The sequence below is a fragment of the Elephas maximus genome, chromosome 18 (assembly GCF_024166365.1).
Source record: "Elephas maximus indicus isolate mEleMax1 chromosome 18, mEleMax1 primary haplotype, whole genome shotgun sequence".
Taxonomy (NCBI): Eukaryota; Metazoa; Chordata; class Mammalia; order Proboscidea; family Elephantidae; genus Elephas; species Elephas maximus.
The window spans coordinates 7,254,578-7,326,666 of record NC_064836.1 but is presented as its reverse complement, the minus strand read 5'-3'; positions in this window follow the sequence as shown (position 1 = coordinate 7,326,666).

Below are 72,089 nucleotides of genomic sequence, written 5' to 3'. Positions count from 1 at the left end.
GTGAAATTAATTGGTCCCTATATAATTTTGATGGGTTTTATAATTTTAATATTTATCTAGCCTGAGGTATTACCTTATTATATGTGATGGTATTTTTTTTTTTTTTGCTGTACTGCACTTATTTTTTTTTTAATAATTTTTATTGTGCTTTAAGTGAAAGTTTACAAATCAAGTCAGTCTGTCACATATAAGCTTATATACACCTTACTCCATACTCCCACTTACTCTCCCCCTAATGAGACAGCCTGCTCCCTTCTTCCAGTCTCTCCTTTCGTGACCGTTTTGCCAGTTTCTAACCCTCTCTACCCTCCCATCTCCCCTCCAGACAGGAGATTCCAACACAGTCTCAAGTGTCCACCTGATACAAGTAGCTCGCTCTTCATCAGCATCTCTCTCCTACCCACTGTCCAGTCCCTTCCATGTCTGATGAGTTGTCTTCGGGAATAGTTCCTGTCCTGGGCCAACAGAAGGTTTGGGGACCATGACTGCCGGGATTCCTCTAGTCTCAGTCAGACCATTAAGTCTGGTCTTTTTATGAGAATTTGGGGTCTGCATCCCACTGATCTCCTGCTCCCTCAGGGGTTCTCTGTTGCACTCCCTGTCAGGGCAGTCATCGGTTGTGGCCAGGCACCATCTAGTCCTTCTGGTCTCAGGATAATATAAGTCTCTGGTTCATGTGGCCCTTTCTGTCTCAGGCTGATAGTTATCGTGTGACCTTGGTATTCTTCATTCTCCTTTGATCCAGGTGGGTTGAGACCAATTGATACATCTTAGATGGCCGTTTGGCTTGTTAGCATTTAAGACTCCAGACGCCACACTTCAAAGTGGGACGCAGAATGTTTTCATAATGGAATTTATTTTGCCTATTGATTTAGAAGTCCCCTTAAGCCATAGTCCCCAAACCCCCGCCCTTGCTCCACTGACCTTCAAAGCATTCAGTTTATCCCGGAAACTTCTTTGCTTTTGGTCCAGTCCAGTTGAGCTGACCTTCCCTGTATTGAGTATTGTCCTTTCCTTCACCTAAAGTAGGTCTTATCTACTAACTAATCAGTAAATAACCCTTTCCCACCTTCCGTCCCTCCCCCGTCTCTTAACCACAAAAGAATGTGTTCTTCTCAGTTTACACTATTTCTCAAGAACTTATAATAGTGGTCTTATACGGCATTTGTTCTTTTTGCATCTGACTAATTTCACTCAGCATAATGCCTTCCAGGTTCCTCCATGTTATGAAATGTTTCACAGATTCCTCACTGTTCTTTATCGATACGTAGTATTCCATTGTGTGAATATGCCATACTTTATTTAACCATTCATCTATTGATGGACACCTTGGTTGCTTCCAGCTTTTTGCTGTTGTAAACAGTGCTGCAATAAACATGGGTGTGCTTATATCTGTTCGTGTAAGGCTGTTATTTCTCTGGGGTATATTCCAAGGAGCGCGATTTCTGGGTTGTATGGTAGTTCTATTTCTAACTTTTTAAGAAAACTCCAGATAGATTTCCAAAGTGGTTGTACCATTTTACATTCCCACCAGCAGTGTATAAGAGTTCCAATCTCTCTGCACCCCCTCCAACATTTATTATTTTGTGTTTTTTGGATTAATGCCAGCCTTGTTGGAGTGAGATGGAATCTCATCGTAGTTTTAATTTGCATTTCTCTAATGGCTAATGATTGAGAGCATTTTCTCATATGTCCATTAGCTGCCTGAATATCTTCTTTAGTGAAGTGCGTGTTCATATCCTTAGCCCACTTCTTGATTGGGTTGTTTGTCTTTTTGTGGTTGAGTTTTAACAGTACCATGTAGATTTTAGAGATCAGGCACTGGTCAGAGATGTCATAGCTGAAAATTTTTTCCCAATCTGTAGGTGGTCTTTTTACTCTTTTGGTGAACTCTTTAGATGAGCATAGGTGTTTGATTTTTAGGAGCTCAGAGTTATCTGGTTCTCTTCGTCATTTTTGGTAATGTTTTGTATTCTGTTTATGCCTTGTATTAGGGCTTCTAACGTTGTCCCTATTTTTTCTTCCATGATCTTTATCGTTTTAGTCCTTATGTTTAGGTCTATGATCCACTTGGAGTTAGTTTTTGTGCATGGTGTGAGGTATGGGTCCTGTTTCATTTTTTCGCGAATGGATATCCAGTTATGCCAGCACCATTTGTTAAAAAGACTATCTTTTCCCTAATGAACCGACACGGGGCCTTTGTCAAATATCAGCTGCCCATATGTGGATGGATTTATATCTGGGTTCTCAATTCTGTTCCATTGGTCTGTGTGCCTGTTGTTGTACCAGTACCAGGCTGTTTTGACTACTGTGGCTGTATAATATGTTCTAAAATCAGGTAGAGTGAGGCCTCCCACATTCTTCTTCTTTTTCAGTAATGCTTTACTTATCCGAGGCTTCTTTCCCTTCCATACGAAGTTGGTGATTTGTTTCTCCATCACTTTAAAAAATGTCCTTGGAATTTGGATCAAAAGTGCATTGTATATATAGATGGCTTTTGGTAGAATAGACATTTTTACTATGTTAAGTAAACCTATCAATGAGCAAGATATGTTTTTCCACTTCTGTAGGTCCATTTTAGTTTCTTGCACTGGTACTTTGTAGTTTTCTTTATATAGGTCTTTTACATCTTTGGTAAGATTTATTCCTAAGTATTTTATCTTTTTTTTTCTTTCATTTTATCTTCTTGGGGGCTACTGTGAATGGTATTGATTTGATGATTTCCTCTTCGATGTTCTTCTTGTTGATGTAGAGGAATCCAAGTGATTTTTGTATGTTTATCTTATAACCTGAGACTCTGCCAAACTCTTCTATTAGTTTCAGTAGTTTTCTGAAGGATTCTGTAGGGTTTTCTGTGTATAAGATCATGGCATCTGAAAAGAGAGATAATTTTACTTCCTCCTTGACAATCCGGATGCCCTTTATTTCTTTGTTTAGTCTAATTGCTCTGGCAAGGACCTCTAGCACAATGTTGAATAAGAGCGGTGATAAAGGGCATCCTTGTCTGGTTCTCATTCTCAAGGGAAATGCTTTCAGGCTCTCTCCATTTAGAGTGATATTGTTTGCTGTTGGCTTTTTTTTTTTTTTGTATGGATGCCCTCTATTATGTTAAGGAATTTTCCTTCAATTCCTATTTTGCTGAGAGTTTTTATCATAAATGTATATTGGACTTTGTCAAATGCCTTTTCTGTATCAATTGATAAGATCATGTGGTTTTTGTCTTTTGTTTTATTTATATGGTGGATTACATTAATGGTTTTTCTAATATTAAACCAGCCTTGCATACCTGGTATAAATCCCACTTGGTCATGGTGGATTATTTTTTTGATATGTTGTTGAATTCTATTGGCTAGAATTTTGTTGAGGATTTTTGCATCTATGTTCATGAGGGAAATAGGTCTGTAATTTTCTTTTTTTGTGGTGTCTTTACCTGGTTTTGGTATCAGGGATACGGTGGCTTCGTAGAATGAGTTAGGTAGTATTCCATCATTTTCTATGCTTTGAAATACCTTTAGTAGTAGTGGTGTTAACTCTTCTCTGAAAGTTTGGTAGAATTCTGCAGTGAAGCCATCCAGGCCAGGGCTTTTTTTTTGGGGGGGAGTTTTTTGATTACCTTTTCAATCTCTTTTTTTGTTAAGGGTCTATTTAATTGTTCTACTTCTGATTGTGTTAGTTTAGGTAGGTAGTGTTTTTCTAGGAATTCATCCATTTCTTCTAGGTTTGCAAATTTGTTACAGTACAATTTTTCATAATAATCTGATATGATTCTTTCAATTTCAGTTGGGTCTGTTGTGATATGGCCCATCTTGTCTCTTATTCGGGTTATTTGTTTCCTTTCCTGTATTTCTTTAGTCAGTCTGGCCAACAGTTTATCAATTTTGTTAATTTTTTAAAGAACCAGCTTTTGGCTTTGTTAATTCTTTCAATTGTTTTTCTGTTCTCTATTTCATTTAGTTCAGCTCTAATTTTTATTATTTGTTTTCTTCTGGTGCCTGATGGATTCTTTTGTTGCTCACTTTCTATTTGTTCAAGTTGTAGGGACAGTTCTCTGATTTTGGCTCTTTCTTCTTTCTGTATGTGTGCATTTATCGATATAAATTGGCCTCTGAGCACTGCTTTTGCTGTGTCCCAGAGGTTTTGATAGGAAGTATTTTCATTCTCGTTGCTTTCTATGAATTTCCTTATTCCCTCCTTGATGTCTTCTATAACCCAGTCTTTTTTCAGGAGGGTATTGTTCATTTTCCAAGTATTTGATTTCTTTCCCCTAGTTTTTCTGTTATTGATCTCTAGTTTTATTGCCTTGTGGTCTGAGAAGATGCTTTGGAATATTTTGATGTTTTGGATTCTGCAAAGGTTTGTTTTATGACCTAATATGTGATCTATTCGAGAGAATGTTCCATGTGCACTAGAAAAAAAGTATGCTTTGCAGCTATTGGGTGGAGTGTTCTGTATAGGTCTGTGAGTTCAAGTTGGTTGATTGCAGCAATTAGGTCTTTTGTGTCTCTATTGAGCTTCTTACTGGAAGTCCTATCCTTCTCTGAAACTGGTGTGTTGATGTCTTCTGCTATAATTGTGGAGGTGTCTATCTCACTTTTCAGTTCTGTTAAAGTTTGTTTTACGTATCTTTCAGCCCTGTCGTTGGGTGCATAAATATTTAATATGGTTATATCTTCCTGATCAATTGTCCCTTTAATCATTATGTTGTGTCCTTCTTTATCCTTTGTGGTGGATTTAACTTTGAAGTCTATTTTGTCAGAAATTAATATTGCTACTCCTGCTGTTTTTTGATTGTTGTTTGCTTGATATATTTTTTCCATCCTTTGAGTTTTAGTTTGTTTTTGTCTCTAAGTCTAAGGTGTGTCTCTTGTAGGCAGCATGTAGATGGATCGTGTTTCTTTATCCAGTCTGAGACTCTCTGTCTCTTTATTGGTGAATTTAGTCCATTTACATTAGGTGTAATTATAGATAAGAATGTGTTTAGTGCTGTCATTTTGATGCCTTTTTGAGTGTGTTATTGACAATTTCACTTTTCCACTTACTTTTTTGTGCTGAGATGTTTTTCTTTGTAAATTGTGTGTTCCTCATTTTCATAGTAGTGGAATTTATGTTTGCTGAGTCGTTATGTTTATCTTGGTTTGTATTTTGAGTTATGGAATTGTTAGACCTCTCTGTGGTTACCTTAATATTTACCCTATTTTTCTAAGTAAAAACCTAACTTGTATCATCCTATATCGCCATCTTTTTCTCTCCATATGGCAGTTCTATGCCTCCTGTATTTAGTTCCTCTTTTTGATTATTGTGATCTTTTACATAATGACTTCGATGATTCCCTGTTTTGAGCATTTTTTTTTCTTTTAAAATTAATCTTATTTTGTTTTTTCAATTTCTCTTTTTGAGTTGATATCAGGATGTTCTGTTCTGTGACCTTGTGTTGTGTTGTTATTTGATGTTATTGATTTTCTGACCAAAGAATTTCCTCTAGTATTTCTTGTAGCTTTGGTTTGGTTTTTGTAAATTCTCTAAGCTTGTGTTTATCTGTAAATGTTTTAATTTCACCTTCATATTTGGGAGAGAGTTTTGCTGGATAAATGATCCTTGGCTGGCAGTTTTTCTCCTTCAGTGCTCTATATATGTCATCCCATTGCCTTCTTGACTGCATGGTTTCTGCTGAGTAGTCTGAACCTATTGATTCTCCTTTGTAGGAGACCTTTCTTTTATCCCTGGCTGCTTTTAAAATTTTCTGTTTATCTTTGGTTTTGGCAAGTTTGATGATAATATGTCTGGGTGATTTTCTTTTTGATTCAATCTTATATGGGCTTCGATGAGCATCTTGGATAGATATCCTTTCGTCTTTCATGATGTCAGGGAAGTTTTCTGCCAACAGATCTTGAACTATTCTCTCTGCATTTTCTGTTATCCCTCCTTGTCTGGAACTCAATCACATGCAAATTATTCTTCTTGATAGAGTCCCACATGATTCTTAGGGTTTCTTCATTTTTTTTAATTCTTTTATCTGATTTTTCTTCAGCTATATTGGAAAAAAAAAATTTTTTTTTTATATTGGTGTCAATTGTTTTATCCTCCACCTCCCCTACTCTGCATTCCAATTGCTTGATTTTGCTCCTCTGACTTCCTATTGAGTTGTCTAATTCTATAATTTTACTGTTCATCTTTTGGATTTCTGAATGCTATCTCTCTATGGATTCTTGCAGCTTATTAATTTTTCCACTATGTTTTTGAATAGTCTTTTCGATTTCTTCAACTGCTTTATCAGTGTGTTCCTTGGCTTTTTCTGTAGATTGCCTTATTTCATTTCTGAGGTCATCCCTGATGTCTTGAAGCATCCTGTAAATTAGTTTTTTATATTCTGCATCTGGCAATTCCAGGATTGTATCTTCATTTGGGAAAGATTTTGATTCTTAATTTGGGGAGTTGTAGAGCAATCATGGTCTGCTTCTTTATGTGGTTTGATATCGACTGCTGTCTCCCAGCCATCTATAAGATATTATAATGATTTATCTTATATTTGCTCACTGAGTCTTATCTTGTTTTGTTTTCTTTCAATATACGTAGATGTGCTACTAGATTGCACTGTCTTGATTGTTGTAGCCCTTGAATCACTTATGTGCTATTACCAGGTGGTTTGGGCTGTTATTAGATATATAAGCCTAAGAGTCCATTCACTATTCTTGAGTAGAATCTGATTTTGAGTCACCAAGTGTGTGGTGTAGACTGTCACCTATTCACTTAGAGGAGTAGTGGTGATAGTTGTGTGCACCATATTCTAGTAGCAGCAGCGAGTCACACTCCAGGGGGGGCAGGATGCTGACAGGCTTCCCCCAAGTGCCAGTGAGGTGGGTGTGTCTCTATTCCTAAAGCACTTTGGTGGGTGGGCTCTGCAGCTGTACCTTAGGCACCCAATGCATGTACCTCTACAGACTGGTAGATGTCACTATCCTCAGACCCGTATGGCAGGAGGTTAGGTGGTTTGGGTGGAGCTTCAACCCTCAGTTCCCCATTGTGGATCAGTGATGGCTCTGTTTAATAGGTAGAGATGTCAGACCTGGGAAACTTGTCTTTCCAGTAATCTGCTAAAACAATTAAAGTCAGATCACTATCAGAATTGCCTTTGCATTATAATAGCCACCTTGTTCCCTGTAGGGATGAAAGCCTAAGACTGTGGATCTCATATGCTTGGCTGGAGCTGGTTCTGTATTTTTAGTCCAATTTCGGGAAGTCAGGGAAGGATTCTTGGTCCCCGGGTTTTTTGTAGCTCCTTCTCTCAGGCCAGGAGAATGGGTTAGGAAAAGACAAAAAAGAACAACAACAAAAAACCACGAGCACTTCACTCTCTGGCCCAGGAAATTCCATTGTTAATGAAGCTGCCTGGGAAGGGGAGGGGAGGGATCAGATAGATAGGAGAGAGTAGCACCCAGGAATATAGACAAAGTTACTTATCTTGCTTGGTGATGACTGTTTTATCTGAGATTCCCGAGGGGCGTGTAGCCTGTGTGCGTTGGCTGAGTCCAGATTGCCCCTGAGGGTCAGACCTGCATCCCGTGCATGTGCTGTCTCAGAAGCCATGGTCAGTTCCTTCACTCCCGGTCCAAAGCCCAGTGCCACGGTTCCCTGGCTGGGATGCCACACTCCAGGCTCCAAAACCAGTCGCTGCCTCCTGGTGACTTCTCGTCCTGTAAGCCGCATCACTGCGCTGCCTGCGTGCACTGGCTGGGCTTCCCCTGAGGTCACTTCATGGGGCTAGGGCTGTGTGCATCCCATGTTTGCGCCGTCTCAGGTTGCCGTGCTCAACTCCCCTGCACCCCATCCAAAGCCTGGTGCCAAGGTTTTCTGACTGGGACGCTGGCTCCAGGCTCTGAAAACAGTCGCTGCTTCCCCATGGTTGCTCATTCGTTCTGTCCTTAGCCACATCAGTGTACAGCCTGCTTGTGCTGGCTGAGTCTCTACGGAGGTTACCCCAGCAGGCTAGGGGTTAGGGCTGTGTCCCGTGCCTTCCCTGTCTCAGCAAGCCGCTCTCAGCCCCGCCACTCGGCACCAGGGAACCGTGAGGGCTCAAGGCTGTGGAGTGAGTCGCAGGTCCCAGAAGTGGTCACTGGTTCAGAGCGCAGCTTTTCGCTCACCTGTCACTCAGGTCAACTCTTTAGATCTGTGTTTGATGGTCAGTGTTCATAGCTTGTCATATATGTGATCGATTCACTTGTTTTTCTGAGTCTTTGTTGCAAGAGGGATCTGAGGTAGCGTCTACCTATTCAGCCATCTTGGCCCTGCCTCCGATGGTATGTTTTTTAATGTTACCATACTTTTCTTACCTTGTTTTCCAGATTTTACTTATCTATGAAAGCTGTGGATATTGGTAGGGTGGGGAGAGAATCACTGGGTTAGTAAAAGTACTTCTAGTTGAAAGGTTTGCTTAGAGTTTTCCTGTCATTGTATTTGACCTAGAACTGAAAAACATGCATTATCATTAAACATGTCCTATTTTAGACACTATGAAAATTCAAAGGGGTTATAAGACAGTTACTGCCTTTGAGGAATGTATAATTTGCTTTATCTTTAGATTGAGTTGTGAATATGATTTGACAGGCTATGACAGAAGAGTCATGTGGGCTAGGAAAAAGAACATGGACTTTGGAGACAGTTTTAACGTGAACTAGATGTGTTTTGGAATTCTCTGATGTATGATTTTATTATCTATAAAAAGGAAATAATTTTATTCATGTTGTAAGGATGTTATAAGGGCTAAATATGCATGAACTACCTATCTATGTCTGTATCTAGCTAGCTAGCTAGCTATCAATATTCCACCTCACCCCACAATTTTAGGTGACTGAATAATACTGATAATGTCATTATAACAGAACTTGTCAACTGATAAATAGAATCATTGCTTTCTTTGTATCCCCTCATGTATGCTGTGCTGAATCACATCTCTGAGACTGTGTACTTGTTCCCTGTAACTAGATTTTTCTTCATTCTCTCCACCTCCATCTCCTAAAATCTCTGGTTTTTCAAGGCTAAGCTCTGTTGTCTTATCTTCCGTGAAGCCTTCCCGTATCCATCAAAACAAGTCTCTCCCATCACAGTTCAGGTCTTTGTTTCCCCAGAACCTGGCACACACTTGGCTTATAGGTGAATCTCAACCAATATGTCATATGAATTACTTGAATCTAGAACAGTCACAGAATTACCTGGTTGTTCAGTTTATTTTTCAAAACCATGATTAAGCTAAAGCAAGCTCCCAGACAAATGTGCCTACCATAAAAGTTAGGGTCTCTTTAGCACTTACATAAAGTCCTTAAGATTGGAAAGCCATCTGATGCCCGTCCCATGGCCTGAAGGAACAGAAGGAACAATTGACAACACACTGGGGACTCTCTGTCTTCCCCTTTCCTCTCTTCCCTCCACTATCAAAATACTGTGCATGGGTGTTACTTTAAAGGCAACATAGTTTATGACAGACATCTTATAACTAAAATCAAAATTGAAAAATGACAAAGATTCCACAGTTTTAGAAGAACAAATAACAGTTTATAACTAACAAATAAGCACAAGAAAAGAATGTGAACACCATATTAAAGGGCCAGCATGTAGGAGATGACACAATAATGACTTTCAAAGGGCTATCTGACCTATGCCCCTCAAAGAGTGATTGAGACCTGGATCTGCCATGGACAATGTTCACTTCTTCTTGAGCAGTTTCTCAGGTTTAATCTTAATGTCATATTCAACAGCCAATGACAAGACAGGTCCACCCACAGCAATGCTATGGAATGCAGCCAGCCCACTATCAACAACGCGCCTCTGCTGGAGTGCACATGTAAATAGGGCCTAAAAAGCAAACAGGTGTGCCTGCGAGCTGGGAAGCACAAAGACCACATCAAGGCTAAAAAGACACACCAAAGACCTTTGAGCAGCATTGCTTAAAATAGCTAGGAAGCAGTAGTTACTGTCCAAGCAAAGAGACAGTTAAAAACCAGAGACATGATGGGCTTTTTTTTTTTTTTGATTGACGCAACCTCCAAGCAAAAGGACCAAACCACAAAAGCTATAAACTTAGTCCCAGGCGTACCAACTACCATAATTTTCATAGAGGAAGGATGACCTTCTGAGCTATTAACAACTTTGTGTGAGCTATCTGTAAAATACATATTAAGAATTTGTATTCTGCATGTATCCTGACAAGCTTGAACTGTTCTAGTAGCAACACTGTACCCTCCTTCAGGTTTCCAGGAGTGTAAGTGGTTTCTTGGATTTCCTAAAGAGGGACCTCCAAGGCAATGTCATGACCATATGTGTAAAAACACAATCTGTGTCCATCGAGGTACAGAATCTGGGTAGCCAGAGATTTAAGAACGTGAATCTCCAGATGGTAGTATGAATGCAAGCAAGCAAGTATTGTACTGAAGTTACTGGAAAGATTAACCAGCTGCTGTCAAGTCAATTCCATCTCATGGCAACCCTATGTGTGTCAGAGTATAACTGTGCTCTGTATAGTTTTCAATGACTGATTTTTTGGAAGTAGATTGCCAGCCCTTTCTTTTTGAGGCACCTCTGGGTAGACTTGAACCTCCAGCATTTCAGTCAGGAGCTGCATGTGTTAATCATTTGCACTGCCCACGGACTCCACTGGAAAGATTAGCAGGGAAAAAAAAAAAAATCCAGATGGAGGTGCACCTAGAAAATAAGATTCTAGAGCATAGGTGAGAAGTAAGAGGATGAAGTTGAGATATTAAGTAAGACAGTAGAGCACTCAGAAATCAAGGCATTTGTAGGAGTGTTTGGTTTGGAGCTGACTCCAGGAGAAAAAAAAGAAGATAATTTTCTGAGATAAACTGAAAACATGCATTCAAGTTCATGTACATGGAAAGAGAGGTCAGCTGGGCAATCCAGGGCAAATACTACATTTTGTCGCTTTCAGTTTTGACATAAATCAATAGGATCTATGACCAGAAGGATCATAGGATGTATCCTTAGAATGGATCAAATAAAAACAATTATAAAAGTAGTTTTAGGATTGGGCTGCTGGGTGAATGTAGAAAAGAGTGTACCATCTATCTACATTCTAGGAACTTGACCTCAAGAGCTGGTTTTGTGTGATGACTGTTTTTCTGTTAGTCTTTTAAACATTATTGCCAACGTCAACAACCCTAATTATGGCTGAAAGTGTGTGATGCCCCTTACTGCTGTCTGGGAGGTTGACACTACTGTACGAAGCTGTTCCCCATACTTCCTGGCCTGCCATCATATTAACCTCCTCCTGAGCTCCTTTGGGTCAAGTAATCTAATAGATGGGGACAGGACTGAAGACGGAAAGAAAAAGCAGTAAGACCACCAGCCAGAGATCATGAAGGAAAAGGATGAGAATACAGGAAAGAATGAGGTCAGTGAAGGGTATATCAGTTGTCAATTGTAGCCTTTTGAATGGTGAGGAATCTGGGCCACCGAATGTCTCTGTCACCATCAACCCTAAAGTATTAAAACTAGCAGCAAGGAGAGCATGAGGTTAATACTGGAGCTGGTTCTTTGCCTCTTAGAGAGCAGATCTCTTTAGCCAACTCCAATCATCCCTGCATCTGGTTATAACAGGAGCTGTTGAAAAGAGAGGGGCACAAAATGTAGCTTTGAAAAAGGCCTCTGTGCAGGCTAGGCCCATCAGAAAAGCTTTAGAGCCCAAACCAAGGCTCAGATTAATGCACCTACTAAATAATTTAGCTGGAGAATGGAAGAGAAAGTTTAAAAGGTGAACTTGAATTAAAATAAGAATATATAGGCACATTCATAAAATACACATGCGCAACAGCTATCTCTGTGAATTAAAGGGAACGAAGTCGATCACCTTTTAATGTGAAGAAAATCCCATTTAGATGTCCTCATGTTACAGGCACATTAAATTCCACAGAAACGGAAGGCTCCTGGACCTGTGGGAGGAAGGATTCTTGATTTTGATTAATCTATCTGCCCTCAGGCAGCTGCTATTGATCCTGGCTTGGCTGAGCTCATGGGTTTTGATGACAGACAGGGATTTATTTCTGCTGAAAAATTTCCAAAATATTCACGTCTTTTGGATATTTTGAGGAGAAACCTTGTGTCCTGGAAGGAAGAGTGTACAATCAGAATGGAAGTTCTTTAATGAGAGAACATAGATTTTTTTTTTTGATTGATGAATAAAAGGAAACCCTGGTGGTATAGTGATTAAGTGCTACGGCTGCTAACCAAAAAGTCAGCAGTTTGAATCCACCAGGCGCTCCTTGGAAACTCTGTGGGGGCAGTTCTACTCTGTCCTATAGGGTCATTATGAGTTGGAATCAATTCAACTGCAATGGGTTTGGTTTTGGGTTTTATAGTGTGTGCTGCTTGACTTAAAGCAAGTCAGGGCTTCTGAAAACAGTTAAAGAAAAGCTGTAACACACCAAACCATTGTTTTCATTAGCCCTTTCTTCTGAGATTCAGAAATTGAGTGTGCTTCGCTTATCCTCTTGGTCTCTAATTCATTAAGAGCTTCAGAAATGTTTTATTTTAGCGCATCACTCCATTGATATAGCTCACAGACCTTTAGTCCTTAAATTTCTCCCTTCATTTGTGGTAAAAAAAAAAAAAAAAAAAAAAAAAAAAAAACTTCAAAAATATATTTTATAAAGTAATTTATTAAATTTAATTCAATGGTTCATCCCAAGAAATTATACCTGAATGATATTAATAATTGGTTTTAAACACAAAGCAAGGATAATGATCATGAGACCAATTTCCTACTGTGTACAGGTATTACTGTATATGAGGAGGGCAAGATTATTTTTTATCTATTGTCATCTAATCATTACACTTTTATAATAGGATTACAGATCAAGAGGGATCACCTTTACATCCTATCAATGAAACATTTAAAGTATAAATTAAAAATTTCACACTTATGAGTCATTATTTTTCCTGCAAGGTAGTCCAATTATTTGATTGTAAGAGTGTGTGCTTGCCACACATAAGACTAGCAGGCTCTTGCTGCCTCGGATTGTGGAACTCTGAGCGTGTGGAGTGTGAAAGATGCCTAATTGCTCACTGCTGAGTTGCAGCATTAATACTGTAAAACTTCACTTCCCACCCCTCAGAGATGTTTGAAGTCTTGGTGGTGCAGTGGTTAAGAGCTCGGCTGCAAACTAAAAGGTTGGCAGTTTGAATCCACCAGCTGCTCCTTGGGAACCCTATGGGGCAGTTCTACTCTGTCCTATAGAGTTGCTATGAGTCAAAAACGCAACATGTTAGAGATGTTTAGCTTCCACTCCCATGAATGCGCCTCCAAGGGAAGCGCTTCTGAGTTTCACTGCCTCATCAATGAATTTCCTCTCCCTTTCCCAGAACCAGCACTTGGAGGGTGAGTTCTCTTAGACATTCCAACATTTCCCAAGCCAAAGTTGTGGACTGGTTTACAGTTAAAGTCTCAAAGCATTTTACATAAACACAGACCTCTTGACTTTCTCCTGTTCTAAGGTAGCTGCAGTGCTAACTGTAAGAGAAGTGAGTATGTTTCTCTTTTGGAATGGCTGCTGGACACATTCCCAGGGTCTATTTGATAATTACACAAAAGGAACAGGAGGGTCCAGCCAAGAGGGGGCTTGCCTTTTACCTTCAAGGGTCATGGGTTAAAACCTAAACCCCTGGTGATCTGCATACATAGATCTCATCCAAGCTTCTTGAAATCATTAGAAATTGGCTAAATTCTCAGCTTTGATTTGATGTGGTTAATCAACAAAATGTTTGAAGGCTTATCTAAACCTACATATCTCAGGCTATAAGTTTAGTACTGATTGGTCCCTTGCCTTCTTTCCTGTGGAACTGGAGACTGGCAAAATGAACTTCTACAGTATGACAGGGCTTTTAGTGCTGACAGATATGAGAAAAACCACTGGCAATAGAGGAAAGAAAAAAAAAAGAGTCACATATTTTCACACTTAAACAATGTATTTCTTTTTAGGAATTGGTTTGGATATTTGGAGTTAGTGATTATTTTTTAAGTTCTCATTTATCTGTCTTTAACAGACACTTGCCCATAACCATAATTATTATTTTTTTTAGTGGTCTTAGATCAAAGATATCCAAACACAGAATCCTGTTTTTATATTAAAATCTGTTCCCCATCAGGCTTACAGGGCCCAGTCTAATCTCATTCTCAGTACCCTTCAACGAAGTCTCCAAGGAGGATAAAAATTTCCGCTCAGCTTACATATATACTGCTCAATCACCACATTTAAAATTCATCACCTCTTGAAGTAGAAAATACAAAACAATATTTCAGTTGAGGAAGCATGAAAATAGCATGTCCTGTGGAGTTTAAAAAGATAAATAGATTGACATTTTTTAAATAATTTCTTTATAAAAAGCAATGGATGTCATTCCAAACTCTCTGTTCCTTTTTTTTTTTTTTTTTAATTGTGGAATTTATACTAAAGACATGGCATTATTCGGTAAGTTATTTGTCTTTCTTAATCAGTACAAATGAAGATATAGGAAACCAAATTAACAAGTCAAATGTCTAGAACAGCTCAAAAATAAACCAAAACCAAAACCTGCTGCTGGCAAGTCCATTCTGACTCGTAGTGACCCTATAGGACAGAGTAGAACTGCCCCATAGGATTTCCAAGGACCATGCCTGGTGGATTCAAACTGCTGACCTTTTGGTTAGCAGCCAAGCTCTTAACCACTGTGCCACTAGGGTTTCCGCTCAAAAATAGGAAACTCAAATATCTATACCTGGTACATATAGAATATATGAAACAATAGTCAAAAATATGGATTTGCCTACATAAAATAAACACACACACACAAAGCTTCCAGTGTTTGTCTACCAGTTACAAATTTTTTTTTTTTTTCTAATTCAGGTCAACTTTCTACATTTTATAATAATAATAATGGCTAATACTTATGCAGTGTTTACTATGGACTAGACAGTATTGTAAGAATGGTAGACAATATTAGTACCATCCCTGTTTTACAGGGGATGATGCTGAGGTACAGAACTGATAAGTAATGGAGCCAGGAGTACAACTCAGTAAGTCTGGCTCCAGCTCTTAACTGTTATGCCTCTGTTCAGTTTTGGGACTATATTTCATGATCAGTATTTATAAACATGACTTGCAAGTATTATGAAGTCATGAAGTACATCCTAAATGAAAGAGAGGATGAATTATGTTTAATATGCTTTTCACATCATAGTTGCTGTGTTTCAGGTTTTAAATTATCTCCCAATAAACCGATTATAGGTCACATTGTTGTATATTATATTGTATTAGAGTTATAATAGAAAATGTTCATAATCAACATCTGTACTGATTTATATGTTTATTGTCAAGTAAAAAACATGTATATCCTTGGAAATTTGAAGGTCAGAGACTGAATTAAAATTGCATCCTAGTGTTTCCGTACACATAGAGAAGGTGATCAATATACTTTCCTATTGCACATCTGTAGCTATAAATTTTACACTGGAAATACACAAAGATTCTGACTGGTTAATTTGACACTAGTTTTATCTTGGCAAATTGAATTTGGTTGCAATTTCTCATATATATTTATATCCAGCTTCCATAGCGGACAGAAATCTGGGAATTTTTCTTAAACAAGGAATAAAGTCATATCTTTATTGTTGCTGTTAGTCGCCATGGAGCTGATTCTATCTCATGGCAACCCCATATGTGTCAAGAGTAGCACTGTGCTCCGTAAGATTTCCAATGACTGTGACCTCTCAGAAGCAGATCACGAGGCCTGTATTCCTGGACACCAGCTCTCCGCTTTCCTGTCTCTATGACAGCTTTTCCTCAGTTTCCACCTTACCTCAGAATTCTTCTAAGCGAAGTTTCATAAGCATCCTTTGCCAATAAAATAGAGTTTGCAAGTGAAATCAAATGTATTTGCCATCCTTCATTTTGACTATTTCTGGATAAAAGTTCGTCTTTAAAATTTATAAACAAAACAAAAACTGGTGAGGGTGAGACTCAGGAGAAATATGTTAAGCAATTAAGTGTAATCACCAGCAAAATTGTATAGTGCTGAGAATGTAAGTGCAGAATCAGACTTCTCGGGTACATGAGAAACCTTTACCACCTTGGTAAATTGCCTATCTGCTCTGAGCTTTGTTTTCCATACCCAAAAGGTGTAAGTAACATGATCTACCTCGTAAGTATCATTGTGAGGACTATGTAAGGGAAGATATGAAAAACACTTAGCAAAGTGCAAAGCACATAGTAAGTGCTTTAAGTGTTAGGTATGATTATCGCTACTGGTATTATTCTTAAGAACCTACTACATTACAGCTAGTGCATTAGGTACTAGATTACCAGGATAAATAAAGCATACCTTTTGCAATCCTTGGGCTCAAAATCTAATTACTGTATTTTTCGCAAATAACGCACCCACGTAAAGAACACATTCATACATACACTGCAGAGAAGTGATGAAATTGCATAAAGCAGTTCTGGCATAACGAGTGTGTTATTTGCAGAAAAATATGGTAATCATAAGTGTCTTGAAATTTTGAAAAATTGGTGTCCCTCTAATAATTTTTCACATTGTTGCTGTTGTTGTTAGATGCCTTAGGGTTGGTTCAGGCTCGTAGCAACCCTATGTACAACAGAAGGAAACACTGCCTAGGCCTGTGACATCCTCACAATCATTATGTTTGAGCCCATTGTTGCAGCCACAATGTCAATCCACCTGGGTTAGGGTCTTCCTCTTTTTCACTGATCTACTTTAACAAGCATGATGTCCTTCCCCAGGGACTGGTCCCTCTTGATAACAGGTCCAAAGTACATGAGACGAAGTCTCATCATCCTTGCTGCTAAGGAGCATTCTGGCTGTACTTCTTCTTGGGCAGATTTCACTGTTCTTTTGGCAGTCCAAGGTATATTCGGTATTCTCTGCCAACACTGTAATTCAAAGGCATCAATTCTTCTTTGGTCTTTCTTTTCATGTCCAGCATTCAGATGCATGTGAAACAATTGAAAATACCGTGGCTTGGGTCAGGCACACCTTAGTCCTCAGTATTTTTGCTTTTTAACACTTTAAAATCTTATAGAGCAGGTATGCCCAATGCAATGCATCTTTTGATTTCTTGACTGCTGCTTGCATGGGTGTTGATTGTGAACACAAGTAAAATGAAATCCTTAACAACTTCAACCTTTTCTCTTTTTATCATGATATTGCTTATTGGTCCAGTTGGGAGGATTTTTGTTTTATGTTGAGGTGGAATCCATATTGAAGACCATGGTCTTTGATCTTCATCAGTAAGTGGTTCAAGTCCCCTTTTCTTTCACCAAGCATGGTTGTGCCATCTGCATATTGCAGGTTGTTAATGAGTCTTCCTCTAATCCTGATGCCATGTTCTTCTTCGTAAAGTCCAGCTTCTTTGATTATTTGCTCAGCATAAATATTGAATAATATGGTGAAAGGATACGACCTTGGCGCACACCTTTGGTGACTTTAAGCCGCACAGTATCCCCTCGTTCTGTTCAAATAACTGGTATCTTGGTCTATGTACAGGTTCCTCATGAACATGATTAAGTGTTCTGGAATTCTCATTCTTTGCAATGTTATCCATAATTTGTTATGGTCCACACGGTAGAATGCCCTTGCATAGTCAATAAAACACAGGTAAACATCTTTCTGCTATTCTCTGCTTTCAGCCAAGACCCATCAGATATTAGCAATGATATCCCTCTTATGAATCTGCCTTGAATTTCTAGCAGTTCCATGTCGATGTACTGCTGCAACTACTTTTGAACAATCTTCAGCAAAATTTTACACCTGAGTGATACTAATGATGTTGTTCAATAATTTCAACATTCTGCTGAATCAGCTTTCTTTGGAATGGGCAGAAATATGGATCTCTTCCAGCCTGTTGGCCAGGTAGCTGTCTTCCAAATTTCTTGACATAGATGAGTGAGCACCTCCAGTGCTGCCTCCATTTGTTGAAACATCTTAATTGGTAGCCCAACAATTCCTGAAGCCTTGTTTTTCACCAATACTTTCAGTGCAGCTTAGATATCTTCCTTCAGTGTCTTCAGTCCTTGATCACATGCTACCTCCTGAAATGGTTGAAATTGACCAATTCTTTCCATCCTTTTTTTTTTTTTTTTTTTTTTTGATGCTTCTGGTGTTCAATATTTTCCCTGTAGTATCCTTCAATATTGCAATCTGAGATTTGAGTTTTTTCTTCAGTTCTTTCAGCTTGAGAAATGCTAAGGGTGTTCTTCCCTTTTGGTTTTCTAACTCCAGGTCTTCACGCATTTCATCATTATACTTTACTTTGTCTTCTTGAACTGCCCTGTGAAATCTTCTGTTCAGCTCTTTTACTTCATCATTTCTTCATTCGCTTTATCTACTCTATGTTAAAGAGCAAGCTTCAGAATCTCTTTGACATCCATTTTGGTCTTTTCTTTCCTATCTTTTTAACGACCTTTTGCCTTCATGTGTGATGTCCTTGTCATTTTACAACTTTTTTTCTGGTCTTAGATCATTAGTGTTCAATGAATGTGTCAAATCTCTTCTTAAATGGTCTCTAAATTCAGGTGGGATTTATTCAAGGTTGTATTTTGGCTTTTGTGGACTTGCTTTAATTTTCTTCAGCTTCAGCTAGAACTCGCTAATGAGCAACTGATCGTCTGTTCTGCAGTTGGCCCCTGGGCTTGCTTTAACTGACGATATTGAACTTCTCCATTGTCTCTTTCCACAGATGTAGTTAATTGATTCTTGTGTATTCCAACTGATATACTAGAAATATTATACAAAAAACAAATGAGGAATGAGCCTTGCATAAGCAGTAGAAAATTATTTTCAGGAATTTAGACAATGAGGTCAAGAAGATGGAAGATGGAGTCAAAAATAAGTATCTGGAGCCATTGAATGTAAGAAGGAGGAGGGAATGATCATAATGTAGAAAGTAATGCAGTATGAGCAAATGTTTTAATACATTTCAGGGAAAGAGATATACCAGTGGGGAGCCAGGGAAGTATTTATCTCCAAGGCTGTGTATTTGGGAATGTCAGAAAAGAAAGAAGGCAGAAAGAGAAAGAAAGAAAGAGAGAGAGAAAGAGAGAGAGAGAGAGAAAGAGAGAAAGAAAGAAAGAAAATTGAAATGCTATCTCTAGAATGTTAAAGTTGAATTAAAATGCTCAAGCATTTCCATCTGTCAATCATCTATAAGTTAAATTTCCAAGGTATGCCATTCATGAAATAAAACCTTTTTATTATAAATCATGGTAGTAGTTGTTGTAGTGGTAACATAAATATAACAAACATTACTGACGCTATAAATCAGGTATTGAAAACTGGTAATATGCTAGTGCCTCATAACATGTGCCAAATCTGATAGACATTCTTGTAAGAAAAAGAAAGTATTTTGAAAGATTATTAAGCATAGAAATAGGCATCATTCACTATCGACCCAGGAAATTAGGTTTTAGAAAGTCTCTTTGCAATAGAGCATAAAGTATTACATTTGTTTCACTGCTGTGTTACATATATAAGTACCGCATTTCCCTTCCACAGGAATATTTTCTCCCAGAAAAAAAAAAAAGTGCTGCAAAGCAATACGAATTCTTAAGCAGCAAAATAAGTAAGTACAGTCTTAAGCAGAGGAATTAGATAAGAATGATCAAGAATATTATTTCAACACAATTAGCTACACCAGTTGGAAGATGTTATAGGTCTGGAAAGGATTTTTTTTTTTTTAACCATATGGGAGTTATTAATAAATCAATATCACATTTGACAGCCATTTAAATAGCCTAAGACCAGCTTCAAAGAAAGAGTTTTTAGAAATGTGTATTTATTTCAGTATATCAAAAGACAAAGGGGGAAATATGGTATTTATCTGTGAAAAAAATATGTTCAGATATTGATATAAGAGCAATTAGTAGTCTATGGGATAAAACTAAACCAATTTTTTTTGTCTAATTGTTTCCATTTTATACATTTATAAAAGGAGATAAAAAAAAAAGCATTCCATATTCCATATTACTAGGCAGTGTAAACGCCATTGAATTATCCTCATGAAGTAACCAAGTATTTAGTTTTCGTCTCTAATATTTTGGTACTAATGAAGACAGGGATTTGGCTACATGATATTACTTCCCTAAATGAACTGCATATGGTAGATAAAATCACCTTCTCAAATATGTCTTTAAAGCTCAAACTCAATACTCTTCCCATAGTCAAATTGATTATTTATTCCACTTTGTGCTCATAAGAAAGAGGCATGAGAAAATGGTATGTTTTATTTTAGTCTCATCATAACAAATCAAATTACATTATATTCATATATAAAGTAATATACCAAGTCAACACTGCATTACATAGTGGAATGTAGTGGTAAGCCTCTTCCTTAAACCTTTCTTAAATATAAGAAGAAAATCTTTAGTAATGCTCACCCAGTACAGCTTGACATCATCACTGATTCATGCAAGAATTTGGTTATTATCATTACATAGTAAATTTGGTTGATTTTCGTACACCCTCATTGGCAAAAAGAATTTTTGTGAGGTTCCCACTTTCTAATATCTTCTTAGAAGTTAAATATTTTCCTTTCTCTTGTAATTTCCAGCTTTTTCCATTTGGTCATTATTACCATTTATTTTTCTTACATTTCAAATGAAAGAGCTGCCAAGCAAAGATGTCTTTTCAGGACATGGAAGCGTAATGCCAGTGCATGGAGCTGTAACGAAGAAAGAGGGTTCATTCTCTTTTCTTGGCCCTGACACCCAGTCATATGGCCCATCATTTCTAAGATGCTGTGAAGAGTTCAAGTTAACATATAGATTTCAGGATCAGAGGATATTTCTGAGCAGTATGGATTTAAGGAGGCTTAGATGAAGTGGCACTAAGAAACAAAATTGTATGTCTTAAAAAAATATATAATAAATTTGATATATGAGTTATACAAGTAGCACTGAAAGAATAATTTGGTTGTTTGAAACCTAAGCCAAGATCATGGTTTTTTTTAAGCTCCCCACCCCCTTAAAAAAAAAAATTAGAAACAGCATATAATAACAAGTAGAGGCGTACTTTTAAGGTAGCTTTTTTGGGGAGGGGGGGAAGCATGATATAAGACAGCACAGTGAAAGAGGTCATAGGCATTTCAGGAAGCATCAGGGAGGGTTTTGTCTGCTGCGTATGTAATTTTATGTGACTTTCAATGTGTTGCTTAGCTTTCCATGCCTCATTTTTTCCTGTTCATAAAAGTGACAATAATTACACTTGCCATCTGTGTACCTCAAAGGAGAGAGGGAGGACTAATGAAATGTCTGTCGAGGGCTTTGAACTTAAATAAAGCTTTTATGGCTTCATAAAGTACAAAGTAGTATCCTGTGCTTGTATTTTTCCCGGCATTCACCTCAGTGGAGAGTTCTTTGCAACCCATTGGCTACTGTTTCTCACAACCTCATCTCTCTTCTGATGATGGTCAGAGCCATTCTAGAGAAGCTCCAGGCTAATGCTGTTTTGTTGCTTGTTGTTGAGTTGATTCCAACTCATAGTGATTCTACAGAACAGAGTAGAACTTCCCTATAGGGTTCCTAGCCTATAACCTTTAAAGGAGAAGGTCACCAGGTCTTTTCTCCCTCAGAGGTGCTTGTGAGTTTGAACTGACAACCGTTCAGTTAGCAACCAGGCAGTTAGCAATTGGGCTACCAGGGCTCCTTGTACCCAAGGCTAGGAAGGCTTTTCGATCTTGGCCATAGTAACTGAAACGTTTGCTCCTGTTACCCGTTTCTCTGTCTGCAGGTTAGATTACTTTGCAGGGATGGAATGAAGCATGGGTAAATGACATTAGAACCAATGTGGGAAGCATCAACTCAAACATTACCAAATGACACATTAATACTGAGCCAACTCGGAATGTTGCAAAACATCTCCTATTATTGTAAAAGAAAAGTTGGGCCTGCCCAAATGCAATCTTATAATTTATAAATATATTTTTTTAATATTTATATTCTATCACCCTCTCTCTCTTTTAAACTTTTTCAGTTTCCTTGAAAAAAGTGAAGCCAGAAATCATTTCTTGGCTGTTGAAATCAAAACGCGGATCTTTAAAGTAGTCAATTCTGTTTGCATTTGATTGAGGGGACTTTAAGTATACTTGGTGTGGATCCCTTCTCACTGCAAATTAGCAAAGCTTGTGCAGATCCTGAGATGGGTCAAGGCTGAGGGTCATAATCAAATTGCAGCAGTGGGAGACTCCAATTTATTGTTATAGTGATATAAAAGTTGACAGAAAAGCTTGAAAATTCATGCGGTTCAGTCTCTAGCCTTTGAATCCTACTTCAGTAAGAGAAAAATAGGGATGGTAATTTGGAAAAACTACCTCTGAAGTATTAGAATATAAGTTTTTTCTTGACCAATGATGCTTCAATATTCTTATTGCCATTAGGTGCCCTCGAGTCGGTTCCAACTCATAACGACTCTATGCACAGCAGAAGGAAACACTGCCCAGTCCTGCGCCATCCTCACAATCGTCGCTGTGTTTGAGACCATTGTTGCCGCTATTGCGTCAATCCATCTTATTGAGGGTCCTCCTCTTTTTCACCAACCCTCTGCTTTACCAAGTATAATGTCCTTCTCCAAAGACTGGTCCCTTCTAATAACTTGTCCAAAGTACATGAGATGAAGTCTCACGAACCTTGATTCTAAGGAGCATTCTGACTGTATTTCTTCCAAGACAGATTTGTTTGCTCTTTTTTTGGCAGTCCATGGTATATTCAGTATGCTTCACCAGCACCATAATTCAAAGTCATCAATTCTTCTTCAGTCTTTCTCATTCATTGTCCTGCTTTCACACACGTAAGAGGTGACTGAAAATACCATGGCTTGAGTAAGGTGCACATTAGTCCTCAAAGTGAAGTCTTTTTAACTGCCCATATGTGCAGTTCTACTCTGTCCTGTAGGGTTGCTGTGGATTGGAATCAACCCGATGGCAATGGATTTATTATTTGGGCAATTCTACTCTGTCCTGTTAAGTTGCTATGACTTGATGACAATGAAATTTTTTTATGTTTCAGTAGGTGATAACAATTAATTACTTAGCTCATCCACTAATTTTATTGAATGTCTGTTATGTGCCAAGCCACACCGGAAAATTCAGGTGAAATGAGAGACTTAGTCCAGATCTTCAAAAAGACTAAATTCTAATTTCTCAGAATAGAACCCCCAATGATCCCATAGTACAGACAGACAAAGCAAAGGACAAAATTTGTATCATTTTAGGTCACTGAGAAGAGAATGGCTCTCACACATACAGTTTTTACACTTTTCCTTTTTGTTCTTTAATGCTCAAAATGCTACCCTTCAGGTCTGGATTCCTGAATCTAGCTTTGAGCCCTACTGAAATGTGAATTCTTTGGTAAGGAACTAACAGCTCACAGTGTCATCCTTCATTTTCTCTTCCCTGGAGTGAATTTTTAACCTTCAGAAAGAATCTGCTTCTGGTACAGACAGGATTTACTGCAGCTGAGGAAGAAATCCTGCAAAGCCCCGTCCGTGTTTTGGGAAATGAGATGGCTCAGCAAGACGCTTCTTGTTAATTAATTTATGAATAATCATTTGTTTCATCCTCATATTGTTATCTAATTTGATTTACCTTTATCCATGAAATCATTCCAATGAATATCAATAATGAGAAGAAAAGTGGTGTGATTTAAATCTGGCAAAATGTGAACAAGTTGATCATTAAAATTCCAAATATTTTTCAGACACATTTGGTTTGATCACTAGTTAGCTGTAGATTTATCAAAGGCATTTTATCCTGGAATATAAGACAAATTGTGCTAATTAGAAACACTTAATATTACGTGGTGTCATGGATTGAATTGTGCCCCCCCCCAAATATATGTCAACTTGGCTAGGTCATGAGTCCCATGATTGTGATTTCCCTATGTGTTGTAAATCCTATTACAATGACGTAATGGGATGGATTGTTGTCGTTGTTAGGTGCCGTCGAATTGGTTCTGACTCATAGTGCCCCTATGCACAACAGAAGGAAACAGTGCCCAGTCCTGTGCCATCCTCACAGCTGTTGCTATGCTTGAGCCCATTGTGGCAGCCACTGTGTCAATCTGTCTTGATGAGGGTCTTCCTCTTTTTCACTAACCCTCAGTTAACCAAGCACGACCTCCTTCCCAGGGACTGATCCCTCCTGAAAGCACTTCCAAAGTATGTGAGACGTAGCCTTGCCGTCCTTGCTTCTCAGGAACATCCTGGTTGTACTTCTTCCAAGACAGATTTGTTCATTCTTTTGACAGTCCGTTGTATATTCAGTATTCCTCGCCAACACCACAATTCGAAGGCATCAATTCTTCTTCGGTCTTCCTTATTCATTGTCCAGCTTTTGCATGCATGTGAAGTTACTGAAAACACCATGACTTGGGTCCTGTGCACCTTAGTCCTCAAGGTGACAGCTTTGCTTTTCCACACTTTAAAGAGGTCTTTAACAGCAAATTTGCCAAATGCAACACATTTTTTGATTTCTTGACTGCTGCTTCCATGTATGTTGATTGTGCATCCAAGTAAAATGAAATCTTTGACAACCTCAGTCTTCTCTTTATCACGATGTTACTTATTGGTCCAGTCGTGAGGATTTTTATTTTCTTTATATTGAGGTATAATCCATACTGAAGGCTGTGGTCTTTGATCTTCATCAGTAAGTGCTTCAAGTCTTCTTCACTTTCAGCAAGCAAAGTTGTGTCATCTGCATAATGCGGGTTGTTAATGAATCTTCCTACAATCCTGATGCCCCATTCTTCTTCATATAGTCCAGCTTCTCGGATTATTTGCTCAGCATACAGGCTGAACAGGTATGGTGAAAGGATACAATTCTGATACACATCTTTCCTGACTTTAAACCATGCACTATCCCCTTGTTCTGCTCAAACAACTGCCTCTTGATCCATGTACAGGTTCCTCATGAGTGCAGTTAAGTGTTCTGGAATTCCCATTCTTCGCAATATTATCCATAACTTGTTATGATCCACACAGTCGAATGCTTTTGCATAGTGAATAAAACACAGGTAGACATCTTTCTGGTATTCTCTGCTTTCAGCCAAGATCCATCTGACATCAGCGATGATATCCCTTATTCCAAGTCCTCTTCTGAATTCAGCTTGAATTTTTGGCAGTTCCCTATGAATATACTGCTGCGGCCACTTTTGAATGATCTTCAGCAAAATTTTACTTACATGTGATATTAATTATATTGTTTGATAATGTCTGCATTTGGTTGGATCACCTTTCTTGGGTATAGGCATAAATATGGATCTCTTTCAGTAGGTTGGCCAGGTATCTGTCTTCCAAATTTCTTGGCATGGACAAGTGAGCACTTCCAGCATCGCATCTGATTGTTGAAACATCTCAATTGGTATTCCATCAATTTCCAGAGCCTTGTTTTTCACCATGTCTTCAGTGCAGCTTGGACTTCTTCCTTCAGTACCGTCAGTTCTTGATTGTATGTTACCTCCTGAAATTGTTGAATGTCGACCAATTCTTTTTGGTATAGTGACTCTGTGTGTTCCTTCCATTTTCTTTTGATGCTTCCCGCTTAGTTTAGTATTTTCCCCAAAAAAATCCTTCAATATTGCAACCAGAGGCTTGAATTTTTTCCTCAGTTCTTTCAGTTTGAGAAATGCTGAGTGCATTCTTTCCTTTTGGTTTTCTGTCTCCAGGTCTTTGCACATGTCATTATAATACTTTGCTTTCTCGAGCTGCCCTTTGAAATCTTCTGTTCAGGTTTTTTACGTCATCATTTTTTTTTTTTTCCTTCTGCTTTAGCTTCTGGATGCTCAAGAGCAAGTTTCAGAGTCTGTTTGACATCCATTTAGGTCTTTGTTTCTCCTCTGTCTGTCTTTTTAATGACTTCTTGCTTTCTTCATGTATAATGTCCTTGCACATCTTGTCTCGTCTTCGGACATTGGTGTTCAACATGTCAAATCTATTCTTGAGATGGTGACTAGATTCAGGTGAGATATAGTCAAGGTCATTCTTTGGCTTTTATGGACTCGTTTTAATTTTCTTCAGTTTTAACTTGAGCTTGCATATGAGTAATTGATGGTTTGATCCAAGTCAGCCCCTATAATGATGAGATGGTTTGGTGGAAGTTATATTGATGAGATCTGCAAGAATAGTGTCTTAAGCCAATCTCTTTTGAGATATAAAAGAGAGAAGCAAGCAAAGAGACTGAGGGACCTCATACCACCAAGAAAGCAACACTGGAAGCAGAGTGCATCCTTTGGACCCAAGGTTCCTATGCAGAGAAACTCCTAAACAGCAGAAAAATTGATGACAAGGACTTTCCTCCAGAGATGACAGAGAGAAGAAAGCCTTCCCCTGGAGCTGGTGCCCTAAATTTGTACTTCTAGCCTCCTGGGCTGTGAGATAATAAATTTCTCTTTGTTAAAGCCATCCACTTGTGGCATTTCTGTTATAGCAGCACTAGATGACCAAGACACATGGTATATAAGATGTGTAAAATCAGGCTTTGGATAGATTTTATTCTTTCTCAGGAGACATTTAAACAAAATGTAAACAATAAAATGCAAATGAGATTTAATTTTATATGTAGCATATACAGTGTGAACCACAACAACAAATATGATAGATGGCCTGGAGTTAGTTTGAGGAGAAAATTGGAAAAAAATGCTTATATTATGATTTTATCCCATCACTAGTGTCCTGAACTACAGATCTTAGAAATTCTTTCCTCTCTCAAAAATGTGTCTGAGGGCCGGTAGTAAAGAGTCAAGTGCATTTTTGGCAGTATCTCAGAATTATTGTAAGTCATTAACACCTGTGTATTCATCAACTCCATTAATGATAAAAAAAAATGATAGACATGATAAATTTGAAAGGTTACATAGATTGAAAACAGGGTCCCTTTCCTTGAGAGCCGTATAGTAAAAGTGGCCATCAATCACAATTCAGAGTGGTAAATATAATGATTTACGTAAGTGTGCATTGGTGTTTGGGACCACTTTTGGAGGCTGAGTTCTCTAGAGAAGAAAAACCAGTAAAGCATATAGAGAGATCTATATCAAGGAAACAGCTCATGTGATTGTAGAGGCTGGAAGTCTCAAGTCTGTGTATCAGGATAGAGGCTTCTCTCAATTCACGTAGCCGCAGGGCCTGGCCAACCCAAGACTGGCAGGTCAGAGAGTGGGACTCATGGTATCAGGCCGTGAAGATCAAGAAACTCCAAGATCTCCAGATAAGCTGATAGCTCAAGTCCCAAGAGTAGGAGGTCAGATGAACAGGAGGCAGCATAGGATCCAGAGTGACCAAAAAACCAGAACATCTGCTTATATTTGGATGTAGGCCACACCCCGAAGGAAACTCCCTTTCAGCTGATTGGCTACTCACAGTAGATTCAACGATGGAAGTGATTACATATAAACACTGAGAATCATGGCCCAGCCAAGTCGACACAATCTTAACCATCACATTTGGTGTGTCAGGAAAGGTGTATTCTAGCCCAGATATCTTACTTGAATTTCAAACAGAAAGAAATATCAGATGGAAAAAATTCTAGGAAGAGGAAACAACTTGCTCAAAGGTATATGTATGAGGGAATGAAATTTTCAGAAAACTACAGGTAGTCCATCCTGGTTGGATTATAGGACAAAAATTGGAGGGCATCAATCACATTTATAAGAGGATGACTGGGTCAGAATAAAGGATGGATCTAGGGTGGAGACAAGATCAGAACCAGACAGGACAGTTACAAATCAGTGCTCTATCCTAAGACAAATGAGTCAGTGCGTGGCAAGGCCTATACTGGGCTATGATGAATATCCAATTTGACCAAATCTCACATTCACAGATGAAGTTATACAAACAGTCAGTGCACTTTTATATGTCTTATGTTTGTTTATTTAAATATAAACATTAAGATATATTGCAATTTTCATAACTCTTTGGACATTTGTTAACATTTTAAGTACTTTAAGCCTTAAAAATGGAAGAGGGCTGCACTTCTCTGGCCCTGGTGTCAGGGAGAATGGAAGAGAATGGTTATATTTGAGGAATATTTAAGACTACACAGGAGAAATGTCTTGCCCGAGTCTGTGCAGTTGGTTTGTAGAAAGGCAGGAACACATGTAGACTCCTAGCCCAGGGCCTTTTTATCAAGCCCCATGCCCTGCTTCTGTATTCTTATATCAGAAGATGAATAAACTTCTTTAAGTTGGAGTCCCTGGGTAGTGCAAATGGTTAATATGGTCACCTGCTAATTGAAAGGTTGAAGGTTCAAGTTCACCCAGAGGTGCCTCAGAAGAAAGGGCTGGCCACCTACTTTAAAAAAAAATTACAGTTCTACTCTGATATACATGGAGTCAATTGAGTCACAACTCAATGGCAACTGTTTGCTTTTTAAAATTTTATTTATTTTTACTTTCATATTTAAAAAATCCAAAGCTTTATTGAGGTATAATCGACATAAATAAACTGTACATATTTTTAGTGAACATTTTGGTGAGTTTCGTCGTATGTATACAACCATGGCATGTTATCAGGAGGGACCAGTTCCTGGAGAAGGACTTAAAGAAAGCAACGATTGTGAAGATGGCACAATACCAGTGTTTCATTTTGTTTTACATAGGGTGGTTATGAGTTGGAACTGGTTCAATGGCACCTAAGAACACAACAACATACAGTTGTGAAACTGTCAACACCATTAAGATAATTTAACATGTCCATCACACCCAAAAGTTTGTTTATGCCCCTTTGTAATCCCTTCTTCCTGCCCCATCCCTACTTCACTCCCCAGGCAACTATTGCTCTGCTTTCTATCACTATAGATTAGTTGGTATTTTCTAGAATTTTACATGAATGAAATCATACAACATACAATCTTTTTGTATTCTTTCACTCAGCATATTTTGAGAATTATCTATGCTGTTAGATTTATCAATAATTTATCCCTTTTTCAATTGAGCAGCAGTGTTCCATTCTATAAGGAGCCTTGGTGGCCAAGTAGCTGAGCACTCACCCGCTAACCAAAAGGTTGGGAATTCGAACCCACCAGCTGCTCCAAGGCAGAAAGACATGGCAGTCTGCTTCCGCAAATATCCACAGCCTTGGAAACCCTATGGGGCAGTTCCACTTTGTCCTATAGGGTTGCTATGAGTTGGATCCAACTCAATAGCACACAACTTCAACAACAACAGCATTCTATTGTATGGATTACCACAGCTTGTTTATTCATTCACCTGTGTTTTTTTGTTTTGTTTTTCACTCAAAAAATTATACACAAATTGTTTTGTGACATTGGTTGCAATCCCCACAATGTGTCAGTGCTCTCACCCTTTCCCTTTCCACTCTGAGTTCTTCACGTCCACTTCTCCAATTTTCCTTTCCCTTCCTGACTTCTTGTCTTTGCTTTTGGGCACATGTTGCCCATTTGGTCTCATATACTTGATTGAACTAAGAACACATTTCTCAGGTGTGTTATTATTTGTTTTACAGCCCTGTCTAATCTTTGACTGAAATGTGTACTTCTGGAGTGGCTTCTGTTCTGAGTTAGCAGAGTGTCTGGGGGCCGTTGTCTCTGGGGTTCCTCCAGTCTGTGTCAGACCACTAATTCTGGTCATTTTTTGTGAATTTGAATTTTGCTCTACATTTTTCTCCGGCTCTGTCTGGGTCCCTCTATTGTGATCCTTGTCAGAGAGGTAGGTGGTGGTATCTGGGCACCATCTAGTTCTTCTGGGATCAGGCAGGTGGAGGCTGTGGATCATGTGATCCACTAGTCCTTTGGACCACTAGTATTTTCCTTGTGTCTTTAGTTTCCTTCATTCTCCCTTGTTCTGAACGGTATGGGACTAATAGATGTAGCTTAGATGGCTGATTGCAAGCATTTACAACCCCAGATGCTACTCATCAAAGTAGGATGTAGAACATTTTCTTTATGTTTACATATATTGACCTAGATATCCTCCGAGACCATGGTCCCCAACCCTCAGCCCCAGTAACTCGGTCCCTCAAGGTGTTTGGACATGTCTAGGAAGCTTCTATGACCGCCTTGGTCAATTTGTGCAGACTTCCCCTATATTGTGTGTTGTGTTTCCCTTCACCGAAGTTAACTTGTCTACAATTTAGTTAGCAATTTCCCCTCCTCATCCATCCTCTCCCTAGCAGCCGTCAAACATTCTATTTTTCTGTGTGTAAGCCTTTTCTCAGATTTTTGTAATAGTGGTCTCATACAATATTTGTCCTTTTGTGAATGACTTATTTCACTCAGCATAATGCTTTCTAGATTCATCTATGTCGTGAGATGTTTCACAGATTCATCATTGTTCTTTGTCATTGCATATTATTTCATTGTGTGTAAGTACCATAATTTGTTCATCCATTCAACTGTTGATGGACACTTAGCTTGTTTTCATCGTTTTGTTATTGTGAATAATTCTGCAATGAACATGGGTGTGCGTATGTCTATTCATGTGAGGGATTTTATTTCTCTAGCATATATTCCTAGGAGTGGGATTGCTGGATCCTACGGTATTTCTATTTCTAGTTTTTTAAGGAGACACCATATAGTTTTCCATAGTCCTTGTGCCATTTTACATTCTCACCAACAGTGCATAAAAGTTCCAGTCTCCCAGAAATCTCTCCAACATTTGTTATTTTCTGTTTTATTTTATTAGTGCCAGCAATTTTGGGGTGAGATGGTAATTCATTGTAGTTTTGATTTACATTTCCCTAATGGCTAATGATCACTAGCATTTCCTTATATTTCTATTACCCACCCGAATGTCTTCTTTGGTGACATGTCTGTTCACATCTTTTGCCCATTTTTAAATTGGATTATTTGTCTTTTTGTTCTGAGGTGTTGAAGGATTATTATATAACTTTTAGAGATTAGACCCTTGTTGGATATGTGATGGCCAAAATTTTTTTCCCAGTCTGTAGGTTCTCTTTTTACTCTTTTGTTGAAGTCTTTTGATAAGCCTAAGTGTTTAATGTTTAGGAGCTCCCATTTATCTAGCTTCTTTTCTGGTGTTTGTGCATTGTTAGTTATGGTTTGTTGCTTTTGTTTTCTAAGCCTCAGCTACACAATTAAATACAAGTATTGCTATTTGATTGATGTTTTTAATACGGTTGGAGAGAACAGAAAGAAACAATGTTGGAACATTTTTTTTTTTTCCTTTTTGGCAAGTACTGAAAAGTAACAGAGCAAACAATGATAGTTACTTTCAGTTAGAGAAAGATTAAGTACCTGGTGAAATAGATCAGTATCACAATAGAAGGTTTCGTAAGCGATTAAGATTCCTTTTCACATATTGAATTCCCTGAGTAGCATAAACAGTTAAATGCTCAACTACTAACCGAAAGGTTGGTAGTTCGAATCTACACAGAGGCATCTCAGAATAAAGACCTAGTGATCTGTTTCTGAAAGGTCACAGCCTTAAAAATTCCATGGAGCACAGTTTTACTCTGATACACACAGGATCGCCAGGAGTTAGAATCAACTCAGTGTCAGTGGGTATCTCATATTAGGTTCCCAGGCCTGGGGCAGTGACAGAATATTTGTCCCTTGTTCTCCAAACTTGCACTTGCCTTTATCTTTTCAAAGACCCTTAAAATACTCATATTTCTTACACTCATTAAAGATAGCTTGATCTAACTCAGTATCTTATGATGGGTCTTTATTTTATAGGTCAACTTGCAATTGCCGTTGCTTAAATGAGTGGAGCAGACAGGAACAAATCTAAATTTAGCTACTCTGAGTGTGTAGTAGAGGATAAACAGAAAAGCAAATCCCATTGATGGATGTAAATCTGAAAGTTTATGCAATGGTGACACTGATTTTCAAATAGCTAATATTTGAGCACCTGCAGATTAGAGTTTCAGTAAATTTAGGACTTGAAAAGATCTGCCCAGGCTGGACGAATTATTTTCCCATCAGCAATATTTACCACTGCCACAGCTGAAAAGGCAAACAAACCACAAACATCTGAGAAAAAGATGAATTAAGAACACAAGGAAGAAACCTTCTGCAGACTGTAACCAGCACCAACTTTCTCTTTTCTTTCTGCTGGACTATCTCCAATCCACCCTAAATTGCTGAACTGACATGTGGTAAACTTGGACAACCCAGAAAAGGCGAAACATATCCAGCTGCGTGTTACTGGCAGTCTGCTATTTCACCTGGTATTTTTGGATAGAAGTACCATTGCCACACTTTTGGATCAATCACTTGTAGTAAGTTCAACGCTTTCCCGTTTCCTGGCACAGGCAATGAAAAATATCTCGGGAAAAATGGAGTTTATAAAGGAAACTTGCAAGTAACTACTCACCCACGAGCTGTAAATCAGTTAGGGAATTTATTTGCTATTTTAATTTCTTTGATTACTTTTGCTCCTCCTGGAAAGAGGATCTAGCTAATAGAATTGTAATTCTTTCATAAAATTCTTATGTTTTTATAGCCCAGATTTTAATTACTCTAACCAAAACAAACCCAAGGCCATCAAGTTGATGCTGACTCAGAATGACCCGATAGGACAGAGTAGAACTGCCCCATAGGGTTTCCAAGGAGTGCCTGGTAGATCTGAACTGCCGACCTCTTGGTTAGCAGCCCAAGCTCTTAACCGCTGCTCCACCAGGGCTCCTTAATTTCTCTAGAAGGTTTAAAACACAACACAGAGCTTCCTCTGTACACTTACTAAGTTTGCCTGATATCTGAGTGGTAATTTGTCTCCTCCACCCTGAATTGCAAGCCCAGTGGTTAAGCATTCCACTGCTAACCAAAAGGCTGGCAGTTCAAATCCATTAGCCACTCCTTGGAAGCTGTATGGGTTAGTGCTACTCTGAGTAGGAATAGACTCAACGGCAAGTGGTTTCTTTGGTGCTCGGGGACTGTGTGCTGTTCATCGCATATCAGCCACAAGCTAATCTTTCTTTAATTCTGAAGTATTCCACCGATAACTATGAATTCAATTTCATTGAAATTCATTGAATTTTACACTGTTGTAAATTTCTTCCTTTGCTTTTTGCATTTTAAGAATTTATAATCCTACAGGAATTTAAACATATATTCAAATTATTGTACCCTGTTGTAGGATATGATAAATTCTATAAGTAAAAATGATAAAGAATGGAATGAAGATGGGGTTTATTTCTAATTGGGAGACCTAGAATAAATCAGGGATGATGGAGAAAAAATGTTAACAAGTAAAATGGACAGGAAGGGGCAAATACAGTAAACCTTGTGAGCAAAGAAGACACAGAGCTAGGGATCTCAGACGGTTTGGGAAAAGCTAAGTAGCCCACTGGGGATGGAGGCGACACGTGAATGCCCAGTCAGGGACTCACTTTACATGCAAATCCATAGACATTAATTGAGCACTAGCAGGCACTACTTAAAAAGTTGGTTAAGGCTACACCTTGTAGGACCTTGAAAGGCAATGATAGGAGTTTGTGTCTTGTCCTGCTGGCCACATACAAGTCATAAATGTCCAGATAGCTTAGACTGGCATGTAACACATTGCATCGTCTGGCCCAAACTCTCCAAGTGCATTTTCCATTTCTCATCTACCTAAATCAAAGCCAAATGAATTATCCATTATTTTCTCTGTATGATCCTAGCATATATATATGTATATACACTTTGCTAACGTCTTTCCTGAGTGGTTTTCTTATCTCCATGTTTGCTTGTGCAAATTGAAAGTTGGCTTCGGATTCCACCTCCTCTGCAAAGCCTTCCCTCATTTCCTTTCCCAGGTCCTACCTTTGGAGCTCATCTGATCTCATACAGAACATTATTGACAGCAGTTATTTTTAAATTTGTATTATGGCTAAGTGTAGACATAACTAATCTACCTAATTATTAGAACATTGAGCAGGATCGCTGTTCATTTTTTTTTTCCTGTATATACCTCTAGAAATTAGCACAATATCAAGTACATAGTAGAAGTTTAGTATTTTTTGGAAGAATAAATGAATGAGTTAATAAAAAGGGTTTTGAGCTTAGAAACTACATGATATTTTTGGAAGGTTAACTTTAAAACAAAACTCTGTAGATCAAAGGACACTGTATTATGGAAGTGTGAAGATATTTTGGTGCAACTATCATAAAATCTCAGCAATTTGGAAGATTGTCAGTGGATTATGGGGATAAGAGAATATATTTAACAAAATGTATTTTATTATTTCCAAGAACATTGGCACAGTGGTTAAGAGCTCAGCTGCTAATCAAAAGGTCGACAGTTTGAATCCAGCAGCTGCTCCTTGGAAGAAACCCTACGGGGCAGCTCTACTCTGTCTTACAGGGTTGCAAAGTGTTGGAAGCGACTTGACGGCATCAGGTTTGGTATTTTTGGTCATAAAATCCCAGCAATTAAGAAGATTATCAGTGGACTGGTTTATGAGGATGAGTGTGGTTTACAGAATATATTTAACAAAGTACATTTTATTATCTCCAAGATCAGTATTTATCTAAACTACAAAATGTGTACTAACAGTTTGAAGTCAGTTACTAAAACGTTTGTTTCATAGATGCACATTGTATATTATTTTCTTCCAATTTTCAAGACACAACATAAATCATGACAACTATAATAAAGAATATTTACTGTATTGAAGTTTTGTTTGCAAACATTAAACTATATTCTATGGCTTATAAAATGAAATTTTGAAAAAAAATTTTTTCATAATTTTTTAAAAAATAACATATACTGAGTTCTAATATTCATAATTTTGGGTTCATGATACCTTTTTTAATATATGAAAAACCAAGGTATAGATAGTTGTGTCAATAGTTTTGAGAATAAATAAAAACATAAACCCACCACCACTGCTGTTGAGTCGATTCCGACTCATAGCGACCCTATATAGACACATACAGGTAGATAAAATAGGACCGTTTATGGTTTTATAACTTAGTTTCTACTTGGGAGGTAATAACACCTGTACCCATAATATACTTTTCTGTAGCTTTTAAATTTACCTGTAATATTAACAATAAATTAAAAAAACAGTCTAAATTAGTTTAAGATTAAGACATGCCACTAAATAAATAAAATGAATAATTGATTTAATTCCTAATTAAATTGCTTACTCTTATTTTGCAAATTGAGAAGAAACTAAACTCACTATTTTGAAAAAGGGATGAAGTCATTAAAGAACTCTATCAATAAGCATGTGGTAGATGTATTCTAAGTAGAGACTGTCCCTTCTCCTCCAAATTGACTGAGACCACGTACAATCAACTTTTTTTTTTTTTTTCCAGAAGTGCCTGCCAACAAGTTAGGATTAGGAAGAGCACTAGACTAAACACCAAATTAGAAAGAGAACACAGATACTCAGTCTGACCTAGAAGTAATGTGAAACCCAATGACTAAAACATAATGATTTGTGATTCATTCATACTTCTAGGTCCAGAGTGAGGCAATCACGGTTCTTGAGGGTTTGGCAAAAGTACCACTGAATTATGACAAATGGAGGACTTCATGTAAAGACATCAGCGTGATTTTGGAGAAGTAGAATGTCTTTTGTCTGACCATGAGAGTGCTGGCCAGAGCTTAAAATTGCTTGGTTAAAATAACTCTGTTAATGAGAAAATAATAATAGCTTCTGTGGAATGAAAAAACAGTAATAGCTTTTTTGGTCAAGACTGTAATATTTGTTGTCCGTTATTTTTTGAACTCCAGTATGTGAAGGGCCACTGAGCACCGGGTCCCACTCTCCAAGAACTTCTTGTCTAATAATGGTCCAGGAAAGGTGGTGTAGACAGGGAAACACAGCGCCTCTGCCCTTCTCAGTCGCAGAAGTTAGATGTGGGGGACACACCACAGGTTAATTGGTGCAATTCCTGAGGCAAAGAGAGGCCCAGGAAGGTGAAGCGAATGGCTTCCCCAAAGCACAGAATTCCCCAGAGGCAGAGCTATTTATTGGTTGGGTTTCTCGCGGGTTTCTCAATCAAATAATAGAAGAATAGGATTATGAGTGAGGAAATAAAGTGGACAAAAAAAGTATAAAAGAAGGAAAAGAAATGGAAATGTTTGTAATTGGCAGGGATTTGGATTTGAATGCCTGGTAGAGAGTGGGCAAGATCCTTTATCCCCTCCTTTTACTTATATGCTTATAGCCCATGTGATGAATGGTCAGTGTAAATATTAAATAGGACTACAGTGATCTGAGGAGCCCTGGTGGCACAGTGGTTAAGCAGCCGATCCACAGGAAAAAGATGTGGGAGTCTGCTTCTGTACAGATTACAGCCCAGGAAACCCTATGGGGGAGGTCTACTCTGTCGTATAGGATTGCCATGAGTCCAACTCCACAGCAACTGGATGTGATGCTGATCTGGGCTGCACCGATATTGTTAACAGTGCTACACAGGAAGTGGACTGCTACCCACGTTTACATCTGCAATGGGTATACTTTTTCAAGCCAAACTCAATCAGCAAGTGATGTTCCCCAAAGGTCAGAGGATAATTTTGCTTCAGTCTAGGATTGCCAAACGTTGGGCATTTAGGAAGACTGAGAAAAAAATTTTTACAGAGATATCTACGTCCTTAGTTACATCTTTTGAGTGCTAAATTGAGTACTCTGTTTCTGCATCTCAGTACTTTTTAATCTTTGAAGGCTGGAATAGGGACAAAACAGCTCCTCTAAAACTTCCAGAGATTACCTACATTTCAGAGGTTTTTTTAAATTTTTTTTTTAATGCACTTTAAATGAAGGTTTACAGAACAAAATAGTTTCTCATCAGTTAGTACACACAATGTTCTATGACACTGGTTAACAACCCTATGACATGTCAGCACTCTCCCTTCTCAACCCTGAGTTCCCTGTTATCAGCTTTCCTGTTCCCTCCTGCCTTTCAGCCCCTGCCCCATGGCTGGTGCACCCCTTTAGTCTTGTTTTGTTCCATGGGCCTGTTCAGTCTTTGTCTGATGGGTGAACCCCAGGAGTGACATCACTACTGAGCTGAAAGGGTGTCTGGAGGCCATACTCTCAGGGTTTCTCCAGTCTTGTCAGATCAGCAAGTCTGGTCTTTCTTTTTGAGTTAGAAATTTGTTCTACATTTTCCCCAGATCTCTCTGGGACCCTCTATTGTGATTCCTGTCAGAGCAGTTAATGGTGGTAGCCGGGCTCAGTCTGTTGGAGACCGTGTTAGATGTGGTCCATTAGTCCTTTGGACAAATCTTTCCCTTGTATCTTTAGTTTTCTTCATTTTTCCTTGCTCCCGACTGGGTGAGACCAGTGGAGTATCCTAGGTGGCCACTAACAGGCCTTTGAGACCCCAGACGTTACTCAGAGAGTTTTTTTAAAGGAAGATTTTGTTTAAAGAGGGATCTCTACAATGTATCCTCACTTTTATCTAGGTCCCCATACTTCATGGGGAAATTTACATTAATATAGTAGTTCAAGTAAAAATAATTCAGATTGGGCTGTTGGTTAATCTGAGGTTTGTTTCTACAGAATATTTTCTCACCCTTCCTTGCTTCCCTTTCCTTACCTCACTGCCCCCACTCACCCCAAGATAAAATGTTTTGGGATGTCCCTGCCTTTTCCTTCACCTTGCCTGCTTAATCCCCCCACCTATCATGTGCTTTGTGTAATGTAGTGGTCCCAAAAAGCTGGTCTTGATATCAGTTTCATCAGAACCACTTGGTAAATGCATTAAAAAATAAAGCTTTCCTAGCCACACTTACAGTTCCCGGGTGGTACAAACGGTTACCCGAAAGATTGGTGGTTTGAATCTACCCAGAGGTGCCTCAGAAGAAAGGCCTAGCAATCTACACCTAAAAGATCACCGCCATTGAAAACCCTACAGAGCACAGATCCACTCTGAAACACGAGTTTGCCATGAGTCGGAGTCTGCTTGTTGGCAACTGGTTTTGTTTTTTGTCCACACCTGAATCTATTGAATGAGATTCAGAAAGCCACTGGCAACATTAGGAAATCAGTGAAAATATTTGGTGTGGGGGACCCAATTTAGGCATTTTGAATGGAGGCTCTTTAATCAAGAAATTGCATCCCCCAAAAATGTGTGTATCAATTTGGCTAGGCCATGGTTCCCAGTATTGTGTGATTGTCCACCATTTTGTCACCTGATGTGATTTTCCTATGTGTTGTAAATCTATCTCAGTGATATTGATGAGATGGGTAGTGCTAGTTATGTTAATGAGGCAGGGCTCAATCTACAAGATTAGGTTGTGTTTTAAGCCAATCTCTTTTGAGATATAAAAGAGAGAAGCCAGCAGAAAGACGGGGACTTCATACCACCAAGAAGGCAGCGCTGGGAGCAGAACAGGTCCTTTGAACTGAGGATTCCTGTGCGAGGGAAGATTGATTACAAGGACCTTCCTCCAGAGCCGACACAGAGAGAGAGCCTTCCCCTGGAGGGGGTGCCTTGAATTTGGATTTCTAGCACGCTAGAATGTGAGAGAATATACTTCTGCTTGTTAAAGCCATCTACTTGTGGTATTTCCGGTATAGCAGCAATTTTCATAAATGTAAATGTCCCTATAAGGCTTGCCTTGCCCATGTTATTTTTTAAACATAGAAAGCAAGTAATAAGAGTGAGCAACCTTATGGGTTTACCCCAAATAAGTCATGAGAGTAAGAAGGACTTTCATGGAATCTAATTTTCACTTATTTGCTAATTATAAAATACTTATTGACCAACTCAGAAATAAAGCTCTAAGTGGGTATACCCATTGCTGTCAAGTCAATACCAACTCATAGTGACCCTATAGGACAGAGTAGAACTGCCCCATAGAGTTTCCAAGGTGCGGCTGGTGGATCTGAACTGCCGACCTTTTAGTTAGCAGCCATAGCTTTTAACCACTAAGCCACCAGAGTTTGCCTAAGTGAGTATAAGAGGTTCAGATAGCTAAAGTAACAACTTCCAATTAGTACTATCATAGGCTCACAAAGCATACATCGTATGTTTCAGAATAAATTATTGGCAAGTGTCGTATGATAGTGAAATTAGAGTAGATGGTTGGTATGTGGAATTACAGAAATTTGGCCATGGCGTTAAGGGTCATTCGGTGGTTTTCAAAAATGTCTGTAGCAGTTGAAGTCATCCTCTTAAAATGAAATCTTACAGAAGACCATGATATAAAATAATGATAAAAGTGGAGTTGTTCTGGAAACAGGACAGGGAAACCAAATCTGGTCACATCCTTAATTTGACTAGAGGTAATTTAGACCGAGAAATTTTTAGTTTACTAAAGCTAATCAGTAAGAAAACTGTGAGTAAAACACATGTTATTTGATTTCCATTGCAGATTTTTTTTTCTCAGTATTTGTGATAACTCTAGAACAGAACCTGATGATAAGGGAAATTAAGTCTTTTAGATTTAATGACCAACCAAAAACTGGTGAATTCCAGAGTTATTTACACTTTCTGAAATGGTAAAGTAAGCCACATCAGATTTTGTGCTGCCTTTTAACCTGGTGGAAACCCTGGTGGTGCAGTGGTTAAGAGCTATGGCTGCTAAACAAAAGGTCGGCAGTTTGAATTCACCAGGCACTCTTTGGAAACCATAAGGAACAGTTCTACTCTATCTTATAGGATTGCTATGAGTCAGAATCAACTCGACAGCAAGGGGTTTGGTTTTTTTTTTTTAACTTGGTAGCCTAGCGATCTCAAAGGGTGGGTGATGCCATGCTGGTGAGCTGCAGTCACTTGTGACATGTGTGGACAGTAATTTCTTACTACTTAACAGTATTTAAATGGCTAACCTATTATAACAGAAGCCCTGGATGCACAATGGTTAAGTGCTTGGCTGCTAAATCAAAAGGTTGGCATTTCAAATTCACCCAGTGACTTCACAGGAGAAAGACCTGGTAATCTGCTTCTATAAGGATTACAGCCAAGAAAACCCTATGGGACAGCTCTGCTCTGTCCCATGGGGTTGCTATGTGTTGAAATTGACTCTACAGCACCCCCCAAAAACAACCAATTATACAAAATGAATTTACTTGTTTTACAGACCCATCCACTGTCATCAAATTTATTCTGACTCATAGTGACTCCATAGAGTTCCCAAGGCTGTAAATCTCTATGGAAGCAAACCGCCACATCTTTCTCCCATGAAGCCGTTGGTGGTTTCAAACCACCAACTTTTCAGTTGTCAATCGCTTTAACCACTGAGCCACCAGGGTTCCTGTGTTTTACAGACATGTGACAAATATAAAGTCAGAGTGGGTTTAAGCTTGTTTCTATAATTCACTTCATACAGTGAATATTCTTTCTTTAGAAGAATGGTGTTATAATTGTTTTGCTAAAGAGCTACCCACAGCCTGCAGCCTCTCTCTGCTCTGTCACAGGACAGAGTGAGCTACCAATACTGATGTACTAATACTGTAACTGTTGTAGCCATTACTGTTTACCTCAAATGTAAAGTGTTGGCTTGTTTTATTTATTTTTAAACCCAGCATGCCCATAGGACAGTGATGCACATATGACCCTCAGTTGTCAGGTGTATGGTAGCAGAGCAAAAGTTAAGCAATGAGTGGTAGCCCCGTGGCTGGTCCTTCTTTGTGGTAGAATTCCCCAGTAAATACAAAGAGCCTAACTGTTTGCATTATGCCCTAGATACCATTAAGATTTAAAAAAAGTCTCTGTGCAACAGTTGTGTTGTTGTTAGCTGCCTTCGAGTCAGTTTTGACTCACGGTGACCTTATGTACATATAACAGAAAAAAATGTTGCCCAGTCCTGTGCCGTCCTCATGATCATTGTTGCACTATTGTACCAGTCCATCTCATTGAACGTTTCCCTCTTTTTTTTTTTTTTTTTCCTTTTTGAGCCTCTGCTAAACATGATGTCCTTTTTCTAGCAATTGGTCCCTCTGATGTGTCTGAAGTACGTGAGACAAAGTCTCACCATTCACCCTTCTGAGGAACATTCTGGCTATACTTCTTCCAGGACTAATTTTCTCATTCTTCTGGCAGTCCACAGTACAGTCAATATTCTTTGCCAATACCACAGTTTAAACACAACAATTCTGTCTTCCTTTGTAATCGTCAGCTTTTGCATACATATTAGTCATAATTGTAGTCTTTCCTAAGTTAAGAGTGTTAAGGATTTTTAAAAGGCAATAAAATGAGCCCCAGGCACAGAGCAAGGGCAGATACCGCTCCTCAGGTACTGAACTCAACAACTTTGCTTCTCGAAAGCAGCCAGCTGAGACTACCCAGCACGTTGTAGTGGGTGGCAGAGGGCACTGTGGAGGGGCCTGCAGACAGCATCTGCCTGGGCTTTGGCTCTGCTCCAGCAACAACAGGCCACGTCAGAGGGGACCTTCTCAGTTCAGTGGCTCTGCGGCCACCAGTTTCTCACTGCTTAGTGTCTAGAATGGTTGTAAGCCTTTGTTTTTAAGTGTATATGGAGGTTACAATGTTTGTGTCTGCAAATCTGATAAATTCTTACTCTCCAATCTCCATTTTTGCTTTCTAATTTCTCCTTGAGGCTACCCCATGTGGTGGGGTCTTATAATAGTTACTACAGCTCAAAATTCCATGCTCCAAAATAACAGAGCTCCCCATTCCCCTTTCTCACTCCCATTGACAACTCAAATTACCTCATGGCTAAATATTAAGAGGAATTTCATTGAGGTAATTTTATGTTGGTATGAGTGAATATCTTGAAGGCTATCTTGACTCTTGAGGGGTCCTTACATTTTAATAGTGGAAATTTGTTAACTCAAGTGAATTGCCAATAAGTATACAATTTTGCACTAAGGAAAAAAGAAAAGGCAGTTTTCTAACAGTAAGAGAAATATTTCTAGAAAAAAAAAAAAAACTCCCTCCATGTCCACTAAGGCTCATTTTGCTTTACTTGTACTTCAAAAATTTTAAGTTTCTGGCATTATTATTGTACTGAAACAAAAACAAATTTCCGTATAATCATGGACTCTGAAAATAGTGCACTGAAAATTTGATCTTCAAATTAAAAAAAAAAATGCTTATTTTGTCTTATTTGTTGGGAATTAACTAGGTCACCTGAACAGCATTGTCCTAACTTCCAAATACTTTTATATTTAAAAATGTGAGACTCTCTTATATGTGAACAATATAGAATAATGCATACAAAATATTTTATTTTTCATAATTCTTAAATGATGGTTTAGAAGTTTTTGTTTTATTTTGCTTTTGCTTTTGTTGAAATTGTGATAACCCAAATAGTGGTTAGCATCATGGGTTTTGGAATTGTTCTCCATGTACTTAAATCCAAGCTCTACAACTTACCACCTATGGATTTCGGGTAAATTACTTCATCCTCTCTGTTTCTCAGTTTCTTCCTGGCAGTCAGAGTACCTACCTTGTAGTTCTGTTAAGAGGATTAAATAAATCAAATAAATCAATGCATATAAAGTGCCTATCACAGAATGTGGCACCTTTTAAATACTCAGTAAGTGCTATCTTTATTATTATTATCATTTTCATCCACTTTAGACTTCGTATGTTTCCAAAAACAGACTTAATTCAATGTTGAACATCCTACATGTTGAATATAAATAGTGTCATGTGTACAGAGGAAGAATAAGCTATGCCATACAATTACAAAAGCTAAGAAAATCACTTAATATACCCATAGGTACTTCCGACTTGCCAGCACCTAAACATTACTTCATTTTCCGTTTCTTGTTACTAGACTAACAGTTTATAAATAAATACACAGTAACCTCAGAGGGAGGCCTGGCATGTCCGGTTTAGGTAGTAGCCAGCTGGGCTGAGGGCTGTTGGCTTTGTGTCAGGAGGAAGGTCCCCCACACTGACGGTTCGCTGCCAGGAAATGCCTTCCTTATTAGTCATTATTGCTGGAAGATTTTCTAGTGGTAGAGTGCTAACACTGTGTGAGATGCTGTAATTGCAAGGCTGGATAAGGAGATTTGTACTGTACTTCATTACTCTACTTTGAAGTCTGCTACTAAACTGATGACTTTGTCAAAGAAAAAAGCATGTAATAAATTTCAAAGAGTTTCCAAAGTGGGTGCCGGATTTAGCCCTTCAAATTAGGAGTAGAAGCAAGTGTGGAAGAACGTAAGAGATTCATTCTCCCAATGGATGCTTTCACAGTGGGCCTACTATGTGCCTTTGTTGTGGCATACTGTCGAGCTGATTCCAACTCAGATCGACCCTAGACGACAGGCTAGAACTGCCCCACATGGTTTCCTAGACTATAATCTTTATGAAGTCACCCTGGTGGCACAGTGATTATAGCACTTGGCTGCTAACCAAAAGGTGGGTAGTTGAGAAAGATGTTGCAGTCTGCTTCCATAAAAGTTTACTGCCTCAGAAACCCCATGGGGGCAGTTCTGATCTGTCCTATAGGGTTGCTATGAGTTGGAATCGATACAGTGGCAGTGAGTTCAGTTTTGTTTTAGGTTTTAATCCTTATGGGAGCAGATGGCCAGGTCTTTTCTCCTGAGAAGTGGTTGGTGGGCTCCAGCCACTAACCTTTCAGTTAGCAGCTAAGCGCTTAACCACTACATCACCATGGCTCCTACTATGTACCTGGTATTGCCCTAATAGGAATAAGACACAGCCTAGCCCACACAGACATTTGACATTTGTGGTATCATTAGAGACACAACTTTGGGATATAAACAATAAAAGAGATAGCACTGTTCATATCATAGTTTGGGGTTCATATAAATAGTCTTAATTTTTAAAATTACTTGACAAAGTTGTCTAAACTTAACCAGATACTTGAATATAGTCAAACCTTCACCAATGACTTTTAACTTTTACCCTTGACTCTAAGTGTTTCACTTGAGAGCTAAGGTTGCAGGTATGTTGCTTCCTTCCCCTCCCCAACAAATGCCACTCAGTAACCATATCTCAAAGCAATAACGTACTAAGGAGAACCTATTAGTGACCTGAAACTTTTCTGCTAAAAGAAACTTAGAGCGGCACAGAAAATACCATATAGAGGCACGGGGGGAAACTGAGAGTACTTATTTCAGATACTCTTTGTGCAAAACTTTTTGCTAGGTGTCACCAGGAATAAAAGGTCCCCAATGAATGTTAGATCAGTGAGGAAAGGGAGAAGAAACTGAGGGCGGGAGAGGGACAGAATCAGAAGCTAACATGAACCGACAGCCTGGGCCTGCCCTTCACCAAGTTCTAGGCAGGAAGTTAACCACACAAACTTTATCATGCGAAGCTACTTTACTATCATCCTGATGCTTTATACCTTATCTTCAAAAACCCATGGACAGCTTTAAAATAGGCCTGATCTTGGGTTTTTCAAACAAATGTTAAAAAAAAAAGAAAAACTGGCTTTAGTAATATCATTGAAGATTGATGGACTGAAATCCAGTCTTTTGGTTCTAACGGTGATTTTACTTTGTGCGGTACACTTGGGAACATAGTTGGACCCTGTTGTGGATTGAATTGTGTCGCCCCCAAAATGTGTGTATCAACGTGGTTAGGCCATGATTCCCAGTATTGTGTGGTTGTCTTCCATTTTGTAATTGTAATTTTATGTTAAGAGGATTAGGGTGGGATTGTAATACCACCCGTACTCAGGTCACCTCCCTGATCCAGTGTAAAGGGAGTTTCCCTGGGGTGTGGCCTACAACCACTTATCTCAGGAGATTAAAGGAAAGGGAAGCAAGCATAGAGTTGGACCTCATACCACCTAGAAAGCAGCACCAGGAGCAGAGCGCGTCTTTTCAGCCCTGGGTCCCTGCGCCTGAGAAGCTCCTTGATCGTGGGAAGATTGAGAACATAGACCTTCTTCCAGAGCTGACACAAAGAGAAAGCCTTCCTCTGAAGCTAACACCTTGAATTCGGACTTTTAGCCTACTTTACTGTGAGGACATAAATTTCTCTTTTTTAAAGCCATCCACTTGTGGTATTTCTGTTATGGCAGCACTAGATGACTAAGACAGATTCCAAACATATTATCGTCTCTATAATCATTGGTTGTCCTTTAATAGTATCTCTTGCTTTCCAGATAATTTTTTTTTTTTTTATGGTCAGCACATTAATTTTTTTTTTAAATAATTTTTATTGTGCTTTAAGTGAAATTTTACAAATCAAGTCAGTCTCTCACATAAAAACTTATATACACCTTACTACATACTCCCAATTACTCTCCCCCCAATGAGACAACCCACTCCCTCCTTCCACTCTCCCTTTTCCTGACCATTTTGCCAGCTTCTAACACCCTCTACCCTCCCATTTCCCTTCCAGGCAGGAGATGCCAACATAGTCTCAAGTGTCCGCCTAATCCAAGAAGCTCACTTCTTGGTTCCTGTCCTAGGCCAACAGAAGGTTTGTGGGCCATACCACCGGGGTTCTTCTAGTCTCAGCCAGACCATTAAGTCTGGTCTTTTTATGAGAATTTGGGGTCTGCATCCCGCTTTTCTCCTGCTCCCTCAGGGCTTCTCTGTTGTGTTCCCTGTCAGGGCAGTCATCGATTGTGGCCAGGTACCATTTAGTTCTTCCGGTCTCAGGATGATGTAGTCTCTAGTTCATACAGCTCTTTCTGTCTCTTGGGCTCATAATTACCTTGTGTCCTTGGTGTTCTTCATTCTCCTTTGATCAAGATGGGTTGAGACCAATTGATGCATCTTAGATGGCTGCTTGCTAGCGTTTAAGACCCCAGATGCCACTCTTCAAAGTGGGATACAGAACGTTTTCTTAATAGATTTTATTATGCCAATTGACTTAGATGTTCCCTGAAACCATGGCCCCCAAACCCTTGCACCAGCTTCGCTGACCTTCAAAGCACACAATTTATTCAGGAAACTGCTTTTGGTTTAGTCCAATTGTGCTGACCTCCTCTGTATTGAGTGTTGTCCTTCCCTTCACCTAAAGTGGTCCTTACCGACTATCTAATGAGTAAATACCCCTCTCTCACCCTCGCTCCCTCCTCCCTCTCGTAATGACAAAAGAATGTGTTCTCGGTTTAAACTATTTCTCGAGTTCTTATAATAGTGGTCTTATACAGTATTTGTCCTTTTGCAACTGACTAATTTCACTCAGCATAATGCCTTCCAGGTTCCTCCATGTTATAAATGTTTCACAGATTCATCACTCTTCTTTATTGATGCGTACTATTCCATTGTGTGAATGTACCGTAATTTATTTACCCATTCATCCTTTGATGGGCACCTTGGTTGCTTCCATCTTTTTGCTATTGTAAGCAGTGCTGCAGTGAACATGGATGTGCATATATCTGTTCATGTAAAGGCTCTTATTTCTCTAGGATATATTCTGAGGAGCGGGATTGCTGGGTGGCATGGTAGTTAAATTTCTAGCCTTTTAAGGAAGCACCAAATCGATTTCCAAAGTGGTTGTTCCATTTTACATCCCCACCAGCAGCGTATAAGTGTTCAAATCTCTCCACAGCCTATCCAACATTTATTATTTTGTGTTTTTTGGATTAATGCCAGCCTTGTTGGAGTGAGATGGAGTCTCATTGTGGTTTTGATTTGGGTTTCTCTAATGGCTTATGATCGAGAGGATTTCTTCATGTATCTGTTAGCTGCCTGAATGTCTTCTTTAGTGAAGTACGTGTTTATATCCTTTGCCCATTTTTTAATTGGGTTGTTTGTCTTTTTGTGGTTGAGTTTTAGCAGAATCATGTAAATTTTAGAGATCAGGCACTGGTTGGAGATGTTGTAGTTGAAAATTTTTTCCCAATCTGTAGGTGGTCTTTTTACTCTTTTGGTGAAGTCTTTAGATGAGCATAGGTGTTTGATTTTTAGGAGCTCCCGGTTATCTGATTTCTCTTTGGCATTTTTAGTAATGTTTTGTATTCTCTTTATGCCTTGTATTAGGTCTCTTAACATTGGCCCTATTTTTTCTTCCATGATCTTTATCATTTTAGACTTTATGTTTAGGTCTTTGATCCATTTGGAGTTAGTTTTTGTGCATGGCGTGAGGTATGGGTCCTTTTTCATTTTTTTGCTGATGGATATCCAGGTATGCCAGCACCATTTGTTAAAAAAGCTATCTTTTCCCCACTTCACTGACACTGGGTCTTTGTCAAATATCAGCTGCTCATGTGTGGATTGGTTCATATCTGGATTCTCAATTCTGTTCTATTGGACTATGTGTCTGTTGTTGTATGAGTACCAGGCTGTTTTGACTACTGTGACTGTATAATACATTCTAAAATCAGGTAGAGTGAGGCCTCCCACTTTGTTCTTCATTTTCAGTAATACTTTACTTATCTGGGGCTTCTTTCCCTTCCATATGAAGTTGGTGATTTGTTTCTCCATCACATTAAAAAATGTCATTGGAATTTGGATTGGAAGTGTCATTGGAATTTGGATTGGAAGTGCATTGTATATATAGATGGCTTTCGGTAGAATAGACATTTTTACAATGTTAAGTCTTCCTATCCATGAGCAAGGTATATTTTTCCACTTAATGCAGGTCTGTTTTTGTTTCTTATAGGAGTGTATTGTAGTTTTCTTTGCATAAGTCTTTTACATCTCCGGTAAGATTTATTCGTAAGTATTTTATCTTCTTGGGGGCTACTGTAAATGGTATTGATTTGGTGATTTCCTCTTCAATGTTCTTTTTGTTGGTGTAGAGGAATCCAACTGACTTTTGTATGTTTATCTTCAATCCCGATACTCTGCTGAACTATTAGTTTCAGTAGTTTTCTTGAGGATTCCTTAGGGTTTTCTGTGTATAAGATTATGTCATCCACAAATAGAGATAATTTTACTTCTTCCTTGCCAACCTAGATGCCCTTTATTTCTTTATCTAGCCTAATTTCTCTGGCTAGGACCTCCAGCACAATGTTAAATAAGAGTGGTGATAAAGGCATCCTTGTTTGGTTCCCGTTCTCAAGGGAAATGCTTTCAGGCTCTCTCCATTTAGGATGATATTGGCTGTTGGCTTTGTATAAATGCCCTTGATTATGTTGAGGAATTTTCCTTCTCTTCCTATTTTGCTGAGAGTTTTTATCATGAATGGGTGTTGGACTTTGTCAAATCCCTTTTCTGCATCAATTGATAAAATCATGTGGTTTTTGTCTTTTGTTTTATTTATATGGTGGATTACATTGTTTTGATAATATTGAACCATCCTTGCATACCTGGTATAAATCCCACTTGGTCATGGTGGATTATTTTTTTGATACCTTGTTGAATTCTATTGGCTAGAATTTTGTTGAGGATTTTTGCATCTATGTTCATGAGGGGTATAGGTCTGTAATTTTCTTTTTTTGTGGTGTCTTTACCTGGTTTTGGTATCAGTGATATGCTGGCTTCATAGAATGAGTTAGGGAGTATTCCATTCTTTTCTATGTTTTGAAATACCTTTAGTAGTAGTGGTATTAACTCTTCTCTGAATGTTTGGTAGAACTCTGCAGAGAAGCCGTCTGGGCCAGGGCTTTTTTTTTGTTGTTGTTGGGAGTTTTTTGATTACCTTTTCAATCTCTTTTTTTGTTATGGGTCTATTTAGTTGTTCTACTACTGTTTGTATTAGTTTAGGTAGACAGTGTGTTTCTAGGAATTCATCCATTTCTTCTAGGTTTTCAAATTGTTAGAGTATGATTTTTCATAGTAATCTGATATGATTCTTTTAATTTCAGTTGCGTCTATTCTGATATGGCCCATCTCATTTCTTATTTGGGTTATTTGTTTTGTTTCATGTATTTCTTTAGTCAGTCTGGCCAATGGTTTATCAATTTTGTTAATTTTTTCAAAGAACCAGCTTTTGGCTTTGTTAATTCTTTCAATTGTTTTTCTGTTCTTTAATTCATTTAATTCTGTTCTAGTTTTTATTATTTGTCTTCTTCTGGTGCCTGATGGATTCCTTTGTTGATCTCTATTTGTTTGAGTTGTAGGGACAGTTCTCTGATTTTGGCTCTTTCTTCTTCTTGTATGTGTGCATTTATTGATATAAATTGACCTCTGAGCACCGCTTTTGCTGTATCCCAAAGCTTTTGATAGGAAGTGTTTTCAGTCTCATCGCATTCTATGACTTTCTTTATTCTTTCCTTAATGTCTTCTGTAACCCAGTCTTTTTTGAGCAGGGTATTGTTCAGTTTCCAAGTATTTGATTTCTTTTCCCTGTTTTTCCTGTTATTGATTTCTACTTTTATGGCCTTATGGTCTGAGAAGATGCTTTGTAATATTTCGATGTTTTGGATTCTGCAAAGGTTTGTTTTATGACCTAATATGTGATCTATTCGAGAGAACGTTCCATGTGCACTAGAAAAAAAAGTATACATTGCAGCTGTTGGGTGGAGTGCTCTTTATAAGTCTATGAAGTCAAGTTGGTTGATTGTAGCAATTAGACCTTCTGTGTCTCTATTGAGCTCCTTACTGGATGTTCTATCCTTCAGCAAAAGTGGTGTGCTGAAGTCTCCTACTATAATTGTGGAGATTTCTATCTCACTTTTCAATTCTGTTAAAGTTTGCTTTATGTATCTTGCAGCCTTGTCATTGGAACATAAATATTTAATATGGTTATATCTTCCTGGTAAATTGTCCCTTTAATCATTATATAGTGTCCTTCTTTATCCTTTGTAATGGATTTAACTTCAAAGTCTATTTTGTCAGAAATTAATATTGCCACTTCTGCTCTTTTTTGATTGTTGTTTGTTTTATATATTTTTTTCATCTTTTGAGTTTTAGATTATTTGTGTCTCTAAGTCTAAGGTGTGTCTCTTCTGGGCAACGTATAGATGGATAGTGTTTTTTTATCCAGTCTGTAACTCTCTGTCTCTTTATTGGTGCATTTAGTTCACTTACCTTCAGCGTAATTATAGATAAGTATGAGTTTAGTGCTGTCATTTTGATGCCTTTTTTGTGTGTGTTTTTGACAATTTCATTTTTCCACTTACTTTTTTGTGCTGGGAAGTTTTTCTTTGTAAATTGTGTTACTCTTTTTCATAGTAGTTGAATTTATGTTTGCTGAGTCGTTATGTTTATCTTGGTTTTTATTTTGAAGTATGGAATTGTTAGACCTCTTCGTGGTTACCTTAATATTTATCCCTATTTTTCTAAGTAAAAACCTAACTTGTATTGCCCTATATCTCCTTGGTTTCCTTTCCATATGGAAGATCTATGCCTCCTGTGTTTAGTCCCTCTTTTTTTATTATTGTAATCTTTTACATAATGACATTAATGATTCCCTGTTTTGAGCATTTTTTTTTTTTTTAATTAATCTTATTTTGTTTTTGTGATTTCCCAAGTGGAGTTGATATCAGGGTGTTCTGTTCTGTGACCTTGTGTTGTATTGGTATCTGATATTATTGATTTTCTGACCAAAGAATTTCCTTTAGTAATTCTTGTAGCTTTGGTTTGGTTTTTGCAAATTCTCTAAGCTTGTGCTTATCTATAAATGTCTTAATTTCACCTTCATATTTGAGAGAGAGTTTTGCTGGATATATGATTCTTAGCTGGCAGTTTTTCTCCTTCAGTGCTCTATATATGTCATCTCATTGCCTTCTTGCCTGCATGGTTTCTGCTGAGTAGTCTGAACTTATTCTTATTGATTCTCCTTTGTAGGTGACTTTTCTTTTACCCCTGGTTGCTTTTAAAATTTTCTGTTTATCTTTGGTTTTGGCAATTTTAATGATAATATGTCTTGGTGATTTTCTTTTGGGATCTATCTTGTGCAGGGCTGATGAGGAAGCCCTGATCCCCACCTCCACTCTTAGCCCAAAGTCTGGTGCCAAGGTCTCCTGGCTGGGACACTGTGCTCCAGGCTCAGAAACCAGTCACTGCTTCCCTGCAGATTCTCATTCTCCTGTCAGCCCCGTTGGTGTGCAGCCTGCGTGCGCTAGCTGGGTCCCTGCCAAGGTTACTCCAAGGGGTTAGGGCTGTGCCCCATGCTTGCCCTGTCTCAGTAAGCCGTGACCAGCCCCACCACTCTGGCTCCAGGATACAGGGAGGGCTCAAGGCTGTGGCGTGGCACACCGGCTCCGGAAGCGGCCTCTGCTTCAGCGCACGGGTTTTCGCTCCCCTGTCACTCAGGTCAACTCCTTAGTTCTGAGTTTGATGGTCAGGGTTCCTAGATTGTTATGTATGTAATCGATTCACTTGTTTTTTTGAGTCTTTGTTGCAAGAGGGATCAGTGGATGCTTCTACCTAGTCAGCCGTCTTGGTCCCACCTCTCCTATCCAGATAATTTTTAAAAAAATAATTTTCATTGTGCTTTAAGTGAAAGTTTACAAATCGAATCAGTCTCTCACATATAAACTTATTTACACCTTACTACATACTCCCAATTACTCTCTCCCTAATGAGTCAGCCCACTCCTTCCTTCCAATCTCTCCTTCCATGACTGTTTTGCCAGTTTCTAACCCCCTCTACCGTCACATCTCCCCTCCAGACAGGAGATGCCAACATAGTCTCAAGTGTCCACCTAATGCAAGCAGCTCACTCGTCATCAGCATCTCTCTCCAACCAATCCATGTCTGATGTGCCCAGTCCAATCCACATCTGATGAGTTGGCTTTGGGAACGGTTCCTGTCCTGGGCCAACAGAAGTTTTGGGGACCATGACTGCCGGGATTCTTCTAGTCTTAGTCAGATCATTAAGTCTGGTCTTTTTATGAGAATTTGGGGTCTGCATCCCACTGTTCTCCTGTTCCCTCAGGGCTTCTCTGTTGTTCACCCTGTCAGGGCAGTCATCAGTTGTGGCTGAGCACCATCTAGTTCTTCTGGTCTCAGGATGATGTAGTCTCTGGTTCATATAGCCCTTTCTGTCTCTTGGGCTCATAATTATGTTGTGACCTTGGTGTTCTTCATTCTCCTTTGATCCAGGTGGGTTGAGACTCATTGATGCATCTTAGATGGCCATTTGCTAGCGTTTAAGACCCCAGATGCCACACTTCAAAGTGGGATGCAGAACGTTTTCTTAATAGAATTTATTTTGCCAATTGACTTAGATGTCCCCTGAAGCCATAGTCCCCAAACCCCTGCCCCTGCTCCGCTGACTTTCGAAGCATTCAGTTTATTCAGGAAACTTCTTTGCTTTTGGTTTAGTCCAGTTGTGCTGACCTCCGCTGTATTGAATGTTGTCCTTCCCTTCACCTAAAGTAGTTCTTATCTACTATCTAATCAGTAAATAACACTTTCCCACCCTCTCTACCTCCCCTCTCTTGTAACCACAAAAGAATGTGTTCTTCTCAGTTTAAGCTATTTCTCAAGATCTTATAATAGTGGTCTTATACAATATTTGTCCTTTTGCATCTGACTAATTTCACTCAGCATAATGCCTTCCACGCTCCTCTATGTTATGAAATGTTTCACAGATTCCTCACTGTTCTTTATCGATGCGTAGTATTCCATTGTGTGAATATACCATAATTTATTTATCCATTCATGTGCTGATGGGCACCTTGGTTGATTCACCTGTTTTTTTGAGTCTTTGTTGCAATAAGCATCAGTGGAAGCTTCTACCTAGTCAGCCATCTTGGTCCCGCTTCTCCTATCCAGATAATTTTTATATGAGGAATAGAAACTGAAATTCTTAACCAATAAGATTTTTTCTCTTCTTGATGAAATTTATGTACTGTGTCCTAATAATACCTTAAAAGGTGTAACTCACAGAATTTACTGATTGAGTTGACTTTTAATAATCTTAAAATTGCATGTGGCCAACACACAGTTACCTGTGGTACTGGAGCACAGGAACAACATAGGTAGCTGAACTTCAGAAAATACTTAAACAGATTTTATATTATAGTTTCAATTTCCTCTCCAGAGCTTTCAAGGATTTAAGGAGGCTCAAATTTCAGTTCCTTTCCTTTTGCCTTTAGGCCAAAGACTTGTTTTCCGATAACAGGGCACAAACAAACAATAGCAGTAAAAGAATGAAAGAGAAGTATGGTGTCGCATATAGACCCTAGAGTGACCTCTTGTCCATACCCTGTATAATCCCCTCTTGAGTGGAGAAGGACCTGTGACTTGCTCCTAATAAATAGAATATTGCAAAGGTGATGAGATATCACTCCTGTGATTATATTACTTAGAGAAGACTCTGTCTTGGCAAACCGAAGTAAGACAGTCTTCTTGCTGGGGTGATAAAATAAGCAGTCACGTTGAGGAAGCCCATGTGTCTAGGACCTGAAAGAGGGCTCTAGACCCTGAGGGTGACCTCCAGCTGACAACCTGCTAAAAGCCCGTGTCTCAGTCATGAAAACACAAGGAAACGAATTCTAACAACACCCTGAATGAGCTTGGAAGCAGGTTCTCCAGCTGAGCCTCCAGAAGAAAATACAACCCCACAACACCTTGATTGCAGCCTGTGAGACCCTGAGCAGGAAATTCAGCTGAGCCCTGCCCAGGTTCCTGATCCACAGAAACTAAGATAATAAATGTGTATGTTTTTAAGCTGCTATGCCTGTGGTCATTTGTTACACAACAATAGAAAATTAATACATATTTTGGATTCTAAAAGTGAAGTAGTGCTAAAACAAATACCTAAAATGTGGAAGTGGCTTCAGAAATGGGTAGTGTGTAGAAGATGGGAGAATTTTGAGACACATGATAGAGAAAACTCTAATTAGCCTTGAATAGACTGTCGTTATGGGTTGAATTGTGTTTCCCCAACTTGGCTTGGCCGTGATTCCCAGTATTGTGTGGTTGTCCATTTTGTGATCTGATGTGAATTTTCCCATGTGTTGTGTATCCTACCTCTATGATATTAATGAGGTAGGATTTGAAGCAGTTATGTTAATGAGGCATGACTCAATCTACAAGACTAGATTGTATCTTGAGTTAATCTCTTTTGAGATATAAAAGAGAGAAGTGAGCAGAGAGACAAGGGGACCTCCTATTACCAAGAAAGTAGCACCAGGAACAGAACACGTCCTTTGGACCTGGGTCCCTGCACTGAGAAGTTTCTAGATCAGGGGAAGATTGATGACAAGGACCTTCCTCCAGAGCTGACAGAGAGAGAAAGACTTCCTCGGGAGCTGGCACCCTGAATTCAGACTTCTAGCCTGCTAGACTGTGGAAGAATAAATTTCTTTTTGTTAAAGCCATCCACTTGTGGTATTTCTGTTATAGCAGCACTAGATAACCAAGGCAACTATTAATAGAAGTCTGGACTTTAAGAATGCTGACAGTGTGGGCTCAGAAGGAAGTGAGGAATATGTTATTGGAAACCAGAGGAAAGGAGATTTTGTTATGTAATGGCAGAAAGCTTAGTGAAGTTGTCTTCTGTGGTTATGTGGAAGGCAGAGCTTTCAAATGATAAAAGCTGAGTCTACAGTAAGGGAATTTCCAAAAAAAGTGTTGTGTGTTTCTTCTTGCTGCTTATAGTAAAATAAGACAAGAGAAGGATAAATAGAGAAAGAATTGTTAGACAAAAAGCTCAGAACTTGATGAATTTGAATTTTTGCAGCTTTTCCAGATGGTAAAAAATGCTAAAATTAAGAGATTTTTCCTGTGAGAAAATGTGTTCTAGAGAGAAGGTTAAGGATGTGACTGTACAAGCTTTTGCCAAAACCTAGAGAAGATCGAAAGATCAGCATATTCAGTCACAAAAGATTAGAGCGTGCTTCACCGGTCCTCTCAGTCAAGCCAGAGGGCTTCTAAGAAGTTGAAGGGAGGGAGCTGTCCCTCAGCCATCTCAGAAGGGGGCCAAGGTAGAGAAGGATTTGTCTCAAAAAGAAGTGTGGATGTGGCTTTTGGCTAATGGAGTGAACTCCACTGAAAACCATGTAAGATGCACAAAGTCCTTGAGAAAATTTTTTAAGCAGGAACGTTACCAACTTGGATTGAAATGGACAGAGAGAGTACAAAATGAAAAGAGGCTATTGGACCCCCCAATTTCTCCTGACAGGTATCAGGCTTATAAAACTACTCAGCTGCAAACATGTTATCATTCATGACAAAGAAAGAATGATTCAGGTGGCACAAGTAGCTAGAAGGTGGAGCTAAGAGCCATGGAGGCTTATTCCCAGGCCTTAAAATATAATGAAGATATGCTGGCTAGAGTTTAACCAGGTGGTTTTCAGAACATTAACAAGTGACTCCTTTTTGTACTCCATTCTTGGACCCTACCTGTCCCACCCGTGTGTGTTGGCTATTTGGGGAGGATGATGTGTTTCTTTAGTTTCACAGGCTCAGAGATGGAAAGAAATTGTGTCTAGGATCTGTACTTAATGGAATACACTCAGGGCCTCATTCAAACCTGGACCAGATTTAGAAGATGAGATTTGGAACTTTAAAACCTGTTGCCATCGAGTTGGCTCTGACTCATAGCAACATTTTAGGACAGAGTAGAACTGCCCCAAAATGTGTCCAAGGAGCAGCTGGTGGATTCAAATTTTCAACCTTTTGGTTAACAGCTGTAGCACTTAACCACTAAGCCACCAGGGCTCCTTTGTACTTGAAGCTGATGTATAATGGGAATAGACTCCTGGACCTTGAGAGGGATGAATGTGTTTTGCATGTGGGAGGAACATGAATCATTGGAGCCAGAGGACAGATTGTGGCTGACTTGCCCTAGGAGGGCCCCCATGTCCACATCCTGGATAATCCCCTCCCCTTGAGTGTGAACAGGATTTTTGTGACTTGCTTCTAACAATAGAAGATAGCAAAGGCTATGATTGACCCTCCTATGACTGTATTATTTTATGTAGGACTCTGTTTTAGCAGGCTGGAATGAGAAACTCTGCTTGCTGGCTTGATGAAGGAAGCAGCTGTGTTGAGAAATAAAGAGGCTGCCTGAATGCAACTGAGGGTGGTCTCCAGCTGACGACCAGCTAAAAGCTGGGGCCTTCAGACATACAATTGCTAGGAAATGAACTCTGCCAACAACCTGAATGATCTTGAAAGGAAAATTTTCCCTAGTCAAGCTTCCAGATGAGAATGCAGCATAACAAATTACAACAATCATGGCAGCTTTAAACAACACAAACTCACTATCTCACAGTTTCTGTAGGTCAGAAGTCAGCCATGGCATGGCTGGACTCTCTGCTCAGGATTTCACAAGGCTGAAATCAAGATGTGGACAGGACTAACCTTTTATCCAGGGGCTCTAGGGAAGAATCCACTTCCAGCCTCCTTCATGTTGGCCAAGTGCAATTCTTCACAACTGTGGGACTGAGGTCTGTTTCTTTGTTGATCGTAAGCTGAAGCCCAATCTCAGCTCCTAACAGCTACCCACATTCCTTGGCATGTGGTCCCTCCATGAAGTCAGCATTGGTGCATCAGATCCCTCCCAGGCTTTGAATCTCTGACTTCCTCTTCTGTTGTCAGTTGCAGAAAGCTCTTTGCTTTTAAGGATTCATGTGATTAGATCAGGTCCATCTATATAGTAGGTAATCTCCATATTTTAAGGTCAACTGTGTCATATGACATAACATAATCATGGGAGACTTAGCTCGTCATATTCACAGGTTGCCAGAATTAGGGAGGGACCATTTTAGAAATTCTGCCTACCAAGCATCTTCAGGAGACAGAAAAATATAGTAGTTTTTTTTTTTCTTCTTCTTTCCATTAATAAGGGAGTAGGGTGCTTTGGCAATGCTTGTGTTTCACAGGGGTATTAAATATAGGTAACGCATGGCTTTTGCCTCATTTTCACTTTAATAATTTTATTAGGAAAATAATATAATTCAGAAAACCTTTCTTTTGAGAGTTCAAGATAGTTAACAATTTGCATTGTCATTTATTTATACCAACAAAATTTCTAATTCATTAGGTCCATCGGCGATATAAGTATTTCTCTAGCCATCTTTTTTTGTTCTCTTTAACCTTTTGCTCGGCTTAAAAAACAGCACAAACATACTCCAAAGAAATTCAATCAGATGAGGGAGTTGTACAAAGAGTTGCTTTCTTTTCCTAAGTTTTTAAGATGGAGTGTTCTAAATTGCAAAAGATGTATTTTTTTCAGTCTATTCGCCAAAGAAATGCCTTCTCTAGATCCTCTTGCCACCGCTTTTTCCCAATACCTTTTTCTTCAAGCTCCACTGAGCCTACTCGCTTGGAAGGGTCCCTTTTCCTTGGTTCAAAGGTGCCATTGGTTCAACTGTGTACCAGGAAATGGGCCTGTCCACAGGAAGCACTTTTATTTTATTTTTTTGAGTCATTCACCCAGAGAGGGCAGTTGTGTTATTAATAGCAGTTTTTTACCTGTTGCAATTGAGTCGACTCCAATTCCTGGCGACCCCATGTGTATCAGAATAAAACTGTGCTCCAGAGGCTGATTTTTTTTTGGAAGTAAACCACCAGGCCTTTCTTCTAAGGCTCCTCTGGGTGAACTCAAACCTCCAACCTTTTGGTTAGCAGCTCAGTACGTTAACCATTTGCACCACCCAAGGGCTTCTTTAGAGCTACTTATTCTAGAACAGGACAGTTATTCTATGTCAAGTACTGAGTAAGTATATTATATAATCGCAACCAAGTGAGTTAGATGGTATCAATATCTTCATTTTGCAGATAATGAAAATAAGGCTCAAAGAGGTTAAGTAATTTGACCAAGGTTATACAACTTGTCCTTGGCAGAGCTGGAACTTGAGCTTACTGCATTTGATTCCAAATATGCATGCTCTTCAGGATTCTGCTGTACTATCTCTTTAGTCCATTTGCTTATTATGGTAGTTCTTAAAATAAAATAAAAAAATAAATAAGGCTAAAATGGTCCTACGATTAATAGATGAGGAAACCAAAGTCTAGATATTTAAGGTAATATTGGTCACATTTGCATAGTTACTTAGTAGAAAAGTCAGATAGAAAACCCAGGTTTCTTTATACTAACCTGAGCGGCAGAGGTAGGAGGGGAAGGAGGAAGAAGAAGAAAGAGAAAGCAGCTTAGGAGTGCTAGGAAATCAGAGTCAAGTTTGTGTACTTAGCTGCATTAATATTTAAAAGCATAATAAAATGCATGTAATAAACTTCAGAAATGTAAAGTAATAAGAATTTCTAATTACTATCTAGAACAACTATCTGATGGATTTACTGCCTTGGTCATTTTGCTTTTTAATTGATAATTAAAGACACATTATTTATCAGGGATCCATTGTTAAGCAGTTTTCTTCCAAATAATTCTATGCTAGGGTAATGGAAGAAGGTGAAAGAGGGTACAATTTTAAATGCCACACCTTTAAACATAATTTTACAGAATAAAACCTTCCACCTGCAAATCAGAATTGTTAGAAAGACCCCACGGCTACACCTCTGAAAGGCTTCTGAACACTGCAGGGCCTTGGTTGGTCAGTGCATGTATGAGGCGTTTAAAAAAATTACTAGATAGCAAGAAAGGTCTAATGCTTCACCCAAGGTTTACACCAAAATCTTTCTATTAAGGCCTAAAATGAATTAGCTCTTAGACCACTCAAAATTACTTGGAAAAAACAGATTTAATGAACAAGACCTTTTAACTAGATTTAAAATTATATATATGTATATATATGCATTTATATATTTCTTTATATTTATATTCAAGTATATATATTAACCTAAAAAAATATGGGGAAAAGAAATCCTTGGCACATTTAGAACATTCTGAAAAACTTTGGACGACTTTTTTTTTTTAAATGAGTAGATTTTATCTGTGGCTTGCCCAGTTAAGTCAGAGCAGCAATTAAGAATTCATGGCTCGTGGCTCATGGCAGGACTAGACATGGAGGCCACTGGTTGGAACATGAAGAAAATGAGGGAAACTCTGTTATCATTACTTCCACTGCACATGTGATAGAACTGACATTCAGAGATATTAAATGGCCCACTGTCTTTCAGCTTAGTTGTAGAACCAGGCTTGGGACCCAGAAACATCTGAGAATGAGGACAAAGTTAATGTAATTTTCTATGTACCTTATGTGTCTTTTCTTTTAGAATGCTCCTATCCATTTTATCCACTCCCTTCCTCTCCCCTTGACCTTTCTCTCTTTTGTTAGAAACCACTTAGATTTCAATAATTTTGTATTCACAGCAAAGAGTGAATAGAGGAAAGTAAGTGGAAGTTAGGGAAAAAAACGATTAATTAGTTCAGTTATCCTATGAGAGTGAGGGGTTCGTGGGATACCGTCCACAAAGAAATCTGAAAAGACAGCTCTGAATTCCTTGCTGTGTCCTATAAAGCTGTACATGATCCATCCTTTCACTGATCTCAGATTGTACAGTTTAACCCCTGGACTACTTAGGGTACTACTTTCTAGATGCTGGAAACCCTGGTGGCATAGTGGTTAAGAGCTATGGCTGCTAACCAAAAGGTTGGCAGTTCAAATCCACCAGGCACTCCTTGGAAACTTTGTGGGGCAGTTCTCCTCTGTCCCGTAGGGTTGCTATGAGTTGGAATTGACTCAAAGGCAATAGGTTTGGTTGGTTTTTGTTTTCTAGATGCTACAACAACCAAAGTTTAACGTATCAGTGGTCTTAGCTCAAATGTTACATCATCAGAGAATCTTTTCCTGACCACTCAATAGAAAAAGTCACAAGCCCCTGTGACTCTATGATATCATCTCCTTAATTCCACTATTTACAATTATCTTGTTAATACATTTGTTTAGCTGTTCATTATCTGCTTTCTTTTATCACAATGGAAATTTCTGAACTGAAGGAACTTGATCTCACTTATTTATCTCTGTATCCCCATTGCCTAGAATAAAAGATATGCAGTAAATAGCTACTGATTATTGTATCAACATTAATTCTCCTGCTCAAACACCTTCAATGGGTCCCCATTACCTAGAAAATAAAGTTTACCCCCCTTAGGGTATATATTACGTTTCTTTGGCAGCTGAAACAAATTTCCACAAACTAGGTGTCTTACAGGCATTCATCCTCTCACAGTTCTGGAAATCAGAAGTCCAAAATCCAGATGTCAGCAGGGCTGCTTTTCCTACAGAGGCTCTAGGGGACAATCTGTTCCTTGGCCTCTTCCAGCTCCTATGGTTGTTGGCATTCCTTGGCTTGTGGCCACATCTCTCTCTGCTTCATTTTCACATTGCCTTCTCCTCTGTGTGTCTGTCTCAAAACTTTCTCCACTTTTCTCTTATAAGGATACTGTGATTGCATTTAGGGCCCACCTGGGTAATCCAGACTAAGCTTCTTCTCTCAAGAGTCTTAATTTAATCACATCTTCTGTCATGTAAGGTAGTATTTACTCTTTTGCCGCGGAAGGTCACATTTACAAGTTCTGGATATTTAGGACCTGGACATAGCCTTTTGGAGACAACCAGTCAGCCCACTACAGGGTATCAAAGAATGTCGATCATATGCTGTATCTATTGGCTAAGTTTCCTCTTGTCTTCCCCTTTGTCCCAAGCTCTGTGCTCCCAAAACATGGGATTATTTGCTATTTTTTGGAGCTATATTCTTTCAACTCTGCATTTCCCTGCACTGTTGTGTCTTCCCGCTGCAATGCATTCCATCCTCTCTCTACAGCTGCCCCTGCCCATTTCCTAATTAATTCTCAAGACCCTTCTCAAGCTGCTTCCAGAAGACCTTACTAATACCACAGGATGACTTAATTACTTTCTCCTTTGTGCATCCTTAGCTTTAGTCCATGATAACACTGGCAAACTCTCCTAACACTCTACTGTCCTTAGCATTTTCCATCTGTTCCCTCTTTTATCCCTCATAACCCTAAGATGTAGGTACTATTAACATCTTCGATTTTATAAGTGAGGCACTGAAGTACAAACAGGACAAATAACGTGCCCAAGCACACACAGTAAGCAAGCAAAGGAGCTGAGATTGGAGCCCAGGCACTCTGGCTCCAAAGTCCATGCTCTCATTGCACTGCACTGACACTGATGCTCCTATGGCCGTACTATGATCAGGCAGGCCCCGGGGAGAAATGCATTCATGATAGCACTTAACACATTGGTTTGCAACTCTATGGAAAAAAAAATTACGAAACTGAGAACTAACATGTTAATTAGTGTCCTGTAAAAGCCTGAGCCTGTAATTAATTCACTTTTCAGATCCCCAAAGTCCAGCACAGTGATTCACACAATGGGACCTGAGACAATATTGAATATATAATTTGAGTTGATACTTTTTTATTGTGGTAAATATATATATTGCAATTTATTTGTCATTTCAGTAGTGTTCATGTATACAATTCAATGACCTTAGTTATATTTATCATGCTGTTCAACCATTACCACTCCATAGTCCCAAAATTTCCCATCACCCTTAATAGAAGCTCAGTGTCCCCTAAACAGTGAGCCCCCCTTTTCCCCTCCTCCCACTTGTCCCTAGGGACCACTGATAGACTTTGGTCTCTATCTACTGGCCTACCCCATATATTTCATGTAAGTGGAATCATACAATATTTGTACTGTTGTGACTAACATACTTCCTTCGGCATAATATTTTCAAGTTTCATCCATGTTGTAGCAGGTATCAGGACTTTATATCTCTTTAGGGCTGAGTAATGAGTTGACACATTTGAGTCCTTACTATATATCTGGTATTGTGCTAATCATTTTATTCCATCATCTTATTTAAAGGAGGCTTGGCATTGCAATGGTTAAGTGATTGGCTGCTAACCAAATCCCTCCCCACAATGGCTATATGAGAGAAAGAGCTGACAGTCTGCTCCCATAAAGATTACAGCATAGTAAGCCCAATGGGGCAGACTGCTCTGTCCTACAGGGTCCCTATGAGTCAGTATTGACTCAACAGTGCACAATAACAGAATCAGCACCACCACCACCAACAAACAACATGTCTCATTTAATCACCACAAAAATCCTGGAGATGGGTTCTATTATTATACCCACTTTTCAGATGGTAAATAACTTGCCTCAGACCATAGAAGTAAATTGGCAGATTTAAGGCAGTCAAGTCCTGCCTCCTCAACCAACATATACAGCCTTTAATTGAGGGCATCGGCTGTGGGGTGGCATTGTGAATGCCACTGTGGCTTCTGTCTTGGGCCCAGGGCTCTGACTTCATGCCTATGTTAGATTCCATAGACTGAGTAAATACAACCCCCCCTTTTTTTTTTTTTTTTGAAATCTACTTAACTATAGCTGAATTCTTAACAATTGAGCCCAGCAGCAATTTTAAAATTGAAACTCAGATTTTGGGGAAATCTCCCGTGTACCTAATGGTAATTCACATTCCATAGGATTTCTTCTCAGAACAATGGTATTTATGGAGATGTGGCAATTAGTTATTTGTAATAGATGGATGCAATAATTTATTCATACAGTTTTATATGATTTTGAATGAGACCTGCAAAGCAATGTTTATTCCATGGAGCAAAGAAAAAATAATTGGAGTCAGTGGGATTAAAAGCAGAGAGCAAAAACATGAAACTTGAAACACAAAGACCATGACTCATGGAAATTTATTTTCTAGTAAGCTTTCTAGAATACTTCTATTTAAAGATAATTTCTTCAGTATTAGCCCAATAATGTAGATATTACGAATATGTTTATAATATTATGTGTTTATATGAAATCCATTATCTTTCCAAACTATTTTAAGTGGGACCACACGTTTTAAAAATCATAAATTCATGAACTCACATAATCTTGAACATGTTGTATACAACACTCTTTTACAAATATAATTTCAATTTTTGTATTACTGGGTATTTCTTATAAGCAATTTCTAAAATTTTTGTTTTCAAAGAACGTTGTCTCAGGAAGAATTTCTGCATTTGTTGAAATAGTAAAATTATCAGATCTCAGTATGTGAGACTCTGGAAAATCTGGTCTCTGAAGGAAAAATCTGATAATTCAAAGCAAGATTAACTGAAAGCATGGAATGGGCCTGAACAGCCTTAGTAGTCAACTCCAGGCCAATGAGATCTGGAAGTTACCAAGCCTAATTATTTAGGACAGAAATGTATTTGCAGTGTACAGAGGAAGATACTCTTCCACTAAGGGGCTATTTAAAGGACAAGATACACATGTGAGTTAAAGGAAGGCAATGGGTCCCTCCCTCTACCCTGCCCTCTGTTAGCTTCAGGGAGATGAGGACTGTAGTTTAGGCTATATAAGGACACACAGAAATGAGTTTGGAAAACCTGGGAGGTGATATGGGCCGTTCTCTTTAATGAGAAGAGTAAAATATAATAATGAAGGTTTCCTTGGGAAGTGAGCGGCCCCCAATGAATAGCTCACACATCCCTAGGAATTAATGTAAGTGGTTAGTACTTTCATAACTATCCAAAGAAATTTTGGGTGTGTGTGTGCGCACGCGCACACAAAACCTTTTATCTACAACCTCCTATGCATTACATTAGGCTACAAGACTAAGCACACGGTTGAATCTGCAGGCCAAGGCTGAGAAGGAAATTGAACCCCCAGTGGAGTGTTTTTGCCAACCTTCTATCCAGAGAAAATAGAAATACTCTTTATGAATTTGATGACTGGAGAAAACTTGGTTAGACACTGATTCTGTCAACAAAACTGTCAACTTCCAGAAAGATTCAGCTTTTAAGAGTTATTCACAAGAAAGAGTGAGGAGGTCCTGCAGGGTTTAGAACATTCAAGAGTTGCATCCAGCTGGAATCTCTCTCTAAAGAAGCATGGTTTCTGGATAGAGACCATGGAGTGGTGGGAAGGATTGCCCACCTATATATCAGGAGAACCACATCTGCAGTGAGAGTAAGTAATAGTAAGCCCAAGGGAAATGAGGAGGAGATAGAGACTGAGGGCAGATACTAGGAATTATTAAGCACCAACATGGTTCAGTCCTGATTCATTTCTGTAATTAATATTTATCAATATTTTATCCATTCATTCAGCAAATAGTTATCACATAATTAACAAGTGCCAGGCACTATTTGCAGAACTGATCATATGTCAGTTTACCTTGAAGGAGTTTATAAGCTAATAAAAAGCTAATAAGTAAACAAGTAAAAATATAGTATGTCAATCATCGATAAGTTATCAGTATAAGGTGAAAATGGAATAGCTGTAGTACCAAGGTGGGTTTCCATTTTATTTGTGGTTTTCAGAAAGACCTAACTAAAAGGTAAATTTGAAGAAATACCTGGATGGTGGAAGGGGGTGTGACATGCAGATATCCAAGGAAAGACCATTCTATGCAGAAGGAAGCCAGAAGAGCCCAGGCTCTAAGGCAAGAACCTGTGATGTGGTAAAGGAATAGCAAGAAGGCCGGAGTGACTGGAGAAGAATGGTAAGTTCTGGAATGGAGAGGTAGGTGTGGAAGGAAATCAAGTCAGGGCATTATGGGACACTAGATTGTTTAAGGCCATATAGTCATTTTGTGGGCTTTTGATTTTATAGTGAATAAGATGAGAGTGGCACAGTGGTTAAGAGTTTGGCTGCTAACCAAAAGGATGGCAGTTCAAATCCACCAGTGGCTCCTTGGAATTCCTATGAGGCAGTTCTACTCTGTCCTATAGGGTCGCTACAATCAGAATCAACTTGACAGCAATGGGTTTGAGTTTGGTTTAGTTTAAGATGAGAGTGTCTTAAGTAAAAGACTGGCATGCTATCAATTGCATTTTAAATAGGATCTTTCTGGCATCAGTGTTGAGAACAGATCAGGGGGAGGAAAGGAGAAAAGGAGGGCAAATAATTAGAACGTAACTGCAGTAATCCTGGCACGAAATGATGATGGGTTGAACCAAAATCATAGTTCTGTTAGTGGTGAGGAAACTTTTAATTCTGGACAAATTTGGATGTATGATGAGTTGAGCATAGGTTCTGAGAGAAACTTAAGAGCCTGTAATGAAACCATGGTTTTTGTCTTGAGCAATTAATTGGAAGGAAGAAGAGTTGTTAGGAGGAGTTTGGTGGTCATCAGAGGTTTGGTTTTACACATGTTTAAGTCTGAGATGCCTATTTGGATAAGCATTTGGTGATGACGAATAGGTAGTTTGAAATATGAGCCTGGAGTTTAAGGGAGAAATTTAAGCATGAGATATAAATTTAGGCGTTATCACCATAAAAATGGTATTTAAACTCGTAAGACTTGATAACATCGCCCAGGGAATGAGTCTAGTTGGAGAAGAGAGCAGGGATCCAAATCTCTAGGAAAAGAGCTAAGAGTGAGTGATATCCTGGAAGCCAGGTACAGAAAGTACTTCAGAGAGTAGAGAGAGATCGATTGCGTCAAATACTGCTCATCAGTCAAGTTAGATGAAGACTGAGGATTGCTCATTATGTTTATAAAATGTAAGGCATTGGTGGATGCAAATGAAAATCTGATTAGATGTGGATCAAGGAAAGTGAAGATGAGAAAAATTGGGGACAGAAAATACAGTATTTTTACTATAATGAGGATAGAAAAGTGGGGCAGTAGATGGAGGGGGAAGTGGAATAAAGAGAGAATTTTTTATTTAAGGTCCACTTTGTCTGGTATCAGTATAGCAACTCCAGGATTTGTATGATTGTTGTTTGCGTGATATATTATTTTTTATCCTTTTACTTTCTATCTATTTTTACTTTTGAACTTCAAGTATGTCTTCTGTACATAACATCCAGGTGGATCGTATTTTCTTATCCAGTCTAGCAATCTGTACCTTTGGATTAGATTATTTAACCTATTCACATTTAATGTTATTATTGATATAGTTAGTTTCATGTCTGACATTTTACTTTTGTTGTCTATATGTCTCATGTCTCTTTTGTTTTCCTACATCTCCCTTACTCCTCTCTTTTGCATTAAGTGAATATTTTTAATATCATATTTTAATTTTCTTTAATGATTTTTTCACCATAATTTTTAGTTATTTTCAGTGGCTACTCTAGGATTTACCATATATATCTTAATTTACCCTAATCAGCTTTTGATTTATACTAGCTTAATTCCAGTGATATATAGAAATGTTACTCCTATATAGCTCTACTTCCTTTTCCTCTTTTCATAATATTATGGTTACATATATTATATCTTTTAATGTTAAAAACCAGATAATACATTGTTATAATTATATCTTTAGTCATTTCCTTAGCTCATACGACTTTGTTCCTATTCAATTCCTTTGTGCTTTTATTGGCAAATATATTACATATCTCTTGCATTTCAATATATGTTATAGGCCCAAAAATATATTATATACATATTATTTCATATAATTTCTTTTTTAAGTCAGTTAAGAGATTTATTATGGGTTTTCTTGTGTTCAAGTCCTAACCCCCAGTACCTGTGAATAGGGTCTCATTTGGACATAAAATTTTTGCAGATGTAATTATGTTAACATGAGGTCATAGTGAAGTACGGTGGGCTCTAATCCATTGTGAATATTATTTTTATAAAAAAAGAGGAGAAAGACACATACAGACAGACACAGATGGAAGATGGACATGTGAAGATGAAGGCAGAGACGAGTTGTGCTGCCACAAGCCAAGAAACACCTGGGATTATCAGAAACTGGAAAAGATAAGAAAATTATTCTAGAATCTTCAGAGAGAGTGTGGACCTACAGACACCTTGGATTTGGACACCTAGCCTTTAGAACTGTGAAATAATAAATTTTGTTATTTTAAATCACCTAGTTTGTGGACCTTTGCCAAAGCAGTCCTTGGAAACTAATACAAGAATAAAGGAGGTAAAAATACTAGAGCATGACCCAGTTGAATAATTTATTATGTATAAAGGATGCATTGATCTGAAAGTAGGTTGGCCAGACATTGGATATGTAGAAGAACGAGAACCACAAAAGCCAAGTGTCAAAATCCCAATCAAGCACTATCCAGGGTAGAGAAGGACAAAGTGTCAACCTGCCTTATCCATTTAGCAGGTAATGTGGAAATTGATGTTTTATCTTCAATGATAGTCATAAACTAGCTGAACCATGTAACTAATTCCAATTGCCCTAATTTCATAGCTACCAAGTAACTTTCAAATTATAAATCATCTTATTACTATGCTTACCCCACCTTCTCTGCAGTAGGTCCTGTTGTATGGAACTGCCATAGCCTATGGAATACACAGAAATACCCCAGAGTAGACTCTATTCCTCCCTGTGTTTCACGGACTGTTGCAACAACATGATGATTTAGCAAAACAACATTCTGGAAAATTGTAGTGGTCATTACTGTTGTCATCAGTGTTGTTCACCAATTGTACCTTACTCTTCTCCTTCTAGGCACAAGGTAGGATTATACTTTCCCATCCCTTTTCAGAGGACTTTGGTCAATGCATTATGAGTAGACATGATTTATTTTATTTTCGGACAGAAACTGTAAGAGTGAGTACATTATTTATCACCTTCATTTTTTTTTTTTTTTTTTCCTGCTTTACCAACTGTGAAAACACAGAGACAGAGGCTCCCTTAGCCTGAGTTTCTGAAAGAGGACAAAGGACTAGTAAAGTGAGACTGGAAATAAATCACTGTTGTTAAACCACTGAAAACTTGAGATTATTTGTTACTGCAGCATGCTATCCTGAGTGATACAAAAGGATCCATTATTTTGGAACTGCCTAGGACATGCTTCCCATGCACCAAAGATCAACTTCTATCAGCTCTCGCAAGGTATATACAATAGTTGATGGCGCCATCCTCTACCTTATGGTTGTTGGCCCTGGTTTCCAGGTTTTTATTTTGAATGATAGGTAGTATTATAGAACACAGTGGTTAAGAGCTAAATTTTGAAACCAGAAGATGTTAAGTCTGCACTGCCTATTTTGATTTTGAGTAAACAGTGCCACTTAATGAGGAGAGATTTTTACTATCTATAGAACTTTCTTGGGAAATTATTTCCTCTCCTGATGGTCAGGATATATTTTCCCTTAGAGATGAAATACATCCAAAAATTTCTGTGAGACATATTTGAGCTTTGGAGCCCTGGTGGGATAGTGGTTAAGTGTTCGGCTGCTAATCCAAACGTCAGCAGTTCAAATATACCAGCCACTCCTTGGAAACCCTATGGGGCAGTTCTACTGTATTCTATAGGGTTGCTATGAGTCAGAATCGACTTGATGGCAATAGGTTTTTTTTTTTTTTTTGAGCCTTGCAGGTAACTCCCAACCCGCATTTCCACCAAGGTAAATGGAAATTTTACAAGGACTCCAAAACATAGGAATGGACCCTGTATTAAGGCTCAGTTTTCTAATAATATATGGTTTATTATATTGTTGTTTCAATTACATGGTGTCTTCTAAGATGCCTTGGGTTTCGAGTTTATTTCCCCCCACAAGATGTTCTTGGTCTCATCATTGCTGGATAATTTTTTTTTTTTTTCCTGAGATTAAGAAAATGGCTAGTGGCTTCATGGTTTATTTTACTCTTTCATACTTTTATGTTATTATTATTACTGTTAAGATTTTAGTAACTTGTTTTAAACACTTTATAATAATTGAAACTAACTATAGAGACAATAGTGAATATGGAGAGAATCGGAGAGATTTGAAGTCTATTTAGGGGACAAAATCAACAGTGTTTTGCAGTAGATTCAACATGGGAAAGAGCTGCTGAAGATGGCACCAAAATTCTGGCTTGAGAAACTGGTTGAGTAGATGGCCAGCCTGCCTTTCACTGAGATAGTAGAAGAGGAAGAGGTTTGAGGAATCATGAGTTTGATTTTATACATACTGAATTTGAACTTCATTGAAACTAAGCAGTTTTGTTTGCAGATTTGAAACTCAATGACTTCTGTGGTAGAGTTAAAAAAAAAAAGGGGGGGAGCTAGCTGCAAAAAAGGTGATCATTAAAGTTATGAGTGTATATAACGCTATTCAGGAAGAACAAATAGCATGAGAAGAAACTAGCAACTAAGAAGACACTGGAAGCTAAGGCGGAGGTCCAAGCTTGAGAAAACGGGGTATAAGAGGATGAGTTTTTGAAGGAGTGGCCTAAGAGGTGGAAAAAAAGAAGGAGAGCCTGTGTCACATAAACCAAGGAAAGAAAATCTTTTAAGACGGAAGGTGTCATCGACAGTATCCACGTGACTGAGAAATGAGGACTAAAAAATGTTCGTTTGACTTAGCAACATGGAGTTGGTCGCATGGAGTGAAAGCTGTTAAAGTGTATAATAAGCTGAGAAGTCAGATTTTAGTGGTTTGAGGAATAGAAAACCTGGGACATTAAATATGTTGAAATCTTTCAAGAAGCTTGGCTGTAAAAGGGAGGGCAGTTGAAGAGGTCGAGAGGTAGAATGAGTGTTCTTTTTTCAAAAGTCTTGTCCATGTTTAAAAACCAGTGGGAAAAAGCCATTGCATGGTTAGGCAGATTTGAACATAGAAGAGAGACAAAGGAAAATCAGCCTTAGATTATATCTGAGAGTGAAAGTAGGGGCAGGATCCATGAGTAGTTATAGATAGAGGGACAGGAACTTTTTTTCCAGTACTGATTTAAATATGTCACATATATTTTGATATGTGTACCTTATTATAACATTATCTAGATATCTCCAACTTTGATTTTGATTTCCTCTGTGTCTAAAAATTTATGTAAGATGGAGTTCTTTTTAAATTTTTCATTTTTAGCTTTTTTAAAAAAATAATATAATTTTGAGATTTACTGCATGGTAATCAGAATTTTATCTGTACTGTATGTACTTTGGGGAATGTTTTGAGATGTTTTCTGTGACCTAATAATATGTGTTCAATTTTTATGACAAACATGCTTTTGAAAAAAGAAGGCATATTTTCTGCGTTCAGGGTAAATACTTTGATATACAGCAAATATTGTTGTTGTTAGTTGCCATCAAGTCAATTCTGACTCATGGCAACCCCGTGTGTGCAGAGTAGAACTGTTCCATAGGATTTTAAAAGCTGTGAATGTTTGGAAGCAGGTCACCAGGCATGTCTTCCAAGGCACCACTAGGTAGTTTCAAAATGCCAAATTTTTGGCTAGTAGCTGAGCACTTAATTCTTTGAGCCACCTAGGGATGACTATAGCAAATAAGTCAAAAACCAAACCTATTGCCTTTGAGTAGATCCTGACTCATAGCGATCCTACAGGACAGGGTAGAACTGACCCATAGGGTTTCCAAGGAGGGGCTGGTGGATTCTAAATGCCAACCTTTTGTGTACACCACCAGGGCTACGGATAGCAAATAGACCTGCGTAATTATTAGTTCCCTCACCTCTCTATAGGGGAAGTAGCTGTGGTTAAGAGGAAAAGCCAGGGAGACAAATTTGAAGTTCAAATTTCTGACTTCCCTATTTACTAGCTGTGTTACCTTGAACAAGATATTTGACCTCTCTGTATCTAATTGTCTTCATCTGTAAACTGGTTGTAATTAGAGTTCTTACCTCATTAAAAAATAAATTTTTTTTTTGATTAAACCATTAGCACATATAATATGCTTAAATTTGTGTCTACTGTGTAGTAAGACTTAGAAACAATTAGCTAGAGTTATTACCCTTGCTTCTATTTGTTTCCTTGTTCATGAGATTTGGAAAGTGAATTAAAGTTTCCTACACCTAATGTTCCTCAATTTGAACTTGATTTTCCTATACTCCTAATTTTATTAATTTTGCTGCTGTGCTATTTAATGTATATGTATTCATATTCGTTACACATGTTAGAACTGCAGATACAACTGTTAAGTCTTTATTGTATAGAGCCCTTTTGTTTGATTAAATTTTGAGTTCAACCTTGCTTATCATTAAATTTATGATCCTGGGCTTTCTATTGCTTGCAGTTGCCTGATATATCTTTACCCACTCTTCTATTTTATTTATGTTTTAGGTGTAGTACTTGTAGTAGCTTGGGTTTGGTTTTGGATGCTGTCTTAGTTATCTAGTGCTACTATTTTTTTTTTTTTTTTTTTACTATAGTAGAAGTACCAAAAGTGAGTGACTTTAACAAGCAGAAATTTATTTTTCTCACAGTTAGGAGGCTGGAAGTCTGAATTTAGGGCACTGGCTCTAGGGGAAGGCTTTCTTTTTCTCTGTTGGCTCTGGGGGAAGGTCCTTGTTCCTTGCTTCCTAAATGATCTTCAGGTGGTATGGCATCTATGTTCCCCCATCTTTGCCTCTTTTGTGTCTCAGAAGAGATTGACTCAAGGCACACCCTACACTAATACTATCTCATTAACACAACAAAGACAGCCCATTTCCAAAAGGAATTATAACCACACGTATAGGAGTTAGGATTTACAACACATATTATGGGGGTTGGGGGGACACAACTCAATCCATAATAGACACTAAAACTTGAATCGTTTCTTTATAAGGATGGTTTAGCCAATTTACACTGATACAACACAACTTCAGTTTTTCATTCATCCATTTTGTATTTTCTGTGTGTTTATCTGGTTACTTCTCAGTTCCACACCTAAATTTGTTTTAAATTACTCCTGATCAAGCTAATACATGAAAGAATAGGTCAAGCATATCCTTTCAAGTTGCCTGGGATGCTTTAATGCACCTCTTTTCAATAATCCATGCTTAAGGTAATTTTACAGTATGTTTCAAAAATTATGTCCAGCTCTGCTACGTCACATATGTAGGGAACCATTCCTTTCAGTTTCCTACAAAAATGTAAATGTCCTGAGATACGTACTTCAGAATTGCCTACTAATCATTCCCTATGTGGAATAGCTGAAGTGAGTAGTGATAAGTCTATCAGATGAGCCTTGGCTGGCCAGCCATCACATTTTAGACACCTGTCTTCATTTTGGGAAAGTAGCAAGATTATCCCCACTTACTTCTAGGGTTTGTAAATCTGATACATTATTATGAATGATTGGAGTTCAACCAGAGTGTGATAACACCAATGTGTCTGGTATAAAATAAAAACAAAAAACCCGTTACCATTAAGTAGATTCTGACTCATAACTACCTTATAGGACAGAGTAGAACTAACTGCCCCATAGAATTTCCAAGGCTGTAATCTTTATAGAAGCAGGCAGCCACATTTTTCTCCTGCAAAACCCCTGGTGGGTCTGAACTGCCAACCTTTCAGTTAGCAGCCTAGCACTTAACCACTGTGCAGCCTGGTGGAACTATGAAAAAGAAATGACGTTACATGTAGCCAGGTGATAAACTTTTTGCATCACACAATGTCTTTGCTCAAGACTGTATGTAGGGCAACTGGCATAGGTGGAAGGCGAGATGAAGCTCCTTCGTAAAGCCCGGAATCATAGTTCATAGGAGAAGCTCCAGATCTATTTCATTATCACAGTATCTTTGCTCTCTCTACTAAGTCATGTATTTTCATGGTTTTTCAGTCATTAATAACATTTTTTTTGTTTCTGAGTTTCTTCTGAAATTATTTCTTCATTTGATCTCAGAGCATCACTCCATCATCTCTAATGTAGAAGAACAAAG